Source organism: Magnolia sinica, chromosome 5, assembly GCF_029962835.1.
Source record: "Magnolia sinica isolate HGM2019 chromosome 5, MsV1, whole genome shotgun sequence".
In the NCBI taxonomy this organism is placed as follows: domain Eukaryota; kingdom Viridiplantae; phylum Streptophyta; class Magnoliopsida; order Magnoliales; family Magnoliaceae; genus Magnolia; species Magnolia sinica.
This window is the reverse complement of record NC_080577.1, coordinates 89,211,316-89,272,573: the sequence shown is the minus strand read 5'-3', so window position 1 is coordinate 89,272,573 and position 61,258 is coordinate 89,211,316. Positions and strand designations below refer to the sequence as shown.

General features: G+C 39.7%; 2 protein-coding genes across 3 annotated transcripts; both read right to left on the bottom strand.

Moving 5' to 3' along the window:
* Positions 1 to 3,075: 3,075 nt before the first annotated feature.
* On the bottom strand, positions 3,076 to 3,836 carry LOC131247384 (ABC transporter G family member 36-like). Its single transcript, XM_058247700.1, has 2 exons — positions 3,670 to 3,836; positions 3,076 to 3,341 (listed from the first exon to the last, which is right to left on the bottom strand). Exons 1-2 carry the CDS (start codon positions 3,776 to 3,778, stop codon positions 3,106 to 3,108), a joined length of 345 nt encoding a protein of 114 aa, XP_058103683.1. The 5' UTR covers positions 3,779 to 3,836; the 3' UTR covers positions 3,076 to 3,105.
* Positions 3,837 to 21,411: 17,575 nt separating this feature from the next.
* On the bottom strand, positions 21,412 to 41,459 carry LOC131246264 (large ribosomal subunit protein mL54-like). Of its 2 annotated transcripts, XM_058246200.1 has the most exons (3): positions 41,322 to 41,459; positions 31,591 to 32,029; positions 21,412 to 21,580 (listed from the first exon to the last, which is right to left on the bottom strand). In XM_058246200.1, exon 2 carries the CDS (start codon positions 32,000 to 32,002, stop codon positions 31,601 to 31,603), a length of 402 nt encoding a protein of 133 aa, XP_058102183.1. In that variant the 5' UTR covers positions 32,003 to 32,029; positions 41,322 to 41,459; the 3' UTR covers positions 21,412 to 21,580; positions 31,591 to 31,600. The 2 variants fall into 2 exon arrangements, with proteins under 2 accessions (XP_058102183.1, XP_058102182.1); XM_058246199.1 differs by lacking the exon at positions 21,412 to 21,580 and having other exon boundaries at positions 31,458 to 32,029.
* Positions 41,460 to 61,258: the final 19,799 nt, after the last annotated feature.

Below are 61,258 nucleotides of genomic sequence, written 5' to 3'. Positions count from 1 at the left end.
TAAACTTTATTTTGACCATTAAAATGGCTTTGATTGCACTTGATGATAATCTGATAGTTTAGATTCATCAGCATTAGATAATTGGTAAATGACTATGGCAATGCAACAATTTAATCAAATATAGGTGAGATAAGATAGAATTATTGATTTTCAATATAATGGGGCATATGAGAGATTGTAGGGTAGTAGACTACCATAACTAATATCTCCTTAAACTCAAACTCTTTATATATATATACACACACACACACACACACACACACACACATATATATATAGCGGAACGCTTACCTGCGAACCAGTTCGCACGGACTACCTACAAACTTTTTTGAGAACTCATCATATCCGACGAGTCTCGAAAATCTGAACAATCCACATGAAGCAAAACCTAATGAAACCCCCTGGTACCAATTTTTACTTTGAACCAAAACTTCGGTGGGCCATAAAAATGCAAACAGTTTCTTCCCTTGATTTGAATTTCTCTTTACTATGGCTCATCAGAATCTTAGATTAGGGTGAAAATTCACCCCGTCCTAAGGTTTCATGGGATTCCGCATCCTATGGACCGTTCGGATTTGACACCAATGACACGTGTGCAAAGGTGTGCATGTGCATAGGTGCGTAGGTGAGCATGCCTATATATATATATATATATATATATATATATATATATATATATATATATATATATATATATAGAGTAAGTGCTAGGATGTTACATAGGTTGTCAAATTTCGTGAGATAAATCACTTCAAGAAAAGATTAAGCTCAAGATCGTTTATGTTCAAGAGAAGATCGAGCTCAAGATCAGTTTATGTTCAAGAGAAGATCAAGCTCAAGATTGTCTTATGTTCAAGAAAAGAGCAAGCCCAAATTCAAGATGAAGTCCAAGACAAAGTTCAAGTCAAAATGAATCAGATATTTTATATATATCTCAGGTAGTATAAACCCTAGAAAGACCTTAAGATTAGGTGTTTTAAAAAATGTTTGATCATCAGTTTTTACATTTATTTTTGTCTGGAATTCGGCCAGCCCAACTTTCAAGCCCGAGCAAATAACAACTTTTATTGGAAATTCAGTTAGCTCAAGTTTTAGTTCGGCTAGCCCAAGCTTGAAATTCAATCAGCCTGAGAAAATTAAAATGAAATTCCAGCAACATTTATTTTTGGAATTTGCAAGAATTCGGCCATCCGAACGGCAAATTTGGCTAGTTGAATTGTGATGTTCGGTCAGCTGAACTTGACCTCGGGCCAGTCGAATTTTGGATAATTTTTATTCTGCACAATTTGAAATCCGTTGAACAAAATCCGCTAAACTTGGGCTAGTCGAAGCATGTCTTTGGCTAACTGAAGTTTTAAATTCTTTGCCTATAAATTGAGGTTTTCTCTCATTCTGAATTACACAATTTAATTATTAGAATTCTTCTGCGAGAGAGAGAGAGAGAGGGTCAAGTCATTGGCAAGCTATTGGTTGGTATTTATAATTTATTTTAATAACTTATTCAATTCCCTTTAGTCTCAAATTTTTAAAGTTTAATGTAAGAGAGCAAACTATACTCCTCTTTGAGATCTAAGAGAATTAAATTAAGTAGCATTTGAGTTTAACAAAATTAAAATCTATAGAACTCTAGACCATTTTTATCTGATTGAACACGGCGTCATCTACATTCAAGAAAGAGGTCCTTCTGCTAGGAGCTTCTGTTTAGATGTGCACATTTTTGACCCGATCCGCCGGATCCGACCCGATCAGACCCGATCAGGCCCGTTCCGAACAGAACCGACGGTCAAGATCGGGCCTGATCGGGTTAGAATTTCCAGATCCGTTTATTTTCGGATCGGGTCTAGATAGCCCTATGTCCGGACCGACCCGACCCGTATACCCGACTCGAATGTACCCGACCCGACCCGAACAGACCCGACCCGAGCGGCGGGCGGGTGCTATAAAACATCTTTTTCAGTTTTTTTTTACCCTAACATTTCTAACCTCATTTTTTTTCACTGCCTCTCCATTTCCCCTCTTTTCTTACCCTAACCGCACCCGAACGACGGACGACGGAACGAGCACTGCTGCCCGACGATCTGCTGCCTGCCCGACGGACAATCTTCTTTGGTTCTTCCTCTCCATTCTCCTCTTCTTCTTCAACGTCCGTTCGCCCGATGCCAGTCTCCTCTCCTCCTCCTTGATTGAATCAGGTTTTGGTGAGGATTCTATTTTGATTTGAATCTTTGATAGTTTCTTCTTATAAATCCTCTTCTTATTTTCCAATGGTGGGTGTTGATTGTTGAATCCCCATTCGACTCGGTCCGATGCCCTGCTCTAAATGCAAGGACGCGGATTGCATCGTACCCTTTCTTCCATTTTGCCTGCTCGTTTTAGAAATGAAACAAAAAAAAAATGAGACCCATCTAAATCTCATGTGTACCATGACACATGGAATGATGAATGCCACCATTAAAATTTTTTAAGGCTCATTGTGATGTCCAGTAGCTGGTGCATTGTGGCCCCACCATGATGTATGTGTTTTGTCTGCACCATCCTTCCATTTTGATAGCTCACTTTACGGCATCCACTATAGGAAAACAGTACTGATTAAATGTCCAGGGTTAACATCCACGTGGGGCCCACTGTAATGTATATTTGACATCCAAACTGTTGATTAGGTCATATGGACTTGGATGAAGGAGAAAAACTAAATATCAGCTTGATCAAAACTTTTGTGGTTTAGTAAGTTTTTAATGTTGAGCATTCAATCAATATTGTTTCCTATGAGGTGGTTTACTTGAGATTTGGATTTACCTCATTTTTAGGCCCATGTAGCACCGACTAGTACAATGGGCAACAATAAGACAGATAGGATCATCAGATGGGGGAGATTTTTGGGCATCTTCCATTCACCTAAGGCCCCACCGCAAGAATAGTTGGCATCACCAAATTTTGGGCCGCCCAAGTGCATTTTATTGGGTGTCGTATATTTCCTTTTTCTAGATATGCCTTGAATGACTGAAAACACCAACATGGTTTTCTAAAGAACTGCAAAAAATGCCACTATCATCTTAAATGAAGAAAATAGGGATTTTTTTTTTTTTTTTTGAGTTAACTAAGATTCTACCAGTTTCCTCTAACTGTTATTAGAAAATAAAAACACAGATGAAAAAGAATAAAACTTACTGCAGGCATGTCGACGTAATATTTTATGTCGTCAAATGACATAGCTAAAGGAGTGAATGGAAGAACCATTCCTCTCTTAAGCGCAACACCCATGGTCAACTCGAGAGACGAGTCAGCATTCCGACTAAGTCCCCCATTAGCTTGACTGCTCATGCGCCGAATTGCCATTTCTCCTGAAAAAAATACAAGCCAAGGTCAAGATGCCTCAATTTTTCTATTCTTTAGAATATCAAATTTGGAAATTTTACATTTACTACATATATAGTAAGACTGTGTTTAGATGCACTACGGAATTGAAGGCATTAGTTAGTCCCATAGAAGAGGAAAATGACCAAATTCTAATACCTATGCCAGAATCCATGTTGAAAGAAGATGCACTTTTTTTTCATTTCTTTCTATTGAACTAGTTATTACAATGCAATTCAACATTACAACAACACAGCTTTAGACAAGAAACGAATACTTCACGATGTTATCGGCGAATTTGTTGGGTTTTCTTACTTGTATTGTTTCCATCTGAAGCCGATAAAGAACGTGGGACAGAACCACCTTTTGATCCTTTTCTTTTGATCCTTGCCTCTTCATTTGATTCTTCTGGGTTGCCTTCCATCGCATTCGCTGCTTCTTCAGATATAACAGCTTGTGGCTTACCTAAAGCTGTAACAAAACAAGAAAAATCAAGATCAAGCAGTTGAAGGGAAGGAAAATAAAGTGCAATTTGGTCATTGCAAGACTTTCCAGAGAATGTGTCAAACAATCTTTATCATGACTACATTACCCTCCCAATGTAGACATTACAGTTCCCTACATACAAACTTGAAGCAAAAAAAAAATAAAAATAAAAAATGGCAATGAAATACTACTTACGATTTAGATACATGAGAGCAAGAGTGAAGAGAACATTGAAAAGGATGATGAATCCAAAAAGGGCTGCTGCTCCAATCCAGAACCAGTAGTTTTTTGGGTGGGCATCAAAATTCTTTAGTACTGCAACTCCTAAATTTGTGACCCCATAAGGCCAAAGCAAGAGCCACCTTTCTAAATTGCCTAGGCCTACCTTGTTGGATTTCAAGAGAGCCCAAGACTTGCTTGGCCTGTAAAGAGATTTGGGATTCTGAGACCATACAAATAGCCCAAAAACAGGGTCTACTCCACGTGAGAGACGACTCGGTGGGCCTAAAAGCTCAATGTGCCAAAAAAGCTCAATGGAGCATGGGGGCTATTTGCACTTGGTAGCCCTAAGTAAGTGAGAAATCAGAGATATGATTCTGGGCCAAACATTTCATCCCATGTGTTGAATTTTATGTTTCATAATATAACAAGAACTCAAGAAGACACTTTCTTCTCCAACTTGTCGCATATTTAGAAAATCCAATCCGTGCAACAGGTGGGTCGCACTGTAAAGATCATCTGGGGCAAAAAAAATAAGATTAGGGGCTGACCCCAAATAGTTGGTTTCAGTGACTTCTCACCCCTACTCAATTTTCTTAGAAGCACAAAAATCAAGTTGATACTCTGCTCAAATGGGCTAGGTAAAATCATTTTCAAAATCATGAAAATATTGTATAACTTGCATGTCTAAAGGTGCTTGTAGGGCTAACAATTGTATAATTAACTAATTATATTACATTGCTTCTTCGCTTTTCTCATTATATAGTTAACTTAATATGTATTACATTTTTTCTTCTTAAATTATTATTGTGACTTGTTGGTTTATAGTTGTGACTTGTGATTGTTATTCGTAAGTTAGATAATTAGTTACCCGTTTGAGGATTTCTATGTTGCCATACATAGATATGGTGTGTTTTTGGTGGCATAGAAATCACTCAAATTGTCCCATTTTTTGGACAGTTCAAGGTTAAATGGATAGTATGCTTTCATATAACCTATTTAAATGTTCATCCTAATCCGCGATCCATCTCCTCGTTTCTCTCTAGATATGTTTCTTTCGTTTCGTATCCAATGCCAAATATCTTTACATTGCTTTAGATATTTGGCACTAGAATGTAACGTAAGATCAACTTATCTGGAGAGGCATGGGGAGATGCTGCCGGATTTTCGACGTGGATGTTTAAATGGGAATATGAAAGTATTGCAATCTATCTAACCTTGAATGGGTAACTAATTTAGGATTTAATTGTTACTTGTAAGTTAGATAATTAGTTATCCGTTTGACGATTTCTATGTGGCCATACATAGATATAGTGTGTTTTTGGTGACATAGAAATCATTCAAATTGTCCCTTTTTGGACAGTTCAAGGTTAGATAGATAGTATGCTTTCATATAACCTATTTAAATGTTCATGCCTGATCCGCAGTCCATCTCCTCGTTTCTCTCTAGATATGTTTCTTTTGTTTCATATTCAATGCCAAATATCTTTACATTGCTTTAGATATTTGGCATCGGAATGTAACGTAAAATTAACTTATCTGGAGAGGCATGGGGAGATGCTGCCGGATTTTCGACGTGGATGTTTAAATGGGAATATGAAAGAATTACAATCTATCCAACCTTGGATGGGTAACTAATTTAGGATTTAGTATAACTCTGTTAGCATTAGATTGCTAATGCTAATATGATTTAGTATATTTCAACTATCAGATGGAAAGCGAGGGTCTTTCCAATACCCTGTTCCCGGCCCCTGGTGGTCGATCAATTACATCACCGATGATCCTTGAAGATGAAAGATTAGGTGTTGAACATGAAGAGGTGCCCATCAACATGGTTGATACTAGTACCACACAGTCACATGTTACGGGAAATACGAAAAAGAGGTCGGCAGTATGGGAAGATTTTGAAGAAGTAACCCTGAAGAACGGTTAAGTGAAGATACAATGCAAACACTGCAAGAGTCAGTACGCTAAGCAAGCAGATGGTTCGACCACAACATTGAAGAAACATCTAGCAAAGTGTCTTAAAAAAGCAAGAAGTGGGGTAAGGCAACAAACACTTTCATTTTCACAATCTGTGGGGGGTCCATCAGTGTCCATGTACAAGTATGACAAAGAGTTAGTGAATGAGTGGACGGCTAAGTTAATTATTTCAGATGAAAGACCATTTCAGATGGTAGAGAGTGCTGCTTTTGTTGGACTACTCAAATGCCTTAACCCCAGATACGAGAAGGTCTCTCGTACAACAATCAGGAGGGTGTGTATGAAGATGTATGAAGGTGAGAAGGTCAAGTTGAAAGGAGAGTTAGCCATGATTTCTCAAATTAGCTTGACATCAGATTTGTGGACGGCATCCAATCAACGAAAGGGGTATATGTCCCTAACTGCTCACTACGTTGATGCTGAATAGAGGCTTTGCAAGAGAATAAAAAAATTCCGTTATCTTGCGCCTCCTCATAATGGTTTGATGATTTCAGACTGCATACACAGATGTCTAATGGAGTGGGGAATTGAGAAGAAGATTTCGACAATTACACTAGACAATGCTTCTGCAAATGATAGCGTGATAATGAATTTGCGCAACCAATTTAAGCCCACTGGTGACTTGTATTTTGGTGGAAAAATATTTCATGTTAGATGTTGTGCCCACATCCTAAACTTGATTGTACAAGAAGGCCTTAAAACAATCGATCCCACGATCGAAAATATAAGAGAGAGTGTGAAGTACATATGGGGGTCACCTTCACGATTACATGCATGGAATGAGATCGTGAAGCGGTTGAATTTGTCAACTCAGAGAACAATGAAGTTAGATGTCACGACACGTTGGAATTTAACTTTTGAAATGTTAGATTCAGCGATAGCTTTGAGACCTGCCTTCTCTTACTATGCGGAGCGTGATGGTGCGTTTATTTGGCTACTTTCTGAAGATGACTGGTCAAGAGTTGAATCAGTTCGTAAGTTCCTTTCTATTTTTTACAACAGCATGAAGAAATTTTCAGGCTGCAAGTATCCAACAGCAAATATATTTCTACCTAAACTTTGGAAGGTAAAAGATGTCTTGCGTAAAAGTAGTAGTGGACAAGACTTTTTACACTTCATGACTATAGGTATGCAGGTAAACTATAGGTATGCAGGTAAAGTTTGACAAGTATTGGTCTGAGTGTAGTCTGTTAATGGATGTTGCGGTTGTTCTTGATCCTCGGTACAAGATGTTTATGGTTGGCTTCATATGTAATAGGTTGTATGGTGTGATGGGTGTTGCTGAGGCCGAAAAGATTTCTAGTGCAGCCAGTGAATTATACAATTTGTATGCGTGCGCCGCAAAAGAACAATCTCCTCATGCGGGTTCTAGTTCTGCTGTTGATGAATTGCAAGAAGACACGACAGATAATTTCATGTCTTACTATACACAATTGAAAGGGACTCAAGCACAGATGCATAGATCAGAACTTGAAGAGTATCTCAAGGAGGATATTCTAGTTCTAAACAAGGGCGATGATTTTGACATTTTGGAGTGGTGGAGGACGAGATCTGGTAAGTTGCAGTACCCTGTGCTCTCGTTAATGGCACACGATATATTATCAATTCCAATTTCAACTGTGGCTTCAGAATCCGCTTTTAGTACGGGGAGTAGGGTCGTAAGCAAGTATAGAAGCTCACTTACACCTGAATCAGTTGAAGTGCTCATTTGTACTCAGGATTGGCTGCGTCCGATGTGGGGGAAAGAGACCTCTATTGATGAGGAGTTTGATGAAGAGGAGAGTGACAAGATAGAAGAGACAGTGCCTGCAGCTGCAATATGATTTTAATGTCTTCTAATTTTGTTATATCATGTTATTTGTAATTTTGTTAAAACAGTTACATTGAAGTTTTATAGTTATGTTTCATGGGTGGATGAATATTTCTCTTTTTTCATTAGTACTATTTAATTAGATAATGTTGTTTAAAACTTTTATTATATTGTTAGGTAATTGCGTTCATTCATAACTCTTTTTTTTTTGTCCTAACCTAACCAGATATACAGTAGATATGTCATTGACGGATATTTGGGATTAGGGAGTCTAAACCTACTCCCAGGATGGAAAGATAAAGTTGAAATGTAAGTTGTGTGGAAAACAGTTTGTCAACAAAACAAATCGACTCAAATTACATTTGGCTTGTCGGGAAGGAGATGCCGCACCTTGTAGCAAAGTTTCTCAGGAGGTCCGAGATTTATTTGGAGCCATTCTCGATTCTAATATAAAGACTTCCCACAACCCTCACCCTGTAACTACAACCAATACAACTAACCAAAGAATATATAGAAGTAGGCCTCTTATAAATGAAAAAGGGTTTAGCAGAGGAACTGCAACTGGCTCTAGCTCTAGTTCCAGGCCTTCCACAACCACCATTAGTAGAGAAGAGGAACAAGATAAAATTTTAAGGGAGCAAGAAGAACGAGATTATAAAGAAGCCATCAAAGAAAGCATGAAAATGGCATACAGATCAAGAAGTACCAAACAACAACATCCACCTCCGAGACAACATGATGCTGAAGCAGGCACAAGTAGACCATCAAAGTTTGTTAAAAGTCTTGCAGCATTTTATAGGCTATTGGGAATCCCGTACAAATCGGATCATAAAAAGCGTCTAAAAAAAGTTCTTGCATCTGTGAATGACGACGATGGGAAGGGATTCCCACCATCCGATTCAGCAGAGGTGAATGACCATTTTTTGGACACATCCAGCTCGGAGTCGCCCAAGAGTTCTCCTGCAGTTGAATCAGTAAAAAGAGAACCGAAGGATGAATCTGGCGACGAAGGTGGAGGTGGAGGAGGGGGTTACTATTATGGACAAGGTTCATTTAGTTACATGCCACAAAGGCATTCATCATATAGAGGGTTTTGAATGTATGAAAGTTTTACCTAATCTATATGTCAGTATGTACTTGTTAAGTTTTTTTACTTTTGATTTTGGACATGATGTTGGACATGGTTTATGTTAGTATGTGCATGCTACCTAATCTTTTTCTTTTTCTTTCTTTCTTTCTTTCTAATGTGGCACAAAATATCATGATATTTACATGAAATAATGGTGCAATCTAACACATTGTCTCAATAACTTTTGTTTTGTGAGCTATTGATGGTGATTTTCAAGGAAGCCATCATCAACTTCTAGGAAATGATGGATCGAGCTGATATTAGGGTGGATGGCATGGATTTCAAGGTAATGATGGTGTTGTCAGTGGATTGTCTTAAGATCCATGGGATTGCTATATCCCGGGATTGCTATATCTAGTCTGTTTGGCACGCTTGACCAATCCCGGGATTAAACCTTCCCATCCCTTCCAATCCCTCAAACCAAACACGTCCCAGGCAAATTTGAATGGATTAGGGTGGATTGGATGGGATTTAAAGGTAATGATGGTGTTGTCAGTGGATTGTCACTATAAAAGAGAGGTTTGCAATTCCACTTAGTTTTCCAAATGCATCATTAGGGATTTCTCATGATTGCTTGTGAAAACTACACCTTTTTTTGTTGGAAAAAAAAAAAAAAAGCATGAAGATTTTACACAGTACTATATTACATGATTCTTAATATTCTTAATGCATGTTAAATGTTTATCATCTAATATGCACAACATGGCACAAAAAGTTCAAAATGTTGCCTTATTTTAAATATTTATGCAAAGAAAATTTAAAATGGGAAGAATTGAAAAGGACGATAATTGAAAATAGGTTGGAGATGATCTCAAGCAAGTATGAAGGAATAGTGCATAAACAAAAAGTCAGCTTAAAAGAAAAAAGAGCTCAATTAAAAATAACAAAGCAGGAAGCAAACTATTATTTTGATGTAGTTCATGCAAACAAGTGTTGATAATCCCACAAGCACCTCCACATGCAGACACACACCATAGGTCTGCATGCCAACATGAACCACATATGTGACATCCAAGCAACTGATCGGGAGGGGCCCACTGCATAGATGACCTGGCACAAAAATCAGGTCAGTACAATCAATAAACGACAGAATTGATTTCCCAACTAAATACAATGGCTGATCAATTCCTTTTTAACCTTTGTATTTACAGATTTCCCAACTGAAGTTTGAAGTAGTGAAACCTTTTTCTGAGATGTGAATGTCATAAAGTTATTATTTTCCTTTTCTGACATCTTGGTGTTCATCTAGTTGGATTATTTCCTGTTATAGATTTGTCCGACCTGTTTTAGTTGTTTAAATAATTTGTTCAAGGTATGACTCCATGGTTGATTTTGGAATTATGCTTCAAGATGCTCAGATCTTTACATGTGCTTCTTTTGGATCCTCCATGCAGGGAAATGACGATAAAAGAAGTTGGGCATGTTTTCAAGAGCGCATTGCTAAGGCTCCTGAGCAAGTATTAAGGTTAGTGCTCCCTTGCATTCTGATACTGCTAGTCGCTTTATTTTAAACTGATTTGAAGAAGGGCAAAGTAAAATCAGGCAAACTAGTCCCCTCTCTGGTCCAGCAACTCATCTTCTGTGCATGTGGAATACATGCATGCCAATCTGGCTTGTCCAAATCATGGGTCCCAATGTCTAAATTACATAGATTGTACGATCCTAACCATTCAAATGATAACCATCAAATTGATGGTAAAAGAAAATGTTCTATGGTCCAAATTCAGTAGTTAAATCAGATGGTTAAGAATGTCTGAGTGTGATTTAGAGCTATGCTCCATCCACAATGGGACCCACTTTGTGTGGTTCAAAATAAGCAGGCATGTGTACAACATGTACACTGGACAATTATTACTAGTATTATTTTGATTTTTGAAAGGAGACAAATTACACTGGATGATTTGCTCGTTCAGATTGATATACCTGTATATTACGTATATAGTGGCTATGTCCGACATTGTACAATTTTTCCCATAATTGTCATAAATAAATGTTGTCCACTCGGCATGTGAGCCCTAATTCTAAACATATTTGGATGGGTTAGAAAAATTCAAGTTTTTCATAGGCATACTCTTGTTTTGCAAACTTTTGGCCAGCTTAGATCAACCTGATTCTTGGGCTAGGGCATCAATATAATGGTGCCTTTCTGATGGATGGATTGGATCTTGGACCCGTCGTGTCATGCTGGCACATGTTGGCATGTACATGAGCTTTACTGCACATTCATATGCACGTAGCAAAGCTCTTTATGTCTACCCCTTGGATTATTTCCAAAACCATCTATTCTAATCAAGCACTCCATATAATACCTCCCATTTTTCCTGAGGAACATCTGGCCCACTTGATGAGCAAGACCAGCCTGATTTTGTTTTCTTGCATGCATATACTCTGGGACATGCTTGGTGATCTGGATCTCACAAATGTGACCCACCTAGACCTGTGGTGTGAGTCGAACGAGCGAATCCCATTTGCATAGCTCTAAAAGCTTCCTTTTCATATCACATTTTGTTTTTTTAATCCCTCCCTTTTCTTTTAATATTTTTCTCCTGTGGTAAATGCAGGTTTAGCCTAGAAGCTCTGAGCCTACAATTCACAAAGGGAGTAAGGGACTGCTCGGATGGTTCTTGCAGGTCGCCTTGCTGAAAGTCCTGCTGTATTCATTGGGGAGCGGTGAAGCTCCACTGCTGGACATTATCGCATATGCAGGGTATGCTTTTACAGGGATGTCGGTAGCCGTTCTTGCTTGGATCTTCTAGAGCTATGCGTATTACTTCATGATGCCATTTGTCATATCAAGGTACAAAATCTCTCTCTCTCTCTCTCTCTCTCTCTCTCTCTCTCTCTCTCTCTCTCTCTCCTCTTTTTTGTTTTTCTTGGATCGGATCCGAAACTGGGCGAATCTGATCCGACTCGGTTTTCCTAACCGAGTCGAACTCGAATCGGTCCAGGGCCACATGGGTTAGGATCGGATTAGGTCAGAGGACCAGGACTCAGTCCCGGTTCTGTTCGAGTTCGGGTCAGGCCATGCAGAACTCGGATCTGGTCGAGTTGGGCCCAATCTGATTCAACTCGGTCCGATGCCCAGCTCTACTTCTGTTACGTCTTTTATGATTGAAGATAAGTATACCTTCTAAAACTCTGTTTAGGTTTTTCTTAGATCTCCTATGATATTTAAGATAGCATGTGAAAATCTCAGTTTGAGTTTTTATTGTAATAACCTGTGAAAATCATAAGATACTGTATCAAGTTATTAATGTGACCTTGTGAAAACTTTTTTATAGTGAAAGCCAAAATTATGAGGGAAGTAATTTTGGGAGTGGAGTAGGTGTGGCTGTTTTTAAGCACCGAACTACTATAATTCCTTATGCCATGTGGTGAATGCTTTATTATTATTTTTTGTGGTTAGATGCATTTTATTTCAGTTATGTGGTAAATGCTGTAATTCTTTAATTTACTTTTACTAGTTTGAAGTTTTGATTTTAAAGACATTCGTAAAATAAAGTTGTCATGCTTAAAATTTTAAGTGAAGGTTGTCCTATGAATTATTTAGAATCAAAATTTCAATACTCAAGATCTTTATTATTTATATATTCAGCATTTGTTTCGATTATTTGACATTGTTCTATTCACCCGACATCGCTAGCTCTCCATTATATATATATATATATATATATATATATATATATATATATATATATATATATATATATATATGGAGGATGATCTAGAAGTGTCGAGTTGTGTGGGCCCCCCCATGATGCGTGTCGAATATCAACACCGCGCATTTGATTGGTCCCCTTTAAATTATAGGATATCTCAAAAATCAGTCATATACGGAACTCAGGTGGGCCATACCATCTAAAGTCATGTGAAGACATGCCTAAACATATAAAAGCACTTGGTGGAGCCCACCTGAAATTTGGATGCGTTTGAAACTTGGTCTGACCCCTCATCCAAGTGGGACACACATAATGGATGGGCTGGATTTGTGAACCACATCTCGGTGGGCCCAACAAATGATTATAAATGTTTTAATGGGAGGGTAACCCCATTCGACTTTTGTATGTGGTGTGGCCCACACAAGTCATGGATTGACTTGATTTTTAAGCTTGAGGCCCACCATGGAATGGTGCATTTGATTGATGGGGTAGATGTTTAACACGCATCACAGTGGGGCGCATAGAACCATTTCCCATATGCACACACATGCATATATAGCTAAATGCTCCGCTGCGCACCAGTTCGCACGGAACTCGTGTGATCTTTTTTGAAAACTCATCATATGTGATGTAATTCCAAAATCTGAACAGTCCACATGAAGTAGCACCTCATGAAACCACCTGATCCAATTTTTACTTTGGTCCAAAACTTTTGTGGGCCATGAAAAATGAAAACAGTTTCCTCCCTTGATTTGCATTTCTCTTTGCTATGACCCAACATAATTTTAGATCAACGTGAAAATTTGTTCCCTGAGTTTTCATGGGATTCTGCATCACATGGACTGTTCAGATTAGACGCCCATGACCCGTGTGCAATGGTGCGCACGTGAGTAGGTGCGCAGGTGAGCATGACTTTTGTATTGTCACCCCTGCAAGAAAGAGGAGAAACCTCTCCATCACACATGTGTGGAGTTTACCTAGTGTGAATGCTGTGATCCCTTGGTCTTACTCGACGGCTGACATGTTGGGCTCTCAATTTCTCTTCATCAAAGATAAATCAATGAGAGACTTCGTGAGCTCTGAAAGATCAGCAATAGCAAATTCAATAGTTCATGGGGAAGGCTTTGATCAAGTAAAAATATTTAAATAAATTTTGGATTTTATTTTAAAAAAAATTTCCTCTTAAACTTAAAAATATTTAAATGAAAATTCACACGGTTGAAAAAGATTAAAATCAGGTTTTTAAAACTTTCCCCCTCGCTCTCGGGAATCGATACCAAGACCACTTGAGCTACCCTACCTAACTTGACCCAGACCATTTAGTTGTAAATGGGTCAAGCACAATTGACATGACCCAACCCAACATAACCTAACCCAACCCACCAAAAGTAGCCACTGACACATCACCAAAGCGAGAGAATTGAGACCCAGAGAAGTCAAAAAGACATTGAGTGGTCCACTAATAGAAACATACGAATGCAGAAGCCAGAATCTCAAAACATACAATGAACCCAAAATCTATTAATTTAATATAGAACGAGGGCTTCGGTGCGCACCCACATATTGAAAGTTAGCTGCCCACATGTCCCACCATTCAAAAATGGTTGGTAAGGAATCTAAGGGCCTGTTTGGTTGTCACTAAAAAATGACTTCTTCTCATTTCAATTAACAATAATTATGGATTAGAAATTATTGGTTACCATAATAATTATAGATTGACAAAACCCATAATTTATATAAATTATTATCTCTAATCATAATGATCTACGATGAGGTGAACTCAATTTTAAGTGATAACCAAACGGATGCAGATTGCATGGTTCGGCCATTGACCTCGGTGGTGTGTTGATGTGGTAAACTTCTGTGGGCCCCACCTTGATGTATGTGTTATATCCACACTGTCCATCCATTTTGCCGGATGGGGCAGATTGGGTTGAACGCCTACTAAACTTCTTCTAGGGGGCTACACAAGTTCTGGATCAAGCTGATATTTGTGTTTTCCCTTCATCCAGGTCTGTGTGATCTTATGAAGAGGTTGGATGGCAAATAAACATCATGGTGGACTTTAGAAAGGTTTCAACAGTGAGTGACACTGTACCCACTATTATATGTGGTGTGATCCACTTGAGCTTTGGATCTATCTCACTTTTGGGGTCATGCCCTCAAATGATCTCGCAAAATGGATGGACAGTGTGGATATAACACATACATCATGGTGGGACTCACAGAAGTTACCACGTCAACACAACACCAAGGCCACATCTGTGTCCCAACCAAATAGGGTCTAAGAAGCATTTAAAAATGATAATCCCCAAAATTGATTGTAGGGTTGACAAGTGTTGAGTGGGGGCCTACGCCCAGCCCCACACGAACTAGGTATGGGTGTAAGTAGAGTTGTACACGAGTCAAACCAAGTCTAGCCTGGCATAGATCGGCTTGGCTTGGCCAACAACCAATCCCAACTTGATTTCGGCTCGGCTCGATCAGCAGCTCAAGCAAGCTCAGGCCGAGTTCGAGCCTATGTGACATTTTCACAAATACATAAAATACATCTTCAATTTCCTATACTTTGAATGCAAAATAGTAACAATACTTTACAACCATTTCATCAAACACTGGGTGATCAACATCAAGATCAAGATATGAGGGAAGACCTACAATGTTAAGTTTTTCTTCTTTTTTTTTGTGATTTGTTTCTTCAATTTTTCCTCAAATGCTCATTTCAAGAATATTGTGATATGATGGCAGTCCAAGAAATAACACTTTGTTGAGTCATTTTATCAAACACTCGGTGATCATCATCAAAATCAAAATAATCGAGTCACCAAGCCGATTAAATCTAAGTCAAGTTGAGCTCGAACAAGCTCGAACTCGGCTTGAAATTTTTTTCAAGCTCCAAAAACTAGCTCAACTCGGTTCGAATCCAATTTCCAACCAAGGCAAGTCAAGCTTTTTCGAGTCTAGTGAGCTGGCCAAAGTGACTCCATTCGTGTACAAATCTAGGTGGAGTATGGATTTTGGTGTTAATTTGAGCCTAATTAATAATTGGGCTGAGCGTGGGTGTAACCCTACTCGTGACTTAAACCTGATTATGCCTGAAACGAAATTCTCAATAGAAAACTAAGTTTTTTAGATTTGGAGCCCATGGTTGGTCTATCCAAACCACTGATCTGACAGCCCCATCATGGATTGACCGTTCCCAAATAAATAAATAAAAATCCCAATTGCTCAGGCATTTTTATTTTAATCGAAAGGTTAGAGCTGACAGACTGAGGGGAATTTTTTAGAACGGTCCATCCATAATGGGGGCCATCAGATCAATGGGTTCGATGGACCAAACATGGGCTCCAAACCTACAAACTGAGTTTCAAAGATGAATAAGAGACTTGGCACAATGATGTGTTTCCAAAATCCACTCTAACTATCAGGTGTGTGAAGGTATTTTAGGGCTAGGGGTCGGCAGATCAGGTGGGCCACACCAAGGGAAAGAGTTTTTCTTAGGCCTTCATTTTAATAGGGCTGACAATGATGAGAGCGGATTAGATACTGAAGGCTTCAGTAGCCAAAAGGCTAGTGGTAAAACATGATTGGTCGGAGTCGCTCCCCTTACAATGAATCAATAAATGCTCCTTCCGTCCTAAGCTCTGTTAGACATCTTCCTGCATTAGACAGCTTCTATTCGCATAATACTTCTGCAAAGGTATTTTTAATTCAAGAGTAGATATGTAGAATGATCCGAACCGTCCATTTGTAGATGGTCCATATAAAATGGTGTGCAAACACCACTTATCAGATTCTATGTACCTCAAGTGGGCTTGATGAATGACTGGCATGTCCTTAAATTGAGGAAAATGAGAGATGAACCAGTAGTACGTCGGACGTGGATTTCCTGCGAAAGCCTTTGGCAGGAAGTCCCTGTTTTGGAAACCTAGGTAGGGCCCACCGTGATATTTGTGAGAAATCTACCCGGTCCATCCGTTTTGTGACCTCATTTTATGACTTTGAGACAGAAGGTAAGCAGTATCAAAGACTCAAGTTGGCTGCACTAAAGGAAAAGGTGGGTAGGGAAATTCCTACCATTGAAACCTCCCTGGGTTTAACAGTGATGTTTAAATGCCATCCATACCGATCATAACATCATTTCTACTGGGATGAGCTGATAACACAAATATTACCCCAATTCAAAACTTCGGTGGCCCCATGAATATTTCAACTGGGGACGTTTAATCCTCACGTTTTCAGCCCACTTGAGTTTTGGATCCAGCTCATTTTTTGTCCCATGTCCTAAAATGGAGTTCAAAAAACGAAACATCACGGTGGGCCCCAAGGTCAAAAATCAGACTGACCCATGATCAGTGGACTACATCAAAGGAAACAGATGAGAGAGGGGCGTCCACCCATGGAATCCACTCCAACCGTCAGTGATAATGTGGTCAACCTAAATCATGGATGTTGCTGATTTTAGGGCTTTCGTCGTGGGCTGATGAGTCCGATGGTCAGTGGATTTCACAGACACATCACCACAGGCCCACACAAGCCCAGTATATGGGAAAAGGCGAGGTCGAGCTCTGTGGGCCCCACCGTGATGTGTTGGACATCCATACCGTGCATGTGGTGGGTCCCCTCTAGGTTACAGGATGTCTCAAAAATCAGTTTTATACGAAGCTCAGGTGGGCTACACAATCTGAAACTAGAGGTGTACATCGAGTCGAAACGAGTCGAGCTGGCCTCATCTCGACTCGGCTTGGCCACTGATTGCCCTCAGCTCGAACTCGGCTCGGTTCTCGAGCCTGACTGGCCAGCTCGGCTCGGTTTGGTCAGCGGCTTGGGCCAAGTTCGCCATTGAGGCATTTCCACAAACACCTGACTGCACCTTCAAAATCCCTCTGTGTGTAAAACCGAAGCAATGATTTTTACAGGTATTTTATCAAATATCTTCTAAGCAACATAAAAATCAAGAAAAAACAAGAAAAAAAAAAAGATATTTGTTTCATGTACATACCTTCCTTGCCACCACTGTTACCTAATCCACAGATTAGATGGCAAATACGCGTTACAATGGGCCCTGGGAAATTTTCAATGGTGTGCCTTCAATCACCTCTATTCCTGTGATGTGCCTCACCTGAGATATACGTCGGCTTCATTTTTGGCTTACGTGTATGTTAACATCAACTGTCCGCTGCGTGGGGGCCGTTGTGGGAGATGAGAATGACATGGTGTAGCTATTTAAAGGCATAGTTAAAAAAGAAACTCTCAGTTCTCCGATCTCAATGGTTGAAATCACATGCTTAAGATCGACCGGACTAGCGTGATTTTAGGGGCTGTGCTCCATCTATGGTGGGCCCAGAAAAGGGACGCTCTCATTAGGGTACAGGTGGACGCGACTTTTGGGTAACCCCACTTAAGGAAGTCCCTGTGGGCGGGAGCTCGGTGGGGCCCACCATGATGTGGTGGGACATCTACTCCACCCATCAGTTTGGCTAGCTCATGTCTGTATGAGCCAAAATGATACACATCAAACATAAATGGGACTCTCGCCATGCGAAACAGTTGCACTAAATCCCTGCTATTGAAAACTCTGTGGGCTACACTTCGTTGAGACATTTTATCAAACACTTGGTGAGCACCATTAATGGCAAACTAACCAAGTCACCGAACTGGATCGAATCGAACTATCGAGTCAAGCTGGGGCCTGCTCGAACTCATTTTAGAGCTTGAAAAAAAAAAAATCGACTCAGCTTCAAACCGAGTCGAGTCGAGCGAGCTAACCGAGCTAGCTCGGTTCGTGTACACCCCTCAATATGAAACCATGTAAAATCATGCCTAAAACATCTAAAGCACTTTGGTGGGGCCCACCTGAGCTTAGGAATGACCTGAGATATAGTGGGACCCCTCATCTAAGTAGGACATGCAATGACAGGTTAGATGTCTGAACCACATCTCCGTGGGCACCATAAACAATTAGAAAGGTTTCAATGGCCCACTTAATTCATTGATTGGCCTTACTTTAGGACCATGGCCAGCCATGGAATGGTGCACCTAATTGATGGTGTGGAAAGTCAGGTTCCCATAAGGTCGAGAGCTCCACGCCGTCAATTAGATGCACCCTTCCATAGTGGGTCATGGGCCTAACAGACAGACCAATCCATGACTTAGGTGGACCACACCATAGGGCAACGGTTGAGAGTGGATGCCCACCCATTGAATACTTCTTGATTGTTTATTGGACCCACTGATATATGATTTTAGCATTTAACCCATCTATTGTGTGTCTCACTTGAATAAGGGTCCCACCAAATTTTAGTTCATTCCAAAACTCAGGTGGGCCCCACCAAGTGCTTTTAGATGTCTTAGGCATGATTTTAAATAATTTCAAATTGTGTGGCCTATGTGATGTGTGTGTCGGACTTCCACACCATCTATTAGATACACCCTTCCATGGTGGACCATGGACCTAAAATTCAGGCCAATCAATTACTTAGGTGGGCCACACTATAGAACACAGTTGAGAGTTGATGCCCACCCATTGAAACCTTCCTAATTATTTATAGGGCCCGCTGAGATGTAGTTCAGACATCTAATCCGTCCATTATTGTGTGTGTCTCTCTTGGATGAGGGATCACGCCAAATTTTAGGCCATTCCAAAACTCAGGTGGGCCCCTCCAAGTGCTTTTAAATGTTTCAGGCACAATTTTTCATAGTTTCGGATGGTGTGGCCCACTGGAGTTTTGGATACCAATGATTTTTAGAATATACCATGACCTAAAGGGGACCCATCCAATGCACGGTGTGGATGTCTGACAAAAATCATCATGGTGGGTCCCAGTGGGTCCCACAGAGCTCGACCTCATGGGAAACTGATTTCCGGAAATCATGTGAGTTGTACTATCTGAACCATGTGAAATCACGCCTAAAACATCCAAAGCACTTAGTAGGGCCCACCTGAGTTTTGGATACGGCTGAAACTTGGTGTAACACCTCATGTAAGTGGGACACACACAATGAATGAATGGGCTGGATGTCTCAACCACATCTCAGTGGGCCCTACACACGATCATGATGGTTTCAATGGGAGGGCATCCACTCTCAACTGTTGTCAGTTGTGTGGTCCACCTAAGTCATGGATTAGCCTCTTTTTTAGGCCCATAGCCTACCATGGAAGGGTGCATCTGATGATCATGGGATGGATGTCTGACATGGACTAGGGTCATGGGAGCTTCCCAGTGTGGACACAGTGCATTAGTTATGGGATGTATAGAAAATCAGCCATATCCATGTGAAAATCATGCCTAAAACATCTAAAAGCACTTGGATGGGGTCTGAACTTTGGTGTGACCCATCATCCAAGTGGGACCCACACAATGGACGAGTTGGATGTCTGCACCACATCCCAGTGTCCCTATAAACAAACAGGAACATCCAATGAAATGATTGTTGCTATCTGCTTCAATAACAAATCATTCATTCAACTTAAAATCATGGTCTCAAGTCTATGAATCTTCTTAATTGACATAAGAGATGTCATTCAATTGAAGAAGATGGCATCAATGACATAAGAGAAATCATTTTCATTAACTAATATAAAGATCAGTTAGTTAGCCCACTAGATGGAGCTTCAACAGCAGCTACGTCTAGAGTTCATGCATAACTTACATACCGAGGTTAGCACGATTCATTATATCAAACTAAATATTAATAACAATCTTATGCATAGATATGTGGGTTTGTCAATTCTCTCTCCCCCTCGTATAGGAAATACAGTGGTTTTTATTAGAACTACTACTGATCTTATGCATTCTATTACCATTTTCAAGTAGATGATACATTAATTCAATTGGAGGATTATAGATAGATAAATATATTTTTTTATATTCACTTGAGACTGGGAATCGATGGACTTTCCATGGAACCCATTTTGATGAATGGATTCATAATCACTTTTAGCTGCTTTAGCAGCTTCGCCAGTTACTCGAGATTCATGATCGTGTCCATTTCCTAATGTTTGCAACGTAGGATGGTAAGTTGATTTGCTTTATAAAAAGAAAATATTTTGAAATGGTTTCATGGGATTAATACACACAGAAACACACATATATGTATGTGTATGCCTTATACTCCAATTAATTTACAATAAATAATTATTCGTTAGTAAATAAAAATAAAAATCTTTTCATATGCACAAACCTATATATATATATATATATATATATATATATATAGTTTTGTGCATATGAAAAGATTTTTGTAAAGGTTGATTCCTTTACAATAATTCTACATGTGTGCACACATGCATATGTGCATGGACAACATTCCAATTAATTTATAATCAATAATTACTAATTAGTGATAATAGTTAAGGCTTGATTGGTTTACAGCATTAGAGGATAAGCTTAGCCTATGGCATTGCTTTCAAGGCTCATTGTCATGTGGGCAGTGCATATGCAAACCAACCCATCCAACAGAGCCACCCCAACATAGAAGTGAAACACCAACAATACTATCTTTTTATCTCTATTAGAACCTGACCTTCTGAGTAATGGCAAAGATCTAAAAAAATAAAATAATAATTACTATCTTTTTATCTCTATTAGAACCTGACCTTCTGAGTAATGGCAAAGATCTAAAAAAAATAAAATAATAATTACTATCTTTTATCTCTATTAGAACCTGACCTTCTGAGTAATGGCAAAGATCTAAAAAAATAAATAACTAAAATAAAATAATAATTTAAATCATAAATGGTACCTAATGCCGAGTGGGTACCCCCACAACCTAGTGTGTATAGGTATAGTTTCCCATTTCAAATTCAATATGGGTATGGCGCAGTAGCTATCCTAATTCAAAAACTTAAACACAGCTCAATGTCTTGCTGCATCCAGTCAACTCAAAGACTTGACACCAAGTCTTTAACCATCCCATTGTGAGTGGGAGTGAGGGTGCCTGCATTAAAAAATTTTTAAAAAAATAAAAAAAATTTAAAAATTAATTGTATAATCCTAAGCATCATATCAGCCCAGCTAAATATTTTAACCACTTAAATTTGGGTTTTGCTAACTTTCCCTAATTCACGGGACATTAGCAACATCCCCAAGCTTCTTGAATGCCAATTTCAACCATTCATTCTTTTATACAACTAGGTACAAGCAACTGTGCAAAAATCACACCAATTGGATAATCCTAAGCATCCAATCAATTGCATGGAAAATAGGATGCCCCAAAAATCTTTTCAAGTGAAAGATTCTAGCCATTGAATATTTGACCATTTTTGCAAGCCGCATTCAAGTGAGGTTTAGAAATCACACCTCACATCCTCAGTGCTCCATTTGATCATCTGTCTTGATCACCTTTGAACCATGGGCTGTACTTGTACTAAGGAGTGGCAATGGGCTAGGCAATGGCCAGGTGGGTTAGCCCTAGTTCCCTAAGCCCTGGTCCTAGCCAGGCCGGCCTGCCCTAGAGCTCAATGTTCAAAGGCTTGAAATAGTCTAATCTAAGAATTTATTTTTTTTTAAATGGGTGACATCCATCTCTAATAAATCCCATCATATAGACGGTTTAGATCGTTGAAACATGAACAAATCCAATGTATCTGACCAAATCCAACTATTACTTTTGTATAATGGTGAGCCACTCGATGATTGGACTGGGCCATTGATCATTGGCCTAGTCCTGGCCTGACCTAGACACCTGTCTCGCTGTATAGGGCCGGCCCGCCGGGCCCATTGTCACTTCAGCTGCATGGATCATCAGGACACTAATTCATCAATAGATTAGTATTATGGATTTTTAGGTGGCCTAGATCAGGACCCATTCTAAGAGATAGAAAAGGGAAGGCATGTGCGTGTCAGTTTGGTAGAGATATGGATGGATGCACTCAAAGATTATATGGTTGATGGGGCGTACCAACTGCTATAATGCATTAAACGTCCATATCTCTCTTTCCCAGCTTTTTCCACTTTCCTTTGCTTTCTTTTTTCTTCTTCCCTTTTTTCTTCTCTCTCACATTTCATTGTCCTTGTTTGTCTCTTTCTTCACATGGGATAGGAAACATAAGCATGCGTGTATATCCTAACTAGCACTCCTCCACTGATTGTACCACTACCAAGACCATTGATTAAACTATACACTAAAACTCAGTGTATCGTATTGATGATGTCTCAGAGTGGCAATGGGTTGGCTCCAGCTTGTTTACTAAACATGCCAAGATTTCTTTCCTAAACCTGACTCATGACTCATATGTTGGAGTTGTGCGCTAGAAAACCAACGTGAACCTCATACATTGTTGGGGATGTGATATTCATGATCTTAGCTGTAGAGCATAACGACTATAGGTCGAAGGTTTAGGCAAGAAATGAAAATGTACAAGTATCATAAATGTATATGAATATGGGTTAAAGGAGAAGAATTCCTCTGGTCATCCTTAATAATTTGAGATGAGAATAATGATGACTGACCAAGGGAGAGTTGTGGTTCATGGATTTCAATATCCTATCATACCATGACCATCATATCAGGGGATTAATGGTGAGTCAGAAGAGAAGGCATCCACCATCAAACACATGACAAATCGATATGCATTTGCCCTACCCCACATAGAAGCATGAGCGTGTCATGAATAAAGGATGCTTGCACCGGTGGATCGTGGTTAAGTCTCTAGACTAATCCTTAGACCTAAAGATTAATTTGAGGATGCACTGAAATTGACTATTCTTTAGACCTAAAGATATGAGGATTTAAGGTCTCAATTACATCTGCTTTGGCTTGCTTTACAACATCATCATATGGCTAATAATAGTAGGTATAGTTAAACTAATCCATAAAAGTCTATTGAAACTCACATGGGCCAATAAAGGATTTGCTGATTCCTAAAGACTCACTTATGCTTAGATTTTGGGAATTAGATATTCATCAAATAATTTTCCACTAAACCAAGTAATTAAAAAAACAAAAAAAAAGTTTGAAAATATTCGACAAGTATTTTCATCTAATAAACTTTGTTTTAACCGTTAAAATGGCTTTGACCGCGCTGATGATAATCTGATGATTTAGATTTGAAGATCTACATAGGCATTAGGTCTTTGGTAAATGACCAGAGCGATGCAACAATTGAATCAAATATAGATGGGATAAGGCGGAATCACTGATTTCCAATGTAATAGGGCATATGAACGATCATAAGGTGGTAGAATACTATAATTAATTCTCTCTAAACTCAAACTCCTGGTGTGTGTGTGTGTGTGTGTGTACATATATTAATATATATCAAGCGGGAGAGCTATAATAGTATAGAGAGAGCCTTAGACGTTCCCTAATGAAAAGTGTGTCAAACAAGGACAATGAAAAGTGAGAGAGAGAGAGAGAGAGAGAGAGAGAGAGAGAGAGATGTGACATGTGCGGGGTTTACCTAGTGGATGTAGGGGTGTGACATGTGTGGGGTTTACCCAGTGGATGTAGGGGTGTACATCAAGTAGAATCAAGTCGAGCTGGCCTCAGCTCGACTCGGCACGGCCACTAGCTGACCTCAGCTCGAACTCGGCTCCGTCGGTCCTCGAGCCTGACTGGCCAGCTTGGCTCGGTTCGGTCAGCAGCTCAGGCTAGTTTGAGCCAAGTTCACCATTGCAGCATTTTCACAAAAACTTGGACTGCACGTTCAAAATCTCACTGTATTTGAGACAGCAGCAATGGTTTTACAGGTATTTTATCAAACACCTTCTAAGCAACATAAAAATCAAGAAAAAAAGGGTGTTAGTTTCATATACATACCTTCCTTGCCACCAGCCACACTTCTTTGAGTCATTTCATCAAACACTTGGTGAGCAACATCAATATCAAAGTAACCGAGTCACTGAATTGGTTCGATCTGAGTTCGATTTGAGCTAGGTTCGATCCGAGTTCGATTTGAGCTAGGTTCGATCCGAGTCGAGTCGAGTTGGGGCCAGCTTGAACTCATTTTCGAGCTCAAAAAATCAGCTTGACTCGGCTCGAACTCAGCTTCGAACTGAGTCGAATAGAGCTTTTTCGAGTCGAGTCGAGCGAGCTAACCGAGCTAGCTCGGTTCATGTACACCTCCAAGTGGATGGCGTGCATCTCTCTTGGTCCTATTCAAGGGCTGACATGTGCTCTCAATTTCTCTTCATCGGAGATGATTCAAGGAGAGACATCATGAGCTGGAAGATCGGCCCTGGCAAATTCAATAGTTCATTGGGAAGGCTTTGATCAAGTAAAAATATTTAAATGGATTTTGGATTATTTATTTATTTTTATTCATCACAAACTTAAAAGCATCTAAATGAAAATTCATAGGGTTGAAAAGGATTAAAATCAGATTTTTTAAACTTTTATATTTTGCTGCATTCTGATAATTCCAACACCCTTACCTTCGACTCGACTCGACTTGACCTGGCCATTTAATTGTAAATGGGTCAAGCACAATTGACCCAACCCAACCCAACATAACCTAACCCGACCCAACCCACCATGACCTAATGGGTTTAAGAATGGAACATGACACAAATGCGAGAGAATTGAGACTCAACCATTATTGTCACATGGCTCATACAAGATGAGGAGACAAGAAGTAGCCATTGACACATCACCAAAGCGAGAATTGAGACCCAGAGAAGTCAAAAAGATGTTGAGTGGCCCACTAATAGAAACATACGAATGCACAAGCCAGAATCTCAAAACATACAGTGAACCCAAAATCTATTAATTTAATATAAAACAAGGGCTTCGGTGCACACCCACGTAATGAAAGTTAGCTGCCCACATCTCCCACCATTCAAAAATGGTTGGTAAGGAATCTAAGGGCCTGTTTGGCTGCCACTAAAAATGACTTCTTCTCATTTCAATTAACAATAATTATGGATTAGAAATTATTGGTTACCATAATAATTATAGATTGACAAAACCCATAATTTATATAAATTTTTATCTCTAATCATAATTATCTAAGATGAGGTGAACTCAATTTTAAGTGACAACCAAACCGACGCAGATTGCATGGTGTGGCCATCGACCTCGGTAATGTGTTGATGTGGTAAACTTCTGTGGGCCCCACCATGATGTATGTGTTATATCCACACTGTCCATCCATTTTGCCAGATGAACCCAAAAATGAGGCAGCTTGGGTTGAACGCCTACTAAACTTCTTCTAGGGGGCTACACAAGTTCTGGATAAAGCTGATATTTGTGTTTTCCCTTCATCCAAGTCTGTGTGATCTTATGAACAGGTTGGATGGCAAATAAACATCATGGTGGACCTTAGAAAGGTTTCAACAGTGAGTGACATTGTACCCACTGCTATCTGTGGTGTGATCCAATTGAGCTTTGGATTTGCCTCACTTTTGGGCTCATGCATTAAAATAATCTCACATAATGGATGGACAGTGTGGATATAACACATACATTATGGTGGGGCCCACAGAAGTTTACCACGTCAACACACCACGAGGCCACGCTATCCGCGTCCCAACCAAACAGGGTCTAAGAAGCATTTCAAAATGCTAATAGACAAATTCAATTGTAGGGTTGGCAAGTGCCGAGTGGGACCCCGAGCCTGGCCCCACACGTACTAGGTATGGGTGCAAGTAGAGCTGTACACGAGTCGATCTGAGTCTAGCCTGGCACAGCTTGGCTTGCCTTGGTAAGCAGCCAACCCCAGCCTAAATTCGGCTCGACTCATCTCGGCTCCGTCAGCGGCTCAGGCTAGCTCAAGCCGCATTCAAGCATGTGCGATATTTTCACAAATACATAAAATTCATCTTCAAATTCCTACACTTTGAATGCAAAATAGCAACAACACTTTGCAGGCATTTCATCAAACACTCAGTGATCAGCATCAAGATCGAGATATGAGGGCATTTTTGGTGATTTGTTTTTTCAATTTCTCTCAAATGCTCATTTCAAAAATACCATGATATGATGGCAGTCCAGGAAACAACACTTCATTAAGTCGTTTTATCAAACAGTCGGCGAGTAGCATCAAAATCAAAATAACGGAGTCACCAAGCCGATTCAATCTGAGTTGGGGTTCAAGCCGAGTCGAGCCAAACTCGGGCAAGCTCAAACTCAACTTGAAATTTTTTCAAACTCCAAAAACCAGCTCGACCGGGTCTGAATCGAGTTTCAAACTGAGGCAAGTTGAGCTTTTCTGAGTCGAGTCGAGCAAGCTGACCAAGTTAACTCAACTCGTGTACAGCTCTAGGGAGTACGGGTTTTGGTGTTAACTCAAGCTGAATGTGGGTGTAACCCTACTCGTGACTTAAACCTGATTCTACCTATTTGTTTCACATAACGAAATTCTCAATAGAAAACTCAGTTCTTGTAGATTTGGAGCCCATGGTTGTCTATCCAAACCACTGATTTGACGACCCCCATCATGGATGGACAATCCCCCCCCCCACCCCCCCCCCCCAAAAAAAAAAAAAAAAACTGATTGCTCAGGCATTTCTATTTTAATAGGAAGGTGATATTTTGAGAAGGGTCCATCCACAATGGGGGCCATCATATCAATGGGTTCGATAGACCAAACATGGGCTCCAAACCTACAAATTGAGTTTCAAAGATGAATAAGAGACTTGGCACAATGATGTGTTTCCAAAAAACACTAACTATCAGGTGTGTTAAGGTATTTTAGGGCTAGGAGTGGGCAGATCAGGTGGGCCACACCAAGGGAAAGAGTTTTTTCTTGGGCCTTGATTTTAATAGGGCTGACAGTGATGTGTATATACAGTCTACTCTGAACGTCAGTTGGTTCAAGGTAAAAAATCAGGTTGACCCATGATCAGTGGACTACATCAAAGGAAACAGATGAGAGAGGGGCCTCCACCCATGGAATCCACTCCAACAATCAGTGATGATGTGGTCAACCTATATCATGGATGTTGCTGATTTTAGGGCCTTCGACGTGGGCTGATGCGTCTGATGGTCAGTGGATTTCACAGACACACATCACCACAGGCCCACACAAGCCCAGCAAAAACTTAAGAGTGAAGATCTCCCTCCCTCCCTCCTTCCCTCCCACACACATATATATGGGAAAAGGTTCTATGAGGTCAAGCTCTGTGGACCCCACCGTGATGTGTTAGACATTCATACCGTGCATTTGGTGGGTCCCCTCTAGGTTACAAGATGTCTGAAAAATCAGCTCTATCCGAAGCTCAGGTGGGCTACACAATCTGAAACCATGTAAAATCATGCCTAAAACATCTAAAGCACTTTGGTGGGGCCCACCTGAGCTTAGGAATGGCCTGAGATTTAGTGGGACCCCTCATCTAAGTAGGACATGCAATGATAGGTTAGATGTTTGAACCACATCTTCGTGGGCACTATAAACAATTAGGAAGGTTTCAATGGGTGGGCATCCACTCTCAACTGTTGGCTACGGTGTGGCCCACCTAATTCATGGATTGGCCTGAATTTAGTCCCATGGCCCGCCATGGAATGGTGCATCTAATTGATGGTGTGGAAGTCCAACACGTATCACCGAGGTTCCCATAAGGTCAAGAGCCCCGTGGGCTCCACACCGTCAATTAGATGCACCCTTCCATAGTGGGCCATGTGCCTAAAAGATAGACCAATCCATGACTTAGGTGGACCATACCATAGGCAACAGTTAAAGACTGGATGCCCACCCATTGAAAACGTCTTGATTGTTTATTGGGCCCACTGAGATATGGTTCTGGCACTTAACCTATCCATTGGATGTCTCACTTGAATGAGGGTCCCACCAAATTTTAGGTCATTCCTAAACCTAGGTAAGCCCCACCAAGAGCTTTTAGGGGAAATAAAAACGAGATATCAAAGTAGTTCTGATTATTCAGTATATCATCACTTCAATTCGGAGTTCTATAATACCTATTTTAGTTGCCTGCGCTTAATTCTAATTATTTTGTTCCAAAGCAAAGATATCTATGGCTTTGTAGCTTTAGCCAATTTAGCTCTTAATACAATATCATTTTAGTCAGGTTTCTTTGTTACTAGGCACCCAATGTGATTTCCCTTCTCAACCCATGACCAATACGAGCCTAAAGCTGCTTTTGTTACCCCCCCCCCCCCCCCCCCAAAACTTTATAATAGCTTCATTCGATGCCTCGTTTTATAGGGAACCACAAAGTAGCTCTATTTCATTGTATTTCATACATATATCAAATCTCCATTCATTTAATAAACCTTTAATGGCATTGATATAAGAGATGTCATTCAATCGAAGAAGATGGTATTATTGACATAAAAGATATCATTTTTAGTTTATCTATTTCTATATATTAAAATGGTATAAGAGATATCATTTTCATTAACTAATATAAAGATCAGTTAGCCCACTAGATGGAGCTTCAACAGCAGCTATGTCTAGAGGGAAGTTGTGAACATAATGTTCATGGATAACTTACATACCGAGGTTAGCACGATTGATGATATCAAACTAAATATTAATAACAATATTATGCATAGATATTTGTGGGTTCGTCAATTTTCTTTCTCCCTCGTAGAGGAAATACAGTGGTTTTTATTAGAACTCCCACCGATCTTATGCATTCTATTACCACTTTCAAGTAGATGATACATTAATTCAATTGGAGGATTTTTGATGGATAAATATTTTTTATCTTCACTTGAGACTGGGAATCGATGGATTTTCCATCGGACCCATTTTGTTGAATGAATTCATCACCAATTTTAGCTGCTTTAGCAGCTTCGCCAGTTACTCGAGATTCATGATTGTGTCCATTTCCTAATGTTAGTAACATAAGATGGTAAGTCTTATAAAAAGAAGATATTAATGAAGTTCTATAAAATGGTTTCACGGGATTAACACACACACAGAAACATGCACGCACGCACGCACACACAATATTTGTATGCCTTATACTCCAATAAATTTACAATAATTAATTACTTGTTAGTAAAAAAAAAAAAAAAATCTTTTCATGTGTACAATAATTCTACATGTGTGCAGGTGCAAACATGCATATGTGCATGGACAACATTCCAATTAATTTATAATCAATATTTACTAATTAGTAATAATAGTAAAGGCTTGATTGGTTTACAGCAATAAAGGATAAGCTTAGCCTATGGCATTGCTTTCAAGGCCCATTGTCGCGTGGGCAGTGCATATCCCAACCAACCCATCCAACAGAGCCACCCCAACATAGAAGTGAAACACCGACAATACTATCTTTTTATGTCTATTAGAAGTTAGAACCTGACCTTCTGAGTAATGGCAAAGATCTAAAAGAAAATAAATAAACAAAATAAAATAAAATAATAATTTAAATCATAAATGGGTACCTAATGCCTAGTGGGTACCCCCACAACCTAGTGTGTATAGGTATAGTTTCCCATTTCAAATTCAACATGGGTATGGTGCAGTAGCCATCACAATTCAAAAACTTAAACTCGGCTCAATGTCTTGCTGCATCCAGTCAACTCAAAGACCCAACCAAGTCTTTAATCATCCCATCGTGAGTGGGTGTAAGAGTGCATGCATTAAAAAAAAAAAGTTTTTAATCAGCCCAGCTAAATATTTAAACCTTTTTTTTTTTTTTTTGTAGACACTGGGTGTCCCCACCTCTTTTTTGAAGTGAGACTAATCCCTGCAAATACACGCAATCGCCCACAACCGCGTGTATCGGGTAAAGCCAAGGAGGGGAATCAAACCCTCACCTATAGGGAGCAAACCTATGGTAAACCATTTAAAGTTGGGTTTTGCTAACTTTCCCTAATTCATGGGACATTAGCAATGTCCCCAAGCCTCTTAAATGTCAATTTGAACCGTTCGTTCTTTCATACAACTAGGTACAAGCAACAGTGCAAAAATCACACCAATTGGATAATCCTAAGCATCCAATCAATAGATTGAAAAATGGACTTGAGATTGAGTGGATAAACAAAACAGGTCCAATCATCATCTCGAACCATCTACCCTACAGATCCTACTTTGTATTGTGATCTATAGCTCAGAAAAAAGAAGAAGAAGAAGAAGAAAAGATGGTTGTAACAAATTGGCCTCATTCATAGGGTTAGGATCATCTGATCAGTGTGATTCTTGCACCAAGGCTTGCTCCCAATGGTACTGTTGAATGAATAATCCTGAATGATGATTGGGGGTCCAATGTCTCATTAAAAAGGTTTGGAAACATTGCTATTGTACCATGAAGGTGGGACAATTAACAGAACCCATTAAATTTAAAGTACCACATTTAAAATTATTGGAAATTAAATAATTAAATAAAATACAAAGATTACCACAAAATTGTGCAGTGTAGTGTGATGGCAATATGTTCTTACCTGAGTAGATGAGGTTACCTCTTTGATTCTTGTCACCAGCACTTTTATTTTTTTATTACAAAGCAGCTTGCTGGGTCAGCGACTCGATCGAGTTAAACAAAAAGCAGCTTATTCGGCCAATGACTCGGTCGGGTTGTTCCAAGTCGTGCGAGTCTGCCGAATTTTCAAGCAGATTCAACTCTTGTCAAGTCCCAATCGAGTCACATACCAATCAAGAAGTTTCCATGAGACAAGCTGATCCACCAAGTTCTAGAAATTGTAATGTCTGACACCAACACATATTACAGCATCCAAATAACTGTAATACAGGTCTCTTTCAACTAATGCTAAATTTAAAACTAAAAACATGAAACCATCAACTTAGGGAATCAGACCGCAATTGAATAATTCAAAGAACAGAGCCCCATGCATTTTTTTTCCTACATTGTACACAATAAAAATAACAACCGTTTCAATGCATGCTGCAAGATTCGTGGGCTATTCAATCAACATCAAGAGCTAAGGTAGTGTAGAAACCTAAAAATGAGTTCATCTCCAATACCATTTCATTCATTTACCACCATCAGGAAACATATGCACTTCCTTTGCAGATGGAGTTCAATAGTCCACAATGACAAGAGGAAATCAAAATAAGACAAGAAAACAGAACAACTTACATTTTTATCATCAGTTCTTGGCCTTGATAGAGTTGTTTTCTTTTATTCGTGCACGGTTGTCCAGTTTAACAAAGCGTCTGAGGTCTTCATAGGGGAGAGTTTCCACATTCTTCCTCCGCAGTTCACTCAATGGGGGCCGCTTGTCGATCAGGTGCCACAACCAGTCTGGGTAGTCAGAATCTGCCATGATCTTGGGATCCGTGCCATCCTTGAGGATATTGGCACCGACTACCGTGGTGGACTTGACTTCTTTGCTGAGTGTTGAAGCCTTTGGAGCATCAGCAGCACTGCCTCCTTTTGGACCCTTCTTTGCTTTACCGCCTGCCATAGCAAATGATCTGCGGCCCACTACCCCAACGGTCTCCTTTGTGATGATGATTCGTCTCAATAATCTGCTGCAGCTCATTGCCATTTCTTTGTATGTGCAGCCTCAATAGTACTGTAAACACTTTTTGTAAGTACAAAAGGAAGTGATTTTTGCATATATGCATTCCATTCAATCATTTACAAAGACATGAAGTCAATATTTCAACAAGCCCATAACATAGCTGCATCATCTTCTGTCTATGCAGACTCTAATATAGAATGCCAAGTATTTGAATAAAAAATAACATAGAATAAATGAATAATTAACTGATGAATGTAATTGACCACTAAAGAATCAGGTAGTCAGTAATAAAGGGGGCTAGTAGAGGAAGTGGGAATGTTGCCAATTTGCCATAAAACCTGGTGAGACAGTGATATGAAGATGATCAACACATCTTGTGCATGGGCGGGAAGGTTATGATGATACTCATAATGATGTTACTGATGATTGTGCTGGCGGTGCCAGTAGCGTCAGGATGGTGGCCTTTCTGCTGGGTTTGCTGCAGGGCTGCCAATCAGTTTTTAAGTAGAGGTTTCAGAGCACGACTCACCTGGGGACCAAAACCAGCACGATTCACCCCACCTTGGTCTGACTGGATCCTGTTTGTCCCGAAATGGTGGGGTGCTGGAATCATTTTGGACTGAAAACAATGTCTCTGATGATACCAAGTCGTAATGGACTATATTAAAAACCATGCTGCTAATGAGTCAGGTCAACCTACAGGGCACCCAACCTGACCCATTCCAAACACAAGCTTTGGCTAAGGTTAGCAGGTTCCAGGTCAGGCTTGGATCAAAAAGTGTTTCCCATCAAAGTAAACAGATCAGGCTCAGGTTTACGTTGGTCAAGCGAGACCAGCCCATGTATATCATTGATATTGGAATGTTTTGGAACCTTGCAAAAGTTTGGGACCTCAGTCTTTAGATTTTTAAATCAGTGTTTTAAATAGTGAATGGTGCGTCATGTAGCATTCACCCCTCTGAAATGTGTAGTGTTAGCTACATTGAATCACTACTTCCAGATTTTTAATTAATAATAACAGGAAAATTGACCGAATTGGTAAAGGTGAACATGCAATACAAATAAATGTAGAAAAAAAAGATATCTAGAAAAAATATATTTTCTTTTCCAAGTAAAAGCACATTCAAAACAACAAATTATAATAACAATATCATGAATGATAAATTCATTACAAAAAAATGATTAAAACCATAAACATTTTTTTTGAAAGATAGCAAAATTTATTAAGAGACTGCCGAAAGACAAGGAAAGAATACAACGCCATAAGGATCTAATAACAAAAGAGTCAGACAAAGCTGCTACATCAAAAGGGGCCCATTCCCTAACAAGATTAACAATTAAAGCAATCACCCCACGAGTGGACGAACTCCCGTTTCGAAAGCACCGTGCATTCCTTTCTTTCCAAACTACCCAAAACACTACCATAGCAATGAACCTCCACAAGACTCAGCCTTCCTGCTTCCTCCCCCATGCCAAGCCCAAAGGAGATCCTCAATCGATTCTGGCATAACCCATGCCATATTAAATTCAACAAGAAAGAAATCCCACAGTTTCCGAACAAAGACGTAGTGGATAAATAAGTGGTTGATAGACACAGCATCATTCATGCATATCAAGCAGATATTCGGGAGAACAAGGGATTGCCGCTGCAGATTATCGATTGTGGGAATTTTCTTTTGTTCGACAAGCCACCCAAAAGCCACAACACGAGGAGGGGCCCCTTAGTGTCAATGAAGATATGGCTAGGAATGACCTCAATGAAAAGAAGAACCAACAATAAATTGGAAAAAAGTCACAACCATAAAGATCCCAAAATTATGCCTTTTCCAAAACAACTAATCCTCCTCAAGGGGCAAAAGCGTCACGTTCTTGAGGAGATATAACAATCCAGTAAGCTCCCCAATTTCATCATCAGACAAATTTCTACAACAAGTAGGGCACCACGCACCCCCAGATATATCGTAGCATTGGGAAACATGGATGAGATGATCTGGGGCTAAATTTCCAAGACTCAGAAAGAGGTCTTGAAGCGCCCTATCTCCGCACCACACATCCACCCAAAAGCAAATGCAATCCCCTTTGCCCAAAACAAAGGTGATACCCTCTCGCACTAAGTGTTCCGTCGACAAGATTGCCTTCCAAATGCTCTATGCAAGGTACAAGGATGATCTCTTAGTGTACCAACCACCATCTTGGACACCATACTTACTAGCAATAACCTCTCTCCATAGACTTCCCGCCTCCAAAGCAAAACAACAATGCAATTTCCCAAGAAGAGGGCTATTCATCATCCTTAATCCCCGCCCCTCCTTCAGATTTCAGTTTACAAACCTCCTTCCAGCTAAGAAGGTGGAACTTTCGGCTATCATGTGCCCCTTTCCACAAGAAATCCCTCAATCTTTCCAACCGAGCAAGCACCAAGGACAGGCATTCAAACATAGACAAGAAATACACAGGCAGGTTTGAAAGCACCGAATTAGTGAGAGTCAATCTCCCTCCCAAAGATGTGTCTGCATTGCTAACCTGCTAGCTTTCTTTCAATTCTTTCTATGACCTTATCCCAAAGATGGATAGCAAGCTTACCAACACAAAGGGGCAAACCAAGATATGAGGATGGAAAAGAATCGATCTTACACCCCAACATGTTTGCACAACGCATCATTTGATCCTAAAAAACATGGATACCCAACATTTCACTTTTAGCCACATTAACCTTCAATCCAAAAACCGCTTCGAAGCAAACTAAACTCAAATTATCCATCGCATTCTCCTCATCATCACAAAACTGAATCATATCGTCCACATGCTAGAGATGACTAATGGTAGGCCCACATCCGCAACCCAAAAACCACCGACTATACGTTGCTCTTCCCCTCTAACCAGCATTCTACTTAACACCTCACCAACCACCACAAAAAGAAACGGGGAAAGAGGATCTCCCTGTCTAAGACCTCTAGACACCTTAAAGAAACCTTTTAGCGACCCATTCACCAAAACTGAAAAGGAGGCGGAGCTAACACAAGACTGCATCCAACTTCTCCATTTCTAGCCACAACCCAATCTTCCTAACATATAATCTAAGAAGTTTCGTTTTATATGATTGTACACCTTATGAAGATCAAGCTTGCACACCAAACGACTCTTCTTCTACTTGAACCAAGAGTTAATACATTCGTGAGCTATGAGCGCCGAATCCAGCATCTGCCTGCCCCTCACAAAAGCCCCCTGATTCGCTGAAATGATTTTAGAAAGCAACCTTGGAATTGAACGGCAAGGGTCTTCACTAGAATTTTGTGAGGGCCACCTAACAAGCTTATCGACCAAAAATTAGACAACTATTTTGCTCTTTCAAGTTTGGAATGAGAGCTATGAAAGAAGCCCCCACTTCAACTAACAACATGCCACGCTAGAAGAATTCAGCGATGAAATCCATGACTTCTTCTTCTTTTTTTTTTATCACATGCCAAAAGATTTTAAAGAACGCAATCGGAAAGCCATCCGGGCCCAGGGCTTTATCAAATCCAAGCAAAACAATAGCCGTCTTCACTTCCTCCGCAGAACAATCAGCCTCAAGAGAGGCGGCATCCTCTTCAAAAAGCATTTTGAATGGAAGAAAATTAAGAAGAGGGCCTATTCCAACTATCACTAGAGGGAAGGCTTTTGTAGAATGAGACTATAGCATCACACACCTTGTTTTTGTCTATAACTCTTCCCCCCATAAACAACAATAGAGGAAATACAGTTGCATCTAGCTCAGGCACTAGCGATATTACGAAAGAAGTGAGTAGTTTTATCTCCTGCTTTCAACCAAGCAGCTCTGGATCGTTGTCTCCATTTTATTTCCTCTCCCTTAGCTCAGATTACAAACTTAGCTTGCAAAGCAGCCCTCTTCTCCCACCCTTCTTCCAAAAGGTTACCCAATTCCTCCCGAAAATCTAACTCCTGAATTTCTGTAACCATCTCATAAAATTCAGCCTCATGAGCCCTAAGAACCTCCTTTTTCCAAATTCGTAACTTTTCCTTAATAAACTTAGCTTCCTGTGTAAACAAAACCCCGCATATCGTTCAATCGTCGACGATCTCCACCATTTCGCGACAAGGTCCTTAAAACCGTCAATCTCAAGCCAAGCCAATTCAAACCTAAAAGGTTCGAGGCCCCAATTGTCAGGTGGAACATCCAAAACAATCGGGTGATGATCAGAAATGGTCCCGGACAAGCTGCATTGACACGGCAAATGATAATGATTGATGAAATCTGAGGATACCAAGAACTTGTCCAATCTCGACAAAATAGCATTGCATTGACCATTTGACCATGTAAATTTAGCACCCAGCAACGGAAGATCCACCAGATCATGCTTGTCCACCCACTCTAAAAACCTTTTCATACTGTTGGTGATACGAACCCCCGAAGAATTCTCATGCACGAATCGTATGATGTTAAGGTCTCCACCTAAACACCATAAAGAATTCCATTTCTGTCTGACACTATCCGGTTCAATCCAAAGCTCCTTCCTCAAACTGCTAGAACATGGACCATAAACCGCAGTAAAAATGCATTGAAACCCAGACACAACCTCTGAGAGAAGGACCGAGATAGAAAAGGAACCCAGTAGACAATTAGACTTCTTCCAGACATCTTCATTCCAAGCCAACCTCATCCCCCCCCCCCAAAGCAAATCCAACAACATCCACAGCAACCCAACCCTTATTCTTAATCCGCCACAAAGAATCAAACATACCTGTATTAAAATTCTACAACTTAGTTTCCTAAATGAAAAGCATGTCCGCCTTGACCTTCTTACACAGCTTTCTCACTTGGGATTGTTTAACCTTATAGCACAACCCTCTTCCCCTCCTACCTTCAGACCCATTAACTGCCAAATCATAGTTGATAGAGCACTCTAGACTCAACGGCTCCCTCTAGCCCTTTGGAGATTTTTTTGGCTTCATTGGTTGCATACTTAGATTATTCAGTGCAGCTTTGGATCTGACAAAAAAAAAAAAAAAAAAAAAAAAAAAAAAACGATGACGTTTTCATCCCATGCTCCATACCCAACAAACCCCCAACTCTCTCAAGGACATCTTTGGTCCATTTGTATTGCTCCTCCACAACAACTTTGTTTTTAGGAAAAAGAATTAATTCAGACTTTGACCATAATGGAAGCGAGTGCACCGAATCAACAACAGAAAATTTGGTAGCACACAAAGGTGTGACAATCATCGTATCCTCAAGGAAAACAGATGGATCATCCCCCTCGCCTATCTCTACATGCTTGTCCTCCTCTTCAAGCTCTTCCTAAGATAAGTGCGCATTCAATCCTAAAGCATCAAAGGAGAAACTACTCTGGCTGAAAGTCTCCAACGTTAGCTCTCTCATTCTCACAGGAACTGTCTGAAGGGCCCGACCTTCATCCAAAGAGGATCGAGGTTGATGCCCTTGAAGACTTATAGATTGTAAAATGGCAAAAAGGCCAACTTCTCGGACTGTAAAGCAAAGGGGTCTCACATGACTTTACTGAAAGGATGTGCGGCCATGACTTTAATTCCCACATGGTTCGCAAGTGCGACACGTGCTGGAGATAACACCAAAGCCTTCAAAAATATTAGTTCCACCCGTCCATGGGTCGACTCTGGATTTGCTGAAAGAAAAGGCTCGGTAGACTCTTTACACATGTCGTGGTGAGAAGCTAACTCAGTGTTCTCAGGGCAACACACATCCAAGAGGCTCGGACCACAAGTGCCATGTGCTGGAACAAAAGAAAGTATGGAGCTAGGCTCAAGCGACGAACCTAGGTTACTGCATAGGAAACCAAACGTGCTACACCTCAGAGCACCCGTATGGTCGTACCAAGCCGAAGCAAGGAGATGTGATCGCTCCTCACCTACCTCATCTCTCTCAACCTACGGACGACACGTAGCAGGAGGAAAAGGAAGGTGGTCGCGGAAACATGTGAGTGAAAAAATCATAATTGTTTTTTTTAACTTTTAGTGAAAAAATACAAGTACCACTTAACTAAATGACAAACTGTAGAAGTTAGGCAACTACCTATGAGGGTCCCATGAACAGCCTTATATGCATGCCATGATTGCCATCCTAACCAGCAAGGTATTAAAAAATGGTTACGTAACAGTCGTAACAGTGGGGACTGTTGCAAGTTACAGGACTATAACAGATGTTACAGAAAAACAAATGGCCTGTAACAGCCCCATAATGGACCTTTACAAGGCTGATACAGGTTAAAAATAAAATAATAAAATAATAATAATGACGGCCGTTATAGCCCGTATCATAACGGTAACAACAGTTGCTGTTACGGCCACCATTACCATTATTGAATAACTTGTTAGCCACACATCATGTGAGCCCCACTATGATGATGGGATGCCCTAAAAATCAAGCCTATCCAATCATCATAGCAATGGCCAGCTACCCAAAAGCCTCCAAATTCACTTATTTTACAACATTTCTGAGGAACTTTAGAAGAGATTCAACCAAACCAAAAAAGATAAAAAGAAAGCTTTGAGCTCAACAATCTTACACAAGTGAAAAGTGGAAATTCTATCTTCAAGGCTCAATTGAATTGCTGAAATTTCACCTTGAATGGGTTTTTTAGATTGGGAGAATAAAAAAGATCAAGTTTTGGGCAGCTAGTGAATAGTGATGGTGCAGTTGCACTTTAGGGCTTCACATGCCTTCATGTCTTATAAAGGCTAAGAGTCATGTGTTAGTTTTACACCATTTAAAATGTGGCTGTGGCTCTTCAACCATACACTTCTGTAAATGGTTAGGTCTGATCTATCAGTGAGATTTTAAAGAGTTGTTCCATCCACAATGGGATCCACAATTTGGACAGTCAGGGTAGTTGTATGTCCGTGCCAAATGTCAGGAGGATGAATCACACCATTTCAAAATGGGTGTTGGACAAACATAAAAGTCAGAAGTATCCTAGGCATATGTGACATACACTGAAATGGGTGCTCACATTGTATATAATTTTTTTTTTCCTTTTTACAAATGGTCAGGGTGGGCCAGGCCTAGACCTAGATATTTGCTCATGCATTGGGCCTTGCCATCTAATCTTGGTGTTTGGTTCTGAGGGGTCGGGCTCATGCCAACCCTGATGTGACCTGAGCCCAGCCCATTGCCACCCCTAGTTTCCTGATTATGCACCTGTGTTTTATCATCTTGCTTAGTTTTTAAATGGTGGAAAGCTTCGAATTACTCACCACCCAAAACACTCGAGTTGACCATAACCTCAGAAACAGCACACCTGTTTACAAAAAGGAGGAGAACCATTTTTCTTTAGGCATGCAAGATCTATAACAAACAACCCTCTCATTACTCCATCTCTACCAAGAGAATCAGCAATCTTATTGGTCTCTCTCAGAACATGGCAAACAGAGAAATCTTTGTATGAAGTCACCTTTTGGACTCAGCTAGATATAAAAGCAAACTGCCGCACCTCCCATCTCATTAGAAGGGGAAACCTAATTGAATTATTGGCTAGAATCACCAGCATTTATCTCTTTGTTTACTCTCCTAAACTGTCCTTAAAACTCTCAACTATCTTGATGTGATTTTTTTCTAGAAATGAATTAGAAATTTTGGAACAAATAAGCTAATCAAATGACTCTTAGTAACATCCTAAACAAATCTAATTGCTTACTGAGAAAGTAGGAAAATGAGTTTCACACAGTAAGTGCTCTAGTGGATGTGAACCAGACAACTGGCAGTTAAATCAAGTCAATTGAGTCGTCTCAAGGCCTGTTTGGGTGCCACTTTAAAAAAATGAGTTAAATTCATTTTAGTTATCATTAATTATGTATTGTTGAGGCAGTTCATGAACCAAAGACCTGAGGAAGGCTCTTGAGCCAACCTTTATTCACACTAATCACTCAACTAATGATAAAGAAAATGTTAGCAAAAGAGGGGGAGAAACAAAATGAGCTGTTGTGGGTATCCAGCAGTTTGGATGGCCCGGGTCAGGATTAGCTTGTTATTATGCAATTATGGTTTTGTATTTGGGCTTTTTGGTGTTGGGGCGCTTCTGTGACTTTTTTTTTTTGAAAGATTTAATTAGGTTTCCCCTTCTAATGAGAGGTGTGGCAGTTTGCTTTTATATCTAGCTGAGTCCAAAAGGTGACTTCTGTGACTTTAGCAGGGCTGGGGTTTATTGTTGTTTGTAGCTCATGTCTTTTGGTTGCTCTGTTCTGATTTCCTTATTAATAGAAGTTCACCCACTCATAATCAGTGTTTTAAATAGCCGTAGTGTATTGTGTAGTGTTCAACCCTCTATAGTGTGCAGCGTAAGCTACACGATAATCCTATTTTTAAATACACACACACACACACACACACACACACACACTAAGAATAAATATTTTAAAAAACAAAAAAAAAAAAAAAGAAAAAAAAAAAAGAAGCTTCATTTTTCAACTAAAAGCAAGCCAATCCACTTATATTTAAACCAAATCAAATCAGTATCACAACAACGACTTTCTAAGCCAAGCACTTGATAGAAAACAAGACCATAAAAACAATGGATGGTCACCACTATAAAACCACCACCATCATCACGTGGACGCTACACAGGATAGCCACTAAAAAGCCACTACTGTAGAGTGGTGGCCTACATGATGGACTGCACAGTTAGATTCCATGCCATACATCACGGTGGGCCCCACGCACATGGGCCACGGTGGAGAAAACAATGCAAAATCACGCAAACACCTCCACAGAAGCATAGTGGCCCAAATGATGATTGGATGGGTTGCACACATGTGATACACACACAACAGCAGGCTCCAACATAACAATGTAGTAGAACAATCCAATCCCCCAACATTTCAGCGACATTCGGATGCCTGTAAATGGGGCTAACAGGTAAATGATTTACAGTTTGTGTTTGGATGCTGATAAATGCATGTAAATCAATTACAGCTTTCAGCCTCATTTGAATTGCAGGAAAAAAGCTGTGATTTCATTTACAGGCTCTCCATTTACAGCCTAACAGCTATAAATGGAAAGATTGGCTTCCATTTACAGAACTGAAACAATTTACAGGCTATCCAAACACAGACAATCATTTACCTGTAAATCACTTAGGGGCCGTTTGGATGCCTGTAACTTGTGTAAAATGTAAGAAAGTAACAGGTGGCTTTCTTACAGTTTGTGTTTGGGGGAGAAATGTTACAGGTAACAAAGTCTCAACCTGTAACTTTCTATCAGGAGGAATTAAGTGTTTTTCAAGTCACAGGTTACTTTGTTACAGGCAACGGCTATCCATTTCGAATTTGGGAGAGGGTGGTGGAAACGCAGCTGCATTGAAAGTGCACCTACCTGCTTTGACAAAACGGCTCCTTCTCCCTCTCTCAGCGTCTCCTTCCCTCTCTCTCTCTCTCTACTCTGGCAAGGTAAGCCCTAACCCTTATTCGTTTTTGTTTTTTAATTTTTTCCTCCCTCTCCGTCGTTCTTTTCTTTTGCGGGACGCGGATTGCGTCCTACCCCGCCCGGACGGATTACCAGGGTTCTGTGGGGCCCACCCTAAGTATTTTATCCACGCCGTTCATGGTTTTCCTCGTTTCATTTTAAGATATTATCCAAAAAATTTAAGGCAGGTCAAAGGCTTCAGTGAACCACAAAGTGTGGATTGAACGTCCCCATTAAAAACTTCGTGGGAGCTGGAGAAGCTGCGGATCAAGCTGATATTTGTGTTTTCACTTCATCCACGTCTCCGTGACCTTATGAATAAGTTGGATAGTTAAAAAACATTACAATGGCTGTTAGAAAGGTTTCAACGGTGGGTGTCATTATTACTGCAGCTTCCTTTGGTGCGGTCCACTGGAGCTGTCAACCTGCCTCATTTTTACGTAAAACCTTAATATGATCTGATAAAAGCAACGAAATACATCACGGTGGGCCCCACATATTCCTGTCACGGTGGGCCCCACATATCCCTGCCCGGACGGATTACCGGGGGCAGGACGCAATCCGCGTCCCCTTTCGCGTAAGTGCGGAACGGCGCTGTTTGGCAGGGCGGTTTCGGATGCCTAACTGTGGGGCCATAGCGATGTACTTTCCTTACATCCACACCGTCCACCGTATTGAAAGCGCATTATAGGATATGATCCAAAAAATGAAGCTGATCTAAATCTCAACTAGGCGACACCATAATAAACAATCTTAACTAAATTCCTACCTTTAAAAACACCACGGATCCACTGAAATATTCATTTGCCATCCAACCCGTTGACAAGGAAACTCAGCGCGCTCTTATTGCGCTGAGTAAACTCAGTTGGGGCCACGGTGAATGTATATGGTTCATCAGCTCTGTCCATCCATTTTTCCAGTTCATTTAAGGAGTTGAGACCAAAATTGAAGCAAATCAAGAGCTCAAGTGGATCATATAAGGGGAACAGTAGAATAATGATTTCCACCATTAAAACCTTGCTAGGCCCTACAATGATGTTTATTTGTCATCCAACCGGTTCATAAGATCATGCAAACATGGATGAAGGGAAAAATCAAATATAAGCTTGACCCAAAACTTTTGTGGCCCCCAAGAAATTTTCAACTGTAGAAGTTTAATTCACAATGTTTCCTGTGGTGTGGTCCATTTGATCTTTGGATATTCTTCATTTTTTGGATTAAGACTTAAAATTATGTGGTAAAATGGATGGACGAAGTGGATACAATACATAAATCATGGTGAGCCTTAAATAATTTACTCAGTACGCAATCCACTTCTGTTGATAAAGTAATAAAGACTTCGACAAAGACACCAAAAAAATAGCAACTTGATCCAAAAACTTTTGTGCCCACGAGAAGCTTTTAATGGCCAATTACTATTGTTTCCTATACTATGGTTCACATGAGATTCAGATCTTCTTATTTTTTGGATCATGTCCTAAAATGAGCTTTCAATACATATGAACGATGTACATGTGAGAAAAATACATCACAATGGGCTCCATAATTTGGAATCCCACACACCTCGATAGATCCACTCCAGTTTGACTAGCGACGTTAGCCAATAACTTGATCACTACTAGTTGATGCTTTGTGGGCCTCGTCGTGTCTACATATGTTTTATCCATGTTATTTATCAATTTTTTCATATCATTTTATGACTTGATCTCAAGATGAGCAAACAGAGGCAGATCTCAATCTTAAGTGCTCATAATTAAAAATCTCTTAGTGCTAACTATAATATTTATTTGATGTCTTACTTAATGATTAGGACATAAAGACTTAGATAAAGGGAAAAACAAATATTAATTTGATTTTAAACTTATGGCCTCCAAGAAGTTCTTAAGTTACATATAAGTGGGTCCACTTTTACATATTTTTTAATATGCTGGCCTACTTTTAGCACCCACCTAATGATTAGTTTAGCTTAAAAATCGATCTAACTATTCATCTAAATTGGTTCAATAAAATTACATACTTTTATCCAAGCTTTTTTATGTGTCAATTTACTTTTTAAGTAATTCCGTACTCCAGACTCAAGTTGGCGTGAATGGACAACATCTTAATTGTAACTAACCTACAAGTTATCCAAATACAGAAACTAAGTTACTTATAAGTAAATTACAGCTTACGTCTGAATAGGATTACTTGTAATTTTCTTTCACCTGTAAGTAGGTTACCTGTAACTTATAACTTAAAAAAATTTACAGGCATCCAAATCCAGCCTAGGTGACTTATAAGCCAACGTTCTAAATTTTCAAAAAAAATGGAAGAGTGGGAAATGCACCTTTGTGCTCTCTTGACCTGTGACCGATCGAGTGTTTATCCCACCAAATGGACGGTGCAGAGAGTGCAATACTTTATGAGAAATTGCAAGGACCGTGCTATGCATCGGATATGGAGATCAGAAGAGATAGATGGCTTACCTTGCTGTGATACCATCGCTGAAAAAACAAAATGCTGAGGTCTTCCTTTCCTTATACCCTTTAGAGAAGACACGATGGGCTTGAACTTCTGTCGGTGGTGTTGGATTGGGGACCTAACCCTAATTTATAATGCAAAGGGTAGAGGAGTTTGAAACTCCTCAAAACTCCTCTCCCCGAAAAGCTCCACACGAATCGAGAATCACAGTTCCTTCAAGACACTATGTGCGTATCACAATAGTAGCACACCGTCCCTTACACAAATTTCTGGATGTATCACAACTTAGTGGAGCCTGCTGATGCACCCGATCACATTATCTAACCTTTAGGCAAATATAAACCATTAATCAATAAGGCCTACCTTATAGGATTTTTACATTCTCCCGCTTGGTCTACATTGATCAATGTCAATGATTAATCTTTAGAAAACACTTTTAAAAACCTTTTTATTTTGGAAAAACATTCAAATGGTTAACCAATTTCATTGTTAAATAATACGAGTAGTACTATGACAATCTGGTCCATCAAAACAGCCAGTATCGGATCACGGCAGTCATCACAACATTTAATTTAAGCAAGGTCATAAATACTATTAGTCTTAATGACATAGATCAGTAACTAAGAAGTGTAGTATAAGGATTACACACGTAGTATGATGATGTGTGTCTATCCTTAAATTATCTTAAAGCTTTCAAATATTTAAAATGAGACATGACTGTAGTTCTACTTACTCAAAATAGATTGTGCATGCTTAGAGAGAAGTAGAAGTTGACTTTATATCAGATTCATCAAACAACTTTATTAAATGAGATCTCTTTAATGTCTGAAGGATAAAACATGCTCAAACTTCCACTAACTGAAAACATCTGTGGGATCAATGACTCCCATGGATGTTACATACTCCTAAAATAGCGTGATAGGGAGCCCTTTAGTGAGTGGATTTGCAATCATTTACTTAGTGCCGATGAACTCCACAGACACTTGATGATTCTGAAACCTTTCATTTACAACAAAATACTTGATGTCGATATGCCTCAACCTTGATGAATGATTGCTGTTACTAGAAAAGGAAATCGTGGTTGAATTATCGAAAAATATTCTTAATGGTTTCAGGATATGCTCCAGTACCCGCGAACCTGAGAAGAAACAATATAACCATAACGCCTGATTTGATGCCTCGTGACAGGCAATGAATTCAGCTTCTACGATGGATGAGGTTTTGATAGACTGTTTCACGCTTTTCCAAGACACGGCTCCTCCAACTATCATGAATATGTAGCCTGATGTGGACTTCTTAGTGTCAACACATCCTGCAAAATCTGTATTTGAGTATCCAATCAACTCCAAATGATCAAATCTCCAGTATGTGAGTCTAAAGTTCTTTTTTCTCTATAGATATCACAACACTTTCTGTACAGCTATTCAATGTTGCAGTCATAGATTAGATAGATATCTGCCCAACATTTCAATAACAAACGCAATATCCGGTCGCGTACAAACTTAAGCATACATGATGCTCCCTACTAATGATACGTATGGAAGTTCCTTCATTCGATTCTTTTCCAAATCATTCTTGGGACACTAGAATTGGCCGAATTTATCACCCTTTACAATGGGTGACTGTCCAGTAGCACAATTTTGTATGTCATACCTTTCGAGTATGTAAGGCCTGTATCCTAGTCCATAAAATTCCATAGACTCCCGCGATCATCCCTATTAAATATCGACAAACCACGACCTGTAATCGGCATTTGCATGCGACCTTAAGTCGCATCCCGTATATTTGAGTCGACTCGATCCGAGACTTATACCCTAACGACTGCGCCGTCGCTGCGGTTCTAACATCGTGACTTGCACACCGATGCGATACCCAGGCTAGGAGTTGTGGGGCCACGTTTAGTTCGAAGAAATACCGCGCTTTGCAAATTTCGAGAGATCCTGAGAGAATCTCTACCATCTTTCAAATCAATTAATCAATCAAGTTAAGTACAACCCATCACTCACCCATACCCCTCTCTTCCCCAAAGTCAACACAATCCATACCTCTCAAGTCAAGTACACCCATCACTCACCCATCACACCCATCCCTCTCTCCTTACATCTCCTCTGTCTCTCATTTTCTCTACCACTTCCAAGCAACCTAAGGGAGGGAATCGTCCAAGCATTCCAAGGGAGAAGGAGAGCCAAGTGTGTGGCCCACTTCCTACCTCAAGATCTCATCATCTAACTCTTTAATCTTCATCTCCTACCATTAAAGAAAAAACCAAAGAGCTTAGCTTTTCAAGGAACCAAAGAATGAAAATGGTGGGTATTTTGTAGAATTAGATTATGTTTTTGATGATGGGACAAGTGGAGCCTACCGATTGATGGTATGGATCTCACTTTGGACCCTAGGTGTGGCCGATGGCCCACCATGATTCATAAGATCATCCCATGATGGGGCCATTCTCCATGGATCCCATCGTGATGTTTATTTTCTCATTGTAAATGGTCATCTATACCTTACATTTCTTAGGTGGAAGGAGATCTCCACCGTTGATTTTGATCATTGGGTCCACATGTAATGGGACCCACTTGATGTATGTTTTGTAACGCATAGAAGGGAGGGCCCATGGTGGCGAGGTCCCTCCATCACACGATTTTTCTTCTCTCTCTCTTTTTCCCCTTTTTGTGGCCCGCCTTGATGAATGAATTAGATCTACATCGTCCATCGGTGTAGGGGTGCACATTTAACCGGTAGAACCGTGGAACCGGACCGGAACCGACCAAACGGTCCGGTTTGGTCCGGTTCTAAAGTACACCGGTTCCGGTTCCGGTTCCAAAAATTAAAGAACCGGTGACAACGGTTCGGTTCTCGGTTTGGGGGTATGTAGAACCGAACCGAACCGTGAACCGATCCGTAGAGCCAAACCGTGGATCCGATCCGTGGAACCGAACCATGGAACCAAACCAATATATTTTAGCACACCTTATAATTATTTTCTTTAGAATAATTATTTTCGTAAATGTATTTTTGCACACCTTATACAATATCTAAACCATTCATCAAATGGACCACAACATGGATAGACATGGGCTTGCAATTGGGCTGGATTATAAAAAGCCCAGAAAACACTAACATCAGTTAGTTTATATATATATATATAATAACAATAATAATAAATTATAATAAAATAATATATATCATAGTAGGGAGGGTAGGCCATCCACGTGGGACCCACTTGATGTGTGGATTTCATCCACACTGTCCGTCTATCTAGACGGGACCCACCTGATGTGTGATGTTATCCATGCCGTCCATCCATCTATGTGGGTCCCATCAGCGATATAGCTGTTGTATTCAACGTCAACTAGCTATGTGGGTCTGATGTTGAGGTGTGTATTATATCCTAACCGTCCATCACATCAGCTATATAGTTGTTGTATTGACGTCAGCAAGATGTGGGCCTGATCATGAGGTTTGTGTTATATCTAACCATCCATCTGGACGGTGGCCAGTAGGCCATCCGAAATGGCCTAGCTATATGTCCTAGAGGGGGGGCGAATAGGACAATGCCAAAATAAAACTTTAACAGCGGAATAAGGAAAGATAGATAGCCAAATAAACTAAATTAAATCACAATGCTGAAATAAAAGCAATCTTACTAAACACGTATTGAGAGGTTGATACGAATTCAGTTCTAAGGACAACCTTACACCATAAAAACCAAGGGTTTATGGCAGGACAACCTTATTTCTAGAACGTCCTTTGTATCAAAAACTCAAACCGGAGAGGAATAAATAAATATCAAAAACTCAAACCGGTGAGGAATAAATAAATAGCAAGGAATTGAAATAAATTGCAGGAATTTAAAACTAAATTTTACAACATTCACATCCACACATACATTCCACAAATCTGAATGAAAAGAGATATAAAACTTAAGTAAGCATTCAAACCATAAGACAAAGAGTTATAGTGGTTCACTTGTGTGTACACCAACTGTTCAACAACAGCCACACAGTGCTACTCCACTCCTAATATCCTGACACAGGGAATATCGGCGCTCACTATCAAAGATAGGTTTTCCAGGTTCACCAAAAACCTTCACAATTGTGTTTTTCTCTGTGGGCTTACACAATTAAAAAACCCCTCTTCTGAGTTTTTCTGGCTCTCCTCAGATAACCAATACAATGAGATTTTTCTGGCAAATCCCAAAAGAAAAACCAAACGAAAGTAAATTACATAAACATAAAATACCTGACTTTCTCCTTCGTTATAGCAACCCAGAAGAACCAAGCTGGAGTAGAGATTTGAATGTCAAAGTTCAATGTCAAATACTCACTTTATAATGGTTCTAGGTTCTAATAGATTTTAAATTAAACCAAATTGGGCGTACCTCTATTTGATTTTGATTCCAAGAAGACGGAATACAACAATTTCACTTTTCAAATAAGATTGAAATATATGAACAAAATCAAATAAGAAAAGCTAAAGAAAGAAAATATTAAATATGCACACTTAGCTTAAAATAGAGTACAGACTTATCTCTCAGAAGGCCGAATTAAATTAGCTTCAATTTTCTATTTTATTCTGAGATTCATACTCTATTTATAGGTGAGCAAATCACGTCTTCGACTAATCTAAAGACTTCTACGACTGGTCGTAGAACCAATAGATATTTAAAAATTCGGGCGCGATAAGATCTAGCGGTTTCACGACTGGTCGTAGGTGGTCTACGACTGGTCGTAGGTCCCCTTCGACTGGTCGTAAGTTTCATACGACTAGTCGAAGCTAGCTAATCTTCAACGCTGTACATTGAGTTGTAGCTCTACGACAGGTCGTAGAAACAGTCGATACTGTTCATATGACTAGTTGAATAAACCCTAAGACTAGTCGAAGCCAAACAGAAAATATTCAAATTTTGCAACAACCTTACGACTAATCTAGAAAATTTTTAGACAGGTCGAAGCAGTGCTAGGACTAGTCGAACAAAGTCCAGGACTAGTCTTAGAACAAAGTCCAGGACTAGTCTTAGAACAGCCTAAAGTCACATATATAAAACATATGAATTATGTATCCAGAATGACTTACTCTAAAGGTCAACCTAAGGTCAGTCATACCTCAATAGTGAAGTAAGGACATTGAAACTCAGAGACAAGAGACCTTTGAAAGTAGGAAGGCTTGAAGTCTTGATGGAGCTCAAACTTGAAAGCTTCTTGAGATCTTGAGGTTAAACTTGAAAGCTTCTTGAGATTCTTGACTTGTGAACAATGCTTGTCAAACAAAGTTGTTCTTGAGTAGAGCATTGTTCTTCACAGACGCAAGCTTCATAACAGTGTCTTTTGCACCACAAATTTGACAACAAAAAGGGCTATAAAATATAGGACTTACACCATCTGCTGCTGGTTTGACGTCAACAGGTCTGTGGGCCCATTCATGAGGAATGTGTTATATCTCAATCGTCTGTCTGATGGACGGTGAGCCAGCAGCCCGCTGGCAGCAAGTTCTACGAGTTTGATCAGGGGGTAGGTAGATCTATCTATCAGGTGGACTACACTGCAAAAATCAATGGAGGATTAAACGCCTACCATTGAAACTCGTTTGGGATTCCAGAAGCTCTGGATCAATATGAAATTTGTTTTCCTCTTAATTCAAGTCTTTGTGACCTTATGAACAGATTGGAAAATAATATTATGGTGGGCCTTGGAAATTTTAAATGGTGAAAATCATTATCTCCATTGCTATTTGTGGTATGGTCCAGATGATCTTTCAATATGATTCATTTTTTGGGTAATGCTCTAAAATGATCTTTAAAAATAGATGAATGGTGTAGATAGAAGAATACAGGGCGAAGGGTCCCACTTGAAGTGTACATGAGGCCCATTGTTGTGGCCCATGTGATGTAGCCGACTTGAAGTGTATATGAGGCCCTTTGTTACGGCCCACTTGATGTATATGGGGCCCACGTGATGCGGCCCACTTGATGTATATGAGGCCCATGAGATTCGGCCCATTGTGATATATATGCGTCCCGTGTTTGAGGCCTAATGTGATGTATATGCGTCCCGTGTTTGAGGCCCAATGTGATGTATATGCGGCCCATGTATGAGGCCCAAGTAATATATATGTGGCCCTTGTGTAACGCCCCGTGTTTTTAGGACCCGAGTACATGATCTGTTTCCCAAAAACCCGAGTGTTAATCTTAAAGGATGGTCAGATACGAGTATATATATTTTTTTCTTTCATCAGAGTAAGCATATTAGCGTAGAATGGACAAATCATACATAATGGAAAATTTACAATTACATTTAGAATATGCAAGAGATCACCCATAATGACTTATACAAACCAATGTCCCCATTCTTACAAATACAAAATGAAATAATATTACGTGTGAAACAAAGTAAATTACAGCAATCTTGGGATGTGAAATCCTGTAGCAACCCTTAGCAAATACAATCATGCACCCTTGTCAATTATAATCTGCTCCTCATCAATATGAACATGAATATGATCTGGGTCACCTGTACTACTTACACGATTATATATATGATGGATGAGTGACCAACTCAGTGTGAATTCCCCTCAAGATTACACACCGCCACATTAGGTAAGCATAGTTATAAAAACATAACAAAACAATACATGATGTTGTCTTTTTATATGCATGGATGCGTTAATGCAATCATCGCCCCGAGGATGCTCATCCGTGCGGACAGTAGGCTCGTCACTCATGCAATCATTGACCTGGAAATGCTCATCCAGTCGGACAAAATACGTACATCACGTACGATAGTGATAGACGCTGGTCTGTGCCATGTATTTATGATTAGCCAAACCATTATTAGTCTAGTTACAATTAACCAATTAAATAAGCTCAAGGTCACTACGGGGGCTCATTACCAACGTAGGCCGACAGCTCGGACATAGGTCTCATACTTCCATCCTCGGCTCATGAGACTACCACATTAGGATATTTAATGTAATCCCGTCGACTAGTGGCCAATCATATTACTATATATAAGGCTTACCATCGCATGGTTGCACAATATAAAATATCAAACCCATATAGGGAAAATACTAAAACAAAGCCACATAGGGCGATATCAAAACAAGCCACATAGGGCAAATATCAAAATAAGTCACATAGGGCGAGTATCAAAACCATGCGATAAAAGACCATCCTTGAAAATCACTTAGACATAACAACCCTTGGATGATAAGCCCACACCAATATTTAATTTAAACCACCATTCAATAACCACTAAGTCGAAAGTCCATTACAATCACATTCACTCAAGTTACATCCCAAGTATGGGTGTACATTTATAAGTGGGGGTTTTCCACTGATGTACTAGTTTAAATTCTAGAAGTAATCTACAAGTAATCCACAAACATAAGAATATATGCAAGATAAATATTAAGTATGTAATTTAGCAATCCAATTCCAATAATTTACACATGTGATTACAAAGTGAAGATATCAATTATCGACTGAAATTAAAATAAAAACTATCACTTAAGCTAATGGGGAAATGGAAAGCTCAAGGAAAAGAAATCATCACCTCATAGTTTGAATCGCCCACCAGCATTGCTAAAGAATGCGTGTTCCCTTAGAATCAAAGCCTAGCAAAAATTGTAAGGTTATACGATTAGACCCGAGCTTATGCACCTTTTATGGTCAAGGTTTTAACCTAGGGTTTAGATTACCTAGGCTTAGATTTAGGATTTGGACTCTAGTTGGTGTATTAGTTATAATTTAAACTTAATAGTTACAAGATAATTATTAGTGTTAGTGTTATACTTCATATTAGCTAACATGCTAATGATAATCATTATGACGATAATTAAGTTTTGATGTAAAGAGTGACAAACGGTATACCAGTATTTAGTAATGATATTATTTTCTATGTAATAACTAATATCAGTATAGCTATGTTACTAACGGCTATTCATTCCTAATATTAAAAATCCTAATGATGATAGGGATGGTAACCATGTTGATAGTGTTAATAATTGTAAAATCGCCATTAACACTAGCGATGAAATTGTTATTTAGCTAACTTGACAAACTTAACCCTTATGAGGATAATAAATATTATGATATACTATTAATGATAATGTTTGAGGGAAATAGATAAAATACTACTATTCACTAATTGCAACTCTGTTTATAATAACTAGTTTTAGCATAGGTTATCCACTAATGGTTAAACATACCTAATGTTAGAAATCCTTATAATAAGAGTGGTAACAAATAGTGTGATCTACTATCAATGAGAGTATTTAGGAATGAAAAGTAGATACTAATGTCCCATATCTAACATTGTAGTTTTGTTCATAATAACTAACATACATAACTTGCTAACAACTAATCATATTTAATAATCACGATAATTATGGTAACATCAATTTTATACTAAATCAACGATTTGCTTTGGAAGAGGAGGCTTACTCTCGTTAGTGAGTCAGTCTTCCAAACCCGACCTGTCTCCAACAGCCCATAACCGTGACTCAGGCGAGTTGACTCGACAACTCATGCTCTTTTCTTCTTTCTCCCCTAGTTTGTCTTTCCTTCTTCTTTTTCATCTTCTCTCTTACCTTCTTCTTCACTCAACCCTTACACCAGCCGACTTGCTGGACCAAACCAAGCCCAACTTGGTGGGATCCAGCCGAGTTGGGTCGGCAGCAACAACTGGCTCAACCTCTCCCTATCTCTCTCGTTTCTCTCCCTCTTTTCTCCTCCTCCATTCCTTCTCTCTTTCTCTTTTTATTTTTTATACCCATCCAGTAAGAGTCTGGACCGAGTTGTCTCGGACGTAACTTGCCAGCAACCATGCAAGGCCTAGCAACTCGATTGGGCCAAGTGGTGCGGTGAAATCATTGCACACCTGCATCTCCATCTCTCTCTCTCTCTCTCTCTCTCTCTCTCTCTCCCTGATTTCCTTTCTTTCTTCTTTTTTTATTCCCTTCTTTCCTTCCAGATGGAACGTCCAACCAAGGACGTCAGGGCCGGCCTGACTCGGATCGTGACTCGACCGAGTCAAGCTGGTGCACATAAACGTCAACAACAGCGTCTCTCTTCCTCACCTTCCTCCTTTTTGTTTGGGAGCTTAAGAGGGTCTGAATAGACCCAGACTCGCACAACGGAAGAGTGGTGTGGTGTGACAGCAACGAGGAAGAAGCTCCGTCGTTAATGGTGGTTTCCAAACGGCGATGTTTCTCTTCAATCCGTCCTGGACAATCTGGGCTGGCTCCAAGGAACTCGTGGAGGAGAGAAATTGAAGGTTGGAAGGGTTTTGGGCGGTGCTTTTGGATGGAGAAGGAAACGGCAGGTTCTCTCTCAGCCTCTTTTGTTTATAAAAAAAGCTAACCTTGGAGGGCTAGGATTGCTTCTCACGAATGGCTGAGATGGAGGAATTTAATCTTACTCGGATTGCCAAGCTGGCATACGGAAGGAGAAAGGGAAGCTTTCAGTTTTTTTAGAAAAGTTGTGTTTGTAGGGCTGGTTTGCACTGAGGATCGTGTGCATGCACATGCGTTAGAAGGTACAGATATAGGTGGGTTTTACTCGGGACCCACGACTGCACCAAATAGACGGATGAGATCACCTGATAAATGGCTAATGGTGGGCCATCTCTTAAATAGAAACGGGCTCTGTCCGTTTGAAAATCCCAGCAGCGGGAAAAGAAAAAGGAAGGGAAGAACCTTCCCTCTTTGGAAATTTTCTATTAGACTTGTCTGACCTATTCCTTCTGATCCGGTGCTTCGCTAGAGCTCCTACACCATGTACATGCGTGCTCATGCGTGGGGTCCATAGCGGTGCCCTGTGCAATCCATACCATTCATTCACCTTGGAGGTCCCAAGAAAGGCCTCTAACCAAAAATTCAAGTGGATCCAAAGTTTAGGTGGGCCATACTAGCCGAATCACGACTTTTAGGTGCCGAATGCATCGATCTGATGGTCGGATCAACCCCGATCTGACCGTCAACGGTGAAAATGTCCTAAGAGATCATTTGTATGTCTAAGCACACCATCATATGTTTCTATTATAATAATATATTAATTTTAGTTCTTATTATTATTACATGTAAATATATATATATATATATATATATATATATATATATATATATATATATAGAGAGAGAGAGAGAGAAAAGGTACTGGCCTCACTATAAGCTCCCGTGAGGTCGAGTTGTGTGGGGCCCACCGTGATGCGTGTCGACCATCAACACCGTGCATTTGATGGGTCCCCTCTAAATTATGGGATATCCCAAAAATCAGCCGTATACGGAACTCAGGTGGGCCATACCATCTAAAATCATGTGAAGACACCGTTAAAACATATAAAAGCACTTGGTGGGCCCCCCCTGAGTTTTGAATGATGCTGAAACTTGGTTTGAACCCTCATCCAAGTGGGAGACACATAATGGATGGGATGGATTTGCAAACCACATCTCGATGGGCCCAAAAAATGATTATGAATGTTTTAATGGTGCACGACCCCTCCCCACTTCTGTATGTGGTGTGGCCCACACAAGTCACGAATTGACTTGATTTTTAAGACCTAGGCCCACGATGGAATGGTGCATCTGACTGATAGGGTAGATGTTCGAAACGCATCACGGTAGGGCCCACACAGCTCGACCTCATGGGACGGACTCGTGAGGTTGAGTGCATAGTACTTTTTCCCACACACACACACATTTATATCAGAATCATGTTGTGGGTTAGGTTATTAGGACCATCCATCTCATGTTTTTATATTATTAGATATTTAACTATTATTATTTATGATTATTATCATTATTATTATTATTGTTGTTGTTGTTGTTATGAGTTAATTTATAGGACCTACTTCTAGGCAGAATTGTCCTCATGGTGGATCAACTGGTATGATTCATGTACCTAATTCTTAAACTAACTTTAAAGGTTACGTGGAACACACTACATGAAGGTCTAATTACTAATATTCGACCTCTTGACCATTCAACCAATCTAATGGTTGGATCACTTCATACCTAATTATGGGGTCCTAAAGAGTGTTTAGGTGAAATCTAGGGGTTGACCATGAGACCAAGTAATCTGATTCATGTTCCTAAGGGATGGATACATACGGTTTAATTGTCCATATAGCTCATCATGTGATCCTATGATTAGGTCATTAGCAAATAATTTACATCTATTTGTGTTTGATAAAGGTCTACCATATCTTAGGGTCTAATGGTTGGTATTGCAGTCGCTGGTTAGATTGTATACTATTATGATGTGAATTGGTTAGATGGTGGATCTTGATGATCTGGTATCCAAGATTGATAACACATGGTTCAATATGTCTAATAGGTCAGGGTTTAGTCTTTCATTGCCCTTGGGATTTTAGCGACACAATGTTCCTACCAGTTTCATGATGAGAAGATTTTTGTCATCAAGACTAAATGGCCAGATGACTTGGTTTATGAATCAGGGTTGTATTAAACAGTTGAAATGGGTCATTTTGAGAACCAATTAAATGGATAGTTTATTATGTGGGTAAGGATTACTTTCAATGGTTGGATTTAGACTGAAATGCACGTGATCGTTTGTTTAGCTAGGCTTGCATTTGGTTACACGGTAACACCCGAGTACTAAAAAGTACGGGGCGTTACAATCTACCCCCCTTAAAGAGAATTTTGCCCCTGAAATTTAGCACTCTCCCTATGAATATGGACAACAACCTATCTTACGGTGTCCGTATGCACTCGCTAGTTCTTCATACTCAGCAAGCGCACATGACTTACTACTTGGGCAAGGGTCATTTCCCTCTACCCCCCTTGAAGAAAAATAAATAAAGTCCTACTTCAATATTCAGAGATATGCGTACCTATTATTAATATTAAGAGTTGTCCAGTTTTTCCTAAAGATGTACCCTATGTCTACGTATGAAATCCCAACGAGCTTATTTAGATTTCTCACAATTCTTAAGTTTTTAGTCTGGCAAATCAGCTAAGGTGTCTAAGCCCTACTAAAGGTTAGAAACCATTCTATATCTAATAAACTGTTCTAATGCTCATCAATGTTAAAATTTTCTATAACCTTTTATACCTTTCTCTTGATTTTCTTTTTCCTTTACCGATAGTTCCTTGTTGTCCAAAGTACAACACAATTTCTACTTTTCAGGGTTCAAGCTAACATGAATAAATGGTTGTAGCAGGTTTAAGCCCGATACTTCGATCACCTGTCTGTAGAACAGAGGATTTTGGTATCGATTCCTAATCCTGTTACTTCTCGATCCTTTGCTTGATCAGGGCAATGAGATCATTGAGATTTGCTAGGACTTAGAACTTGAGCAAAACCATGTAAACTTTGCTTAAATATGGTTCCATCAACTCGTGATCCCGTTTATTCTAGACTCATGGGGAATATCATAAAATCTTCCATTTCTTTCAATGAAGGCACGTGAAATAGATGCGAACGACCATCATGCTTCCAGTGCGCACTCTGGTCACTTAATGCGTTACTTATAATTTCCATGACCAAGACTTTCTACGTGAATTCTGAGTTTAAAATTTTGTAAAATTTATCTAAGATTTTAAATCTGGCCTCGATGTGCTCAGCCTAAGGTTGAAACCTTACCCAAAAATTTTACAACTCTTCCTCTAATTATTTTACGTGTTGGAATTTGTGGGAAATATTATTCCTAAGTAAAGAGATGCATTAGGAAATTCAAATTTCAGTTTCTTGGAAGGATTCCTTAAGTTTAGGAAGTGCGCATGGTTAATCTAATATGTAGAATATGGTGGGTAAGAAAAATTCCTACAATCCTAATTTCATTTCATTGGTTGAACATTACAACAGTATTATTTCTAACTAGGAAATTTTTGGAAAATTTCACGTTATGGATTTCTAAGGATTATTCATTGAGAGTCAAGTTCAATGAATGTTCTAATTCGATTTCAAATACATCATAGTGGGTATTCATATAGTTAATTTCTAAGTTCAAACAACCATGTTGCAGTTTACAAGGGAACTAAAGTTCTTGTTTCTAAGTTCAAATGGTCATTTTGACAATTTTCATGGGAACCAAAGTCCTTATCCTTGAGTTCAAATGACTCATCCTAAGAATTTCAAAGGGCTAAGGTTTTGGATATCTATGTTCTCAACTCGTCCTTAGCTCAGATGGAATTTCATATGAGTTTGGATTGCCATCCAAGTCACTTCTAAGGGAACCTAACATTTGAGTTTCTAGATTTCATTTCCTCCCAATTCTAAGGGTTTCCTACATGAGTGAAAGTTCAAGGGTCTATCTTAAAAGTTTCAAGGGCCTATAGTTTGAAGTATCTATGTTCTAAAATCTTTTGAAGGGAACTTTTCACAAGTTCAAATGACCAAATGTTCTAAGGGGTCTAAGTTCATTTCTAAGTCTTTCAGTCATCCAAACAACTTCCTAGCGGGCTTAAAGCTTTGAGTCTCTATATTCTCAGTTTTTCCTAACCACATGGGGATTTCATATCAATTCAAATGGCTATCTTAACAATTTATGGGGGAGCCTAAGTTTGGGTTTCTACATTCACAGCCATGCTTCTAAGCCTAAGGAAAATTCACCTAAGTTCAAATTCCTAATTCCAACATCCTAACTCGAGACATTTCAGGTTTGTATAAGATCATTTTCCAGGGCCTAGTTTGTCTAAACTATGCTCTGATACCAACTATAACTCCTTGTGTTTTCAGAACCCGAGTACATGACCCATTTTCCAAAAACCCGAGTGTTAACCTTAAAGGATAGTCAGATACGAGCATATATATATATATATATATATATATATATATATATATATATATATATATATATATATATATATATTTTCCTTTCATCAGAGTAAACAGATTAGCGTATAATGGACAAATCATACATAATTGAAAATTTACATTTACATTTAGAATGTGCAAGAGATCACCCATAATGACTTATACAAACCAATGTCCCCATTCTTACAAATACAAAATGAAATAATATTACGTGTGAAACAAAGTAAATGACAATAATCTTGGGATGTGAAATCCTGTAGCAACCCTTAGCAAATACAATCATGCACCTTTGTCAATTATAGCCTGCTCCTCATCAATATGAACATGAATATCATCTCGACCACCTGTACTACCTGCACGGTTTTATATATGATGGATGAGTGACCAACTCAGTGTGAATTTCCCTCAAAATTATACATCGCCACATTAGATAAGCATAGTTATAAAAATATAACAAAATAATACATGATACAGTCTTATTATATGCATGGATGCGTGAATGCAATCATCGCCCCGGGGATACTCATCCGTGGGGACGATGGGCTCATCACCCATGCAATCAATGACCTGGGAATGCTCATCCAGTTGGACAAAATACGTATATCATGTACGATAGTGTTCACTCCCCAAGTATAGGGTTGTGATGTAGTAATAAACTCGGTAAGACCGAGGTCGAATCCACAGGGACTGAAACTTGTACGTTTCCTGAAACTAGATAGAAATAGAACTAGCCTAAGATGCAATCTAAATCAAATATAAATTGATGGATAATGGTGAGAGATTAATGTAAAACTTAAGGAATTCAGAGGACGGAAACTAGGGATTCAGAGGATCCACTTGTAGAGATCAGGGAGATCTTATGCCTGCTTCAAAAATCATGAAAATTAAATTGAACTTCCTCTGATATAATTTTAAAGAGATGAAAGGTATATGAATTAGAATGGATTCCATCACCAAACCATGCCCATGAGACAAAGTTAACAAAAGAATTAAACTAATTACCAACCAATCAACATGCTATGAAGGTTAGAAAGGGTACCGTCATCCAACCATGCCTAGGAGACGATGGCGAACAACAGGGCTTCCTGACGTCATAATCAAAATAAGGAAAAAGAAATACTTAAAGCCATTGCAAACCCATTGTAATTTTAGTCACAACAGGCCATTAAGAACTAAAAATATTCCCATATTAAAATTACATGAAAAAAAACCCCTTCAATTTAAACAAAAAAGCACAAGCAACATCTCTCCCATCAGACTACAAGCTTCACCTCTTAGCCCTAGCTAAGAAGTTTAGCCAGTCACAAACATGATTAGGCTAGGTTCAAAATAGACAAAAAGAGAAGAAAAGAAGAAAAAAAAAATACTAACTCTCTCTCTCCCTGTGCTCACGTCCAACCCCACGTCCAGCCATGTCCATGGTCATATCGCCTTCCTCTCTGCTCCTTGTCTTCTCATCCCAATTTCAAGCCTCCCTTCCATCGTTCTCTTCTCTCTTCTTTATAGAAGACCCAAGGCCGGTGCGTAGGAGCGTGGAGAGGTCCAGTCGGAGGAGTAGGCTGCGGAAGACTTCTTTACACAGCAAGGCCAGTGCGTAGGTCTTTTCGCAGCCAAGAAAACGGAAGAAAAAAACTTCCACTTCCCTCACATTTTTTCTAAATAAATAACGTCCCTTAGGGAATCTTTGGACGAGATACACGATGGATGGTTTGGATTATACATCTGATCAAATATAGTGGTCCAAAACCGCATGGAAATCCTAGATTTTTCGGACGCAAAACAGAGTAGCGTCATTGACGCTGTGACGATGGTGGGGCCCACTTCACTATTGTTTTGAGAAATCCAAGCCGTCCACTGCATTCTGCTCGAAAAACCAGGTGGGAATCACTATTTTTGGACCAAATTCTATGTGGCCCACAATATCTTCTACTCCGTCGTTCATCATGCCTTTAACGATTAGGATTCTGCAACATCTTACATGGTCTTAAGAGGCCACCTTGGTGAGGTAAATACCCCACCTATGCACACAATGGACGGTCCCGATTGATGCTTTGGAAGAGGAGTGGGCCCCACTGAGAGGAACCGGCGGACCCACGTTCGCCGTTGTGAGAGAATTCCGGATTTGAGAAGAAGAGTCGGTCAGCGCTTGCTGACCGACTTTTGGATATTTGGTGTACGCCCGGTGCACTTCAGTACATGCACACACACTGTACATGTAGGTCCCACGGAGATGTTTGTGACAAATCTGCTCCGTCCATCCTCTTTAGAACCTTATTTACGGGGTTGAGACTAAAATTGAGACATATCCAAAGATCTGATGGGCCCCAAATCATGATTTTAGTGGCTGATCTGTCTGTTGGGACACTTGCACAGGGATTAAACGAATGAAATTTGACGTGTACGGTTAATTTATGGTCCTCGGGCGATGTATGAATTTTCGAGCTGAACGGATGGTGGGAACCCTGTGATCTTGCATTCTGGATGTCTTTCGGGCCACTTGAGCTTCAGTTTCTCGATTTTCTTGAATCCCTGGCATGCACATCCGTCGATCTTGGTTTCCTGGGGTCCGTCGCTTGCCTTGGTGATTTCAGACCGTTAAATCCATGCTTTTAGTACCTTTTCCTAGTCTAGGCTCATAAACACGCCCTACAACACAAACATGATTTAAATTGGGCCGTTAAACAGTATCATGTTTGAAAATTCCGGCAATAATAGGGTCTGATATGCAATATTTGACCCTCAACACAACCCCCAACCAGCATCTTGCTAGTCCCGAGCAAGGTATGCGAAAAATAAATTGAGAATTACAGGACAATTTCTACAAACTCAAGAGATTTATGAAAACAATTCAGATACTCGACTTCTAAGATTCATGAATGTTGGCATTACTTTCTCCTGAAATCAAACTCACGGTAAACTTCATAATCAAGCTCAAATATTAATCCATTAATTAGAACGATTCTAAATATTGAATTCCATGGGTGTATCGTGTAATCTCGGCTTATCATTAAGGTTCACTTCTTAATTTCATGATATTATTGGTAAATACTAAGATAATTCATAATAACTAAAACTTTCCTCACGGATCATCTTTTCATTAATCGACCTTTGATATATTTTTTTTTCATTAAAATACCGCCAAGGGGAGGAATCAAATCTTCACCTATAGGGAGCAAACCTATGATGAAGACCATTGCCCACCCCTTTCCGTCGGCTACTTTGGGAAATCAAGCCTTCACCTATAGGGAGCAAACCTATGGTGAAGATTATTCACCCAATCCTTTCAATTTTCTCAGGCCGGTTCCTTTCATGCTTAGTGAGTACCAAGTAAATCCTTCAATATCAAACTGAGACCTTAATGTGAAAGCGAGATGTGACATATGAGATCATAACTCAATCAAAGTGTACAACTTCTAATTCTGGATTAACAATTCAAACTTAATTATGCAATCCAATAGATACTGAATCCAAGCGTCTTAAATTTCCAACATCATGTATCTTGAAATTCCAAGTGCCCTAGATGGCTGTCAAAATCCCTTCGAATTCACAAGAAAGTCCAGAAAAATTAAAAATTTTCACAATTTTTGTTTAAGACCAAGAAAATGCTGATTAG

Excerpts from the sequence above, each read along its gene's own strand:
- LOC131247384 (XM_058247700.1), bottom strand. The coding sequence starts at position 3,778 with ATGGAAGGCAACCCAGAAGAATCAAATGAAGAGGCAAGGATCAAAAGA. Across the intron at positions 3,342-3,669 it reads TTCAGATGGAAACAATACAA|GAGAAATGGCAATTCGGCGC; the intron begins GTAAGAAAACCC and ends TATTTTTTTCAG.
- LOC131246264 (XM_058246200.1), bottom strand. The coding sequence starts at position 32,002 with ATGGCAATGAGCTGCAGCAGATTATTGAGACGAATCATCATCACAAAG.